Raw genomic sequence first — 72089 nt, forward strand, 5'->3', positions numbered from 1 at the left:
TTGCCAAAATGCCAGTGAGATGCACACTATTGTGTCAGACACACGGATTTAGGGGTAGTTCTATAGCTGCTCTCAGGCAGTGAGAGAATGCATGTGAATTGATCTGATGAAAGAATGCTGTGGAGTTATAGGAAGTGAATAGGGAGGGTGCCCATGCCCACCCCATAGAGAAACTGCAGTAGTAGACAAGAGCAGAAAGAACCTGGTCCAAAGCCTTAACTCTCAAAAGATTAGGATCCTGCCTCAGGAACAGCCTACCTGGTTTATAGAGATTGCCCTGAACTTCATACCAGCAGCTCCTCCTGGTGGCCAGATAAGCAACCTCTGAGACTCACGGAGGCCTTGCAAAGCCTCTCAGGCTCTCCCAATCCAGGCCTGATTTATCTTGCTCCTCCCCCCATCTCAGAAGAGTAGAGATCCAGTAAACCCCTGGGAGCTACAGAGTCCATTCCAAAGATTAGAGTATTTGTATGTCCCACTTGGGGAACCAGGTCTTACCACAGGCAAAAAATACCATTTCAGCAGCTAAACTTTATAATCAATGATGATGGAACAACCCCATAACTATGCATAGTGTCTCCCAACTCAAACAAACAGAGCACCTAATTCATATTCACAAGTACCACCCATATACCAACTACCAGCAATGATATTAAACTGGGGGAACTAACTCCCAAATCACAGTTGGGAAGAGGTGAAGACAGCAGGTCAGAGGTAACCTGAGATGTACACCTAACCTGTTAGAACACCTTATGGGCAACTGAGGACCAGCACTCCCTTCCATGGCGTGCTCAGGGATTGATTTTGGAAATCCAAAGATAGGCCTGTAAGCCAGGCCTAGTACCCCAGGTCTCAACTGAGAGGCCAGATGAGAAAGAATTGGTGAAAGAACTCTGGAAACGTGAAAAATCAGAGCAAAATGACACCTCCAAAAGAAAACAATAACAGCTTACCAATGGATAGTAATCAAAACGAACAGATGGAAAAGACACATAAAGAATTTCAAATACGGATTATAAGGAAGCTCAATGAAATACAAGAGAAAATGGAAATACAACACAAAGAAACCACAAAAACAATGAAGGAAATGAATGAAAATTTTACTAAGAAAACCAAATTATTTTAAAAAATCAAACAGAACTTCTGAAAATAAAAATTCATTCAAGGAAATACAAAACACAGTGGAAACCTTAAGGATAGGCTACATCAGGCATAAGAAAGAATCTCAGAGCTTGAACATAACGCGTTTGACTTAAAGAAGTCAGTAAAAGAGAAAGAAATAAAAGGAGAAATGAACAAAACCTACAGGAAATATGTGATAATGTAAAGAGACCTGATATAAAAAGCATAGGATTAACTGAAGGTAAAGAAGAAAACACACAAGGGTTGGCAAACATATTGGGGTGAGCAATTGAAGAACATTTCCCTTGCTAGCAATTGAGAAAAGCAGGTACAAAAAACTCAATGGACTCCTGGGGTATTCATCACAAAGAGGAAATCACCATGACACATAGTCATCAGAATGGCCAAAGTAAACATGAAAGACACACTCCTATGAGCTATAAGTTGAAAGCATCATGTATCTTGTAAAGGGAAACCCATGAAATTAACTGTAGACTTCTCAATTGAGACCTTACATGTCAGAAAGGATTGGGACTCCATTCTCAGTCCTCTCAAACAGAATAGCGGCCAGCCCAGAATTTTGTATACTGCAAGATTAAGTTTCTTATATGAGGGATAAATAAAGCCTTTCTCAGACAAACACAAACTGAGGAAATTTGTCAAGACCAGACCTACCCTGCAGGAAGTATGTAGAAAAACACTAAACATGGATCAGAACAATAGACAACACCAGTGTAAAATCACCTAAAAGGTAAAGATCAGAGCCTAGATAGCATAATGGACAAGAGGTAAGACAGAGCACTAAAGTTTTACTCAACAAGATGAAGAAAAATCCACCCCACCTATCAATTCTTTCAATAAATGCAAATAGCTTGAACTCTCCACTCAACAGATGTAGGCTAGCTGAATGGATAAAAGAATACAAGCCAAGTATCTGCTATCTCCAAGAAACAAACCTAACTCAAAAGGACTCATTCAGCCTCAAGGTACAGTGGTGGAAAACAATATTCTATTCAAATAGAAAGCAAAAGAAAACTGGGATAGCCATTCTCATATCAGATAAGATAGACTTGAGATCAGTAAAAGTAAGGAAAGACAAAGAAAGCCATTATATAATGGTGAAGGGAACAATTCAACAAGAAGACATAATAATCCTGAATAGTTATGCAACGAACACAGGTGCACCCAATTCATAAAGCAAACCCTACTTGATATAAACAAAATAATAGCAGCACTGAGATATCTGAGGACATCAACACCCCATGACAGAAGAGGACAGATCTTCAATGCAGACAATAAGCAAAGAAATGATGGATTTAATCGGAACTGTTGAACAAATGGGTCTAACAGACATTTACAGAACACTACCCCCAAAACACTGACTCTACATTCTTCTCATCAGCTCATTGAATATTCTCTAATTCTCCAATATTCTCTAGAATGATCACATCCTAGGCCACAAAACATGTCTCAACAACTTTTTTAAAAAATAGAAATTATACCATGTATCTTCTCAGACCACAGTGGAATAAAAATAATAATTAATTGCAACAGAAACACTCAACTCTACACAAAATTGTGGAAATTAAACAACCTGTTGCACAATGATTATTTTGTCAAGGAGGAAATTCCGATGGAAATCAAAAGATTATTTAAACTAAATGACAAAGAGGATGCAAGTTATCAGAATTGGTGGGATTCAGCAGAAGCCATCATAAGAGGAAAAGTTATAATTTTAAATGCCTACATCCAAATACAGAATGATTACAAATAAACCATCTAACTATTCCTCTTAAGGAATTGGAAAAGGATAGAAAACCAATCCAAACCCAACATAAGAAAAGAAATAACTAAGGTCAGAGAAGAACTAAATGAACTCAATAACAAAAGAATTATACAGAAGATTAATAAAATGAGAAATTGTTCTTTGCAAAAATAAACAAAATCCACAGGGCTCTTGCTAGATTAACCAAAAACAGAAATGAAAAGACCTCAAAAGGCTCAATTAGAAATGAAAAAGAGATATTAAAACTGACACCACAGGAATACAAAATATCATCTCTGAATACTATGAAAACCTCTATGCACATAAACTTTAAAATTTTGAGGAAATGGACAAATTCTTGTAAACACACCATGTCTCTAGGTTCAATTAGAAAGAAATAGAACTCTTGAGCCTATTAATAACAAGTAACAAAATTTAAGGAGCAATAGAAAATCTTCCAACAAAAAATCCCAGATCAGATGCTATCACAGCTGAAGTTTACCAGACCTACAAATAAGAACTCATAACAATACTGAAGACATTATTTCATAACATACAAAAGGAAGGAATCCTCCCCAATTTCTTCTATAAAGCTAATATCACTTTGACACCAAAGCCAGGAAAAAACACACAAAAAAAGAAAACTACAGACCAATATCCCTTATTAATATAGATGCAAAAATTCTCAATAAAATTCTGACGAACTGAATTCAGCTGCACATAAAAACAATAATCCTCCATGATCAAGTGGGTTTCATCTGAGGGATACAAAGACGTTTCAACATATTTAAAACTATAAATATGATTATAAATAAATAGAAACAAAAATAAATAAATAAATAAAAATAAATAAATAAAATAAAAAGAAATAAATAGAAACATAAATAGAAACAAAAACAAAGATCATATGATCCTCTCAATAGATTCAGAAAAAGCATTTGACAAAATTCAGCACCCTTTTGTTATAATAACTCTTAAGAAAATAAGCATATATGGCCCATACCATAATATAATAAAAGCATGTGTGACAAACACATAGCCAACATCATAGTGACTGGGGAAAAATTGAAAGCATTCCTGCTTAGAACTGGAACCAGACAATTTTGCTCATTGTCACCACTTCTGTTCAACATAGTGCTGGAAGTCATAGTCAGAGTAATCATGCAAGAGAAGGAAATCAAGGGTATCCACCTGGAGAAAAAGGAGGTCAAACTATCTCTCTTTACTGACAATATGACTCTACCAAGAAACTCCTGGAACTGATTAATAAATTCAGCAAAATTCCAGACTACAAGATCAATGTACACAAACTTTTCAAAAGAATACAGACTAATGGCCAAAAAAACATATGAAAAATGCTCAACATCTCTAATCATCAGGGAAATGCAAATCAAAACCACAATGAGATATCATTTAATTCCAATGAGAATGGCTTTTATCAAAATGTCTGAAAACAACAAATATTGGCATGAATGCAGAGAGATAGGAACACTCATACACTGCTGGTGGGACTGCAAACTAATATCACCTCTGTGGAAAGTAACATGGAAATACCTCAAAGAGCTAAAAGTAGAACTAATATTTGATCAGGATTCCCATTACCGGGCATCTACCCAAAGGAAAAAAAGATGTTCTATTAAAAAGACATCTGCACTATTAAAGAGACATCTGCTCTTGAATGTTTATGGCAGTACAATTCACAATTGCAAAGATGTGGTAACAACCCAAGTGCCCATCAATATATGAGTGAATTAATAAAATGTGACATATATATATATATATATATATATATATATATATATATATATACATACCATGGAGTACTACACAACCACAAAACAATGGTGATCTGGAACCTCTTGTATTATCCTGAATGGAACTGGAGTCCATTCTACTAAGTGAAGTATCACAAGAATAGGAAATCAAGCACCACGTGTACTCACTATCAAGTTGGCATTAATTGATCAACACTTATCTGTACATATAGTAGTAACCTTCATCGGTTGTCAGGCAGTGGGTAGCAGAGGAGGGGATGGGTATATTCACACCTAATGGTGTAGTGTGAGCCGTCTTGGGGAAGGACACGCTTGTAGCTCTGACTCAGGCAGGGAAAGGCAATATATGTAACCTAAACATTTTTACCCTGGTAATATGCTAAGAAAAAAAAAGAGAGAGAAAGAAAAAATACTTGGAAAATGGATAAAGAACTAAAGCTTCCTATTTTGATAACCATTTCCAAAACAGAGATGAAATAAATGCACAATAAATGCAATTTCATATTTATTGAAAATCATATTCCAAATTTGTTATCTTAAAAATTAGATTATTCATAGAAAACCCAATAAGTACTATATTCTTTTAATATATGGGCCTTTCTTCTGCTGTCACAAACCCTGTTATTGGTTAATGGACAGGTATGGATGCTAAGGAGGTGTCGGAATGCATTTTTGATATATTGTGACATATTACACACTAGGTAATCTGTGTAAGTGCAGAGAAAGCATTCGGTCTCTTTTTGTCCCAGATTTTTAATAGGAGTATCTTCCATTTTGTTCTGCTTTCAAGTCACCTGGCCCTGTCTCAGCAAATGCTGCCTCCACAACCACCATCCCATTGTACTGGTCTTCTTGGTTGACCTTTGCAGGGGCACTTTCCTGACCTGACTCCAAACATGGATACACTATTGTTTGTCGCTTCATTCATCCAGCATGTATGTACTAAGTGACCACTGTGTGGTAGCTACAAATTTCATAGAGCTTCTGATACTTCTGTGCCAGGCCCCTCCTTTCTTTAATCCATGCTGCTAAGAGCACATCTTGCTAAAGGATTGACCCAAAGACCATAACTCATAATTGATAGGTGAAGAATTTCAAGCAAAACTGAAACTCCTAACCAAATATGATACTATTTCTGAGGTTTATAACAATTAGTCTAGGAAATTTTTTCCTCTCCCATTCCTGTTCTTTCATTTCTTAATCTAATAAGTCTCCCCAAAAGAAAGGATAAATGGAAAATAAAATAGAATGAAGTACTTTAAGGTAGTTGATGTTCTAAAAGATATGGCATTAATACAGATGAAATGAGTGTTTTGCTTTCTTAAAATTAATAAATGAAATTTAAAATTTGAAAAAAATCACTCTTTGCTAATGACATGATCTTATATCTAGAAAACCCTAAGTATTCTGTGAAGAGACTCCTGGAATTAATAAATAAATGCAGCAAAATCTCAGGTTATGAAATCCATGTACAGAAATCAGTAGTGTTTCTATACACCAACATCAGTTAAGCTGAGAATCAAATCAAAGAATCAATATACCTTTCACAGTAGTAACAAAGAATATAAAGTACCTAGGAATATATTTAACCAGGGAGGTAAAGGATCTCTACAGGGAGAACTATGTAACACTGAAGAAGGACATTGTAGGGGATGTAAACAAATGGGAAAACATATCATGCTTATGGATAGGCAGAATCAACATTGTTAAAAAGTCTATATTATTCAAATCAATTTACAGATTAAATGTCATCCCCATTAAGATACCAATGTAATCTTTCACAGATATAGAAAAAATAATGCTATGTTTTCCATGGAACAAGAGAAGACCCCATATAGCCAAAGCAACTTCAAGCAAAAAGAACAAATTGGGAAACATTTCCTTACCAGACTTCAAACTATACTGCAAGGCTATTGCAACCAAAAACAGCATGGAATTGGCACAAAAACAGAAACATAGACCAATGGATCAGAACAAAGGACTCAAATATAAAACCATTCTCATATTCCCATCTGATCTTCGACAAAGCAGACAAAAACATACACAGTGGAAAATAATCCCTGTCCCAAAAATGGTGCTGGGAAAATTGGATAGCCACATGTAGAAGAATGAAACAGGATCTACACATCTCACCACTGACAAAAATTAATTCATGATGGATAACAGATTTAAACCTAAGGGATGAAAGTATAAGAGTTCTGGAAGAAAATGTTGGAAAATCTATTATAGATATTGGCCTAGGCAAAGAATTTATGAAGACCCCAAAGGCAATCCCAGCAATAACAAAAATAAACAAATGGGACCTGATTAAATTAAAAATCTTCTGTACAACTAAGGAAACAATAAAGTGAATAGAAAACCTACAGAATGGGAGAAAATATGTGCGTGCTATTCATCCAATAAAGAAATAATAAGCAGAATCTACAAAGAACTCAAGCAAGTCAGCAAGAAAAAATCAAACAATCCTTTTAATATAGTGGGCAAAATACATGAACAGAAGCTTTTCAAAAGAAGATAAACTAATGGTCAGCAAACACATGAAAAAATGCTCAATGTCTCTAATCATCAGGGAAATGCAAATCAAAACCACAACGAGATATCACCTAATGCCAATGAGAATGCCTCTTATCAAAAATTCTGAAAACATCAGATGTTGGTGTAGGTGCGGAGAGAAAGAAACAGTTATACATTGTTGGTGGGACTGCAAACTAGTAAAACCTCTATGGAAAGCAGTAAGTACGAAGATATCTCTAAGAACTAAAAGTAGACCTATTGTTTGATGCTGCAATTCCCCACTAGATATTTACCCAAAGGGAAAAAAAGGACATTTTATAAAATAGACAGTTGCACTCTAATGTTTAATAGCAGCAAAATTCACAATTGCGAAGATGTGGAAACAGCCCAAGTGCTCATGAGTACATGAGTGATTTAATAAAATGTGGTATACGTATACCATTGAGTAATAGCCATAAAAAAATGAACGAATTTGCAACAACCTGGATGAAACTGGAGACCATACTTCTAAGTGTAGTATTGCAAGAATGGAAAAACAAGCACGGCATGTCCTCATTTTAAACTGGAACTAATTGATCAACATGCATGTGCACATATGGTGGTAAAATTCAATGGAAATCGAGCAGGTGGGAGGATGGAGGAGGGGATTGGTAAATTCACTTCTTACCTTCTTTGTACCCCCTTAATATCCTCAAATTAAAGAAATACATCTATGAAATACACAAGAAAGAAAAAATAATAAAATAGTTGATATCATAGCATTATAGAGTAGAATGATGGTTATCAGAGGCTTGGGCAGGAGAGGGAGGAGGGATGGAAGATATTTATAAAAGGATCAAAATTTCACTTAGGAGGAATATGTTCCAGAGAACATATTGTTCTCCATTGTACACCATTGAGACTATATTTAATGCTGATAAATTGTATTCTTGAAAATTGCTAGAAAAAATAAAAGTATAAGAATCTTATAAAAGGATTTGTTGGCAAATAAAATTATTGCTATTTAATATTTTCATAAGAAAATATATTTAACTATAACAAATATTAAGCTATCATGTAGTTAAAAGGGACTGCAGAGGTCACCTAATGCAACTCCTTTATTTTGATAAGATTATCCAGATTCAAAGTGATTGAGTATCTTGACTGCAGTCACAAACTTGTTGTGAGTAGAACCTAGGACTATTGATTTACAGTCCAGTGATTTTTTTCCTCATTATACCTTATAAAGTTTGAATGGTAAAAACTTTAGTTAGTTTAAAGCTTTAATTATTTTCTTTTAAGTTATTAGCTTGATAATTAGGGAGACATACTTTAATTTATAATTTTACCACTTTACTAAATTTTAGTATATGTGTTACATATGCATACAAACATAAGTCCATATTTTATCTCATGGAATTTACAAATTGACATATAGTCATGATAACATTAGTTCATAATTGTTCCTTCTTTTTAAACAACTTTGTTGAGGTATGACTGACATACAAAAAGCCGTACATATTTAATATATAGATAGAACTTGATGAGTTTGGAGATAAGTATATACCTGTTAAAGCATCATTATAATCTATGCCATAAACATATCCATTGTCTCCGAACATTTCCTCCTGTCTTCTTTATTCATTATTATTATTATTATTAATTTTTGTGACAAGCACACATAGCAAAATATCTATTCTCAGTTAATTTTTAAGTGTACAATACAGTATTAACTACAGGTACTGCACTATACACATCTTTGAGGCTTATTTTTCTTGCATAACTGAAACTTTGTACTTTTTGACTAAACCCTCATTGTTGCACCTATTTCTTGTGATGGATTAGAATCACCTCAAAATTATAATAATTTTTTAAAGATCAATTTTTGTATGTGCTTGTTTCCCCAAATTGTCAAACTTTAAAGTTGATGTAAATTTTCACCTATTGTAAGTCATACAAATTATTTTAGATATTTTGTTTTAAATCCCCTTAGCATTTAATTAGTACATGTAAATCTTCTTAATGTACATATCACTGCCATGTCAGTCAGCATTTCTTTTTGCTTCTATTTAACTGACAAAACAGCCTGTTAATCTGACTCAATTTTTTAAGATTCTACACTCTAGCAATTAAAATAAATCATGATATTAAAATCATTTACAACAGATATAGGCTGATTTGCAGATAAGAAAGATACTTGTTCCATCTGTTCTACAAAATTCATATTCTATCTTCATCCAAACTTTCCATCTTTTTAAATATGCTTTTAGAAAATATCTGTGTTAGACCAAATTAATATCAGAGAACTGGTATGATGTTAATAGTGAAAATATTAGTATTTGCAGTTATTTGGGTCTTAGAATTTGATAATTCTAATATTTTCACTAAGTAACTACTATGGGGATGATCTGAATGACTCCTCAGGTACTAGTTATTGTTAGTACACAGTAATTTACCCCAGAATGATGTGGGAGTAAATTAAAATCAATTTAATTATTACTAAGGTGATTTTGTCTTAAGTTAGATTGATTTAAAATCACTAGTCAGGAAAATTCAAAATGATAATTTTTTCCCTTAAAAATTATATCCATGTTGTTTGTATTAACTTTAATTCATATTCTTCATGACTCAAAGGTAAACGTTAATTTCACTTTTGGAATTACATGTGACATTATTTATGCATACAAACAAAAGTTGGATGAAAATACACTAAAGTATTGACATTTGCTATCCCTGGCTAGTGATATTACAGAACTCTCTAATTTTTTCTTTGTATTTTGAAGAGTTTCAAAAGTTTTCAATAGTGAACAAATAAAACCATTAATATTTTCTTTCAAGTACACCATGAAATAACATGCCTGATTTCCTAACTCCCACACTTTTCCAAATATTAACTAATAAATGTTAATTACTAAATATTAACCTGTGGAAATCTTGAACCTAGTTCAATACCAAATTCCAGAATGGTCTTAGTAAATGAGAAGTTTGCGACAGTAACTTACTGGTCACATCTCTTATGTCTGCTGCTGGTGCCACTCTCAGCTTGATAACTGAATTCCTTTTGTACCCTAATCTCCAAGGGCCAAATCCCTGTCATATGTTATTGGCCATCCCTAATGCTGGCAACCTGACTGTTGGACTTCTGCCATTGCTTAGATGTGTAACTTTAGGTAAAATAGGCTTCTATGGGTCACAATTTAATATTTGTTTCCTACTATAGTAACATTAGAAAAAGTTTGAGAGTTACTTCCTGGAAGGGAGTTACTAACAACTTTAGGGAGTCAAAATTGTGGCAAATATTATGCACATTTTGTGCAAATGTGCATTTTTCAGAGAAGAGGGTGTCTAATTTCATCAGATTCTCAAAGGACTGTTATTCCAAAAATGGTTAAGATGAGAGACAGAAATGTTTTTCATTTACATAGTCATAGTTATAAAAGAGAGAGGGAAAGAGAGAGAATAGATATAAAGAGAGTAAGAATGAGATAACATTTATTGAGCATTTACTAGGTGGTTAGCTCTCTATGTAAATTAACTCATATAATCCACACAACTACCTTATGAGATAAGTACAGTAATGAACACAATAATTTCCATTTTAAAAAAAAATAGATATTCAAAAAACAAAGTGACTGGCAAGTTACATAGCTAGTGAGTAGTAGAGCTAGAATATTAATCTATCATGTTTTCTGACTTCAAGACTTACGACCACTATGCCACTATTTCTCAAATTGTAGAAGTCTTGTTCTCTCTGGGGATCCACTAAGGTATTTTCAAAAGTCTGAAGGTCCTCTATGAGAAATTTTAAGATGTTTTTATTTGGATGATAATTTAGAATAAAATCAGTACATTTTGGATCATTTGGATGACCATGTTCTAACTGAAACTGCCATATAATTTTATGGATTTCAGTATCCATATTTTCAGCTGTTTAGTGATAGCATTAACACCAAAAGATCACATGAAGGGTTGGTGTTTAAATTTTAATGCAATGTTTTTCAAACTAAGACATCTAAATATATATTCTTAGGGGTTCTTGAGTTCTCAAATTTGAGAAATACTATCATAATTTTCCATCATTTATTTATTATTTCATTAAACACTAAGAACTTACTACATGTCAGATGTCTCAGAAAACAAACCAAGTAAAGAAAGTGTTTTGAAATGAAGAGTGAAATCAACTGTGTCAAATGGGGTTGATCAGTGAAATTAGATAAGGACTGAGAATTGGACAATGAATTTGGTAGCACGTAGGTTATCAGTGACCTTGATAAGAGAGTTTTCACTGTAATGACAGGGAAAAAACTCCTGATTGGAATGAATTGAGGAAACAATGGTGAGGTGAAAAAATAAAAACATGCTTTCTCTTGATCCTATTAAAGGGCTGAGAAACAATAAAAACATAGAAACAACTCTTTAAAAGACTTTTGTTCTTTTTTCAAAAAAATAAATTTTGGCTGGGTGTAGTGGCTCATGCCTGTAATTCCAGCACTTCGAGAGGCCAAGTCAGGAGGACTGCTTGAGGCCAGGGGTTTGAGACCAGCCTAGGCAATATAATGAAACCCTTATCTCTACAAAATACATATATATATATATATATATATATATACATATATATATATATATAGTGTATATTTAAGGTATACATGAGGATGTTATGAGGTACATATAAATAGTAAAAAGGTTACTATAGTGAAGCAAATTAACATATCTATCATCTCACATAGTTAGTCACATTTTTTGTTTTTGTAGCAAAAGCAGCTAAAATCTATACATTTAGTATGAATCCTATTATATATAGGATTCTATATAGTACTATATAGTACCATTTTATTACCTGTAATCTTCATGTTGTATATTATTAAAATCTCTATACTTGTTCATTCTATATATCCCCTACTTTGTATACTTGGATCTACATTTTCAGCAATTACTTTATTAAATAAGCTTTCTGTTCCTTTCTCTGTCTCTTCTTCTGAAATTCCCATAATGTAAGTATTTATTTGCTTAATGGTATCCCATAAGTCGCATACAGTGTTGCCATTTTTTTCATTCTTTTTTTTTTTTTAATTTGACTGAATCATTTCAAAAGACCTACATTTAAGTTCACAGATTTTTTCTTCTGCTTGACCTAATCTGCTTTGGAAGCTCTTAGATGCTTTTGTATTTCACTGAATTCTTCAGCTTCAAAATTTCTGATTGTGTCTTTTTTTATATCTCTTTCTTGAATTTCTCATTCGCTTTATGAATTGTTTTTGTAATTTCATTGAATTGTCTATATGTACTCTCCTATATCTTGTTAAGTTTCTTTAAGATCATTATTTTGAATTCCCTTTCATTCAATTCATAAATTTCCATTTCTTTGAGGTCAGTTACTGGAGAATTATTGTGTTACTTTGGCGGTATCATGTTTCCTCGCTTTTTCATGTTTCTTATATCCCTGTGTTAATGTCTGCACATCTGGTGGTGCATTCACCTCTTCCAAACTTTACAGAGTGTGTTTCATAAAAGATTTTCACCTGTAGGTATGCCTAAGAGTGCCAGCTGGTCAGGGGCAGTTGCTCTGGTTCTATGTGGGTGAAGTGTTGTAGATTCTATGCAGTTTATTCAGTTGTAGTAAATGTTAGCAATGACTGTATATGCCTCAGTAGTCTAGGCTGCAGATGTTTTGGGCAATTAAACAGTAGCTGCATAAGTTATTAGGATAAGGCCTTTAGGGATATTCCCTTTCTTGTCTTCCTCACAAAGGGGAGTCTTAGCTGAGGAGATCTCTCCTGCTTTTGAGTTTTATAGGGCTCATAGGCAGCCACAGTGGCACAGAGAGCCCAGAAAGAGGTGCTCAGAGCAGCTATGGAGCCATTCTTGGGCTCAGGGTCTTGCAAAACTATTATAGTGCCTGGGACTTGAGGCACACACTTACTCTCCAAGGCATGAATGGATGTAGTTCTCCCACTAACCACAGTCTTGCTGGTATTTAGCTGTGTTTCTGACCCTGGGTGGGTGGGTAGAACAGAGAACTTCCAGGGTTCTGGGGAAGAATAGGTGCTCCAGAGGCTCAGACCCAATCATCAGGACACAGATGCAATTCAGAACCCATATCCAACAGGGCAGAATAGCAGTTTAGGCTCTGGGAGATGAGGTATCAGCAGTGGTGATTCTGAACTTTGGGATGGTGGGACACAGCAGTAGCTCAGGCTCTGTGAGGCTAGGTACAGTAATAGCAAGAACCCAGGAATGGAAATATGCCATTGGGGCTTGGGCCCTAGGGGGCAAAATCAGTGCAGTGACAACATCACTCTTTTGAGAAGTGGGGTACCTTGGCTGCACAGAATTCAAGGAACTAGTCCAGTTTCAGGTAGGTGGGGCACATGACTGTTTGACTTGAAGGATGAGGTGGCACAGCTCAGCCAAGGCTCTGATTCCCTGAGGCACAACACACCATTTTTGCTCAGCTCCAGAAAGTGCTAGAGGCCTGAGATTCCTTGGGGGGGGGCAGTGTGCTACCTTGGATATGGTACTTGGGGTGTGACTACTCTAGTAGTTTGAGGCTCTGTGTCCCTGGCAGTTGGGCACTACCTTTAGCTCAGCCCTAAAGGCAGGGTGCACAAGAGACTGGAATGGGGGAATGCAGCAGCTCTGAAGTAGTTTGGACCTATAGGGTAGTGAGTAGCAGCAGTTCTACTTGGGGATGGCTGGCACATGACTGGGTGGTCATGGTACAATGGTGGCTGAGCACAAGGAAAGGAGGGATGTAATAGCTCCTCACTCCTGGAGTAGGACACACTCTTGCTGTGGTTACAGTTCCAAAATGGCATGGGACAGTAGCAGTATGGGCCATTGGGTAGTGGCGGAAGCATCAGCTCCTTCTCTGTGGGTAGCTCAGTGTGTGGACTCTGGGGAGCTCTCTCAGCTGAGCTTAGGTGCTGTGAGGACTGCAGGAGTCTCCAGTAGCAAAGACTGAAGGTTTCCATGTTGGTGATGGGGACTGCTGGGGTCCTCTTGCTTACTGTTTTCCTGCAGGAAGAAGTCTCTCCTGTTTTAAGATGATCCTGACTGGGGAAATGGGGTGGCAAAGGCAAGATGTTTTATTTTCTTTTTTATGTGGCCATCCTGGGTTTCTGTACTCTACAGGATTTCTTCTGCTTCTTTGCTGTTCTCTTGTGCTCTCCTTTTGTTATGTTGGTAGCAACATAGCTGTTTATTCCTTGTTTTGGGTGTTTTTATCAGGGACAGAATACTAGGGACTTCTAGCTAACCATCTTGCTCAAGTATTTTGTTATGAGCAGAGAAATGGGATAGTTAGCTGAAGAGATACATGAGAACTACAGAGTAGTTTTTGTAGATGAGAGATATTAAAATATGCCTGTATAATAGTAGGAATGGTCAATAGAAATGGATATATTGATGATACAGGAAATATAGCAGATAATTGTCAAAGTAAAGTCCTTGAACAGGCATAGGGATGCAATTATGGTGCCAAATAGAGCTATTGACCTTTGATTAGGATCAGGAATTTCAATAATAAAAAAGTTAACCTTTATTCCATATATACTATGTGCCAGAAACTATTTTAAATGTCATTAACTCATTTTATTCTCATGACAATCCTATGAGGGAAGAACTATTGTTCCATTTTTCATATGAGAAAACTGAGGCACAGAGGACTGGTGCTTGGTTTGCATATTAAATACCTAGAGCAGAATATAGAAGCAGGATAGAGGTAAAAGTATTACATTAGGGCAAATGATTCCTGAGTATTTTTTGTGGATCAGATATGAGCTATATTGAAGGGTTAGCAGAAGATCATCATGTGTGTCTTAAGTAGGGTTGCCTGGTGGGGCAGATGTGAGAATTTCAGTGGCAAGACCTAAAAGTGAATGTGAGAATCATATGAACTAAGGAATGAATCACTAGCCACCAATGCAGATGTACATGCCAAAAAATAATCAAGAGTATATTCTCTCCTACAGGAGAGATGTTCTCAAAATTCCAAGAGAGCTCTGATGAGAGACAGTTAACTTTAAATATCAGTTGGATCCAGAGAATGCAAAGCCATTCAAAGATAAAACCAGTCCAAATGAGGCTTTCTTATCCTCATAGCTACCTCTTCTTCCAATCCATGTGACCCTTGAGTGGTCAGAAATTTGCTAGCAAACAAGGACTTGGCAGGGCAGGAGATAGAAATGGAGGATAAGCACAAAATGGAGAAACAGAAAATAAGTCAGCTATACCTTTTTCCCATTGAAGGCTTTCAACTTGAAATAAGTTCAAGCTAGGGATGGACAGATTTCAATAATCAAAGCTCAGAGTTAAATTAGTATTGTATACTGAGTATTCTCATTTTTCGATGAACTAAATTAGTGACTTAAAGTCACCACTGGACTGTCTATTACCTAAGGAGGATTATAAAAGTTTGAGAGCTGTTGGAATATTTTTAAGGGTAGAGTAAGATTACCTCTACTAAATAAATATTAAAGGAACAATGAAAATCAAAATAATAGAAATAATAATAAAGCAGAGAAGAAAAATGGCAGAGTAAAGGTAACCCCCTGGATCCTTGCTCCCAGAGAAAGAGGCATAGATTTTGGTTTCTAACACATGAATGGATCTCTCCCCAACAAGAACAGTGTTGTGAATCGGCAGAAGTTCAGCATGGCACTCTCAAAAAAGGAAAAAAAAAAAACAACAAAAAACAAGGTGAACAGGAGATAAGATCGCATTCTCTGGAGAGTGCAAAACAATAAGGCATAGAGTGTGGGAGGGCTCTGGCCCACCGGGCCAGGGAGTGATGTGAAATCAGACCCACAGGAGAACTTCTTGCTTCCCAATTGACCTCCACACCCACTCAGATATGGACCTGCCTGAAGTTGGTGCAAAATTGCAGCAGGAGTAGTGGGTGTTGTAGAGAGTGGTCATTAGCGGAAAGCACCATGAACTCCCCAGAGCTCTTTGCTAGGACGGCAGTAATTGGGGAGGAAACTGGTCTAAACTTCTAGGGGATGCAGTTAGATAACAGATATCTTGCCTCTGGTAACCAGTGGAGCCAGTCCTACAGAGGGGTTCATTAAGTTGGGGACTTTAAGCTGGAACAGCCTCGGGAGAATAGGCCCGCTCAGGGTGGGTCAGTAAGTGCCAGAGCTATGGCTGAACAGGTGTGAGATGGCGGGAAGGTGATATAAAAAAGAGAATGGGGCATCCTGATGACCCAGCTCCCCAATTCAGCACCTGCCATCTCTGGAACAGTCACCCCCAGTGCGGGTACTCTGTGAGTGGGAGGGCGGTCACCATTGTCGGGGTCCACAGCCCAGTTGCTGTGGTGTGATACAGTGTGACAGGCAGATCCCCTCCCATAGCCCAGGGACTCTCCTGACAAACTCCACCCTTACACAATCTACAATCAACTAGTCAGGCCTGTCTTGATGGATGAACTCTGAACACTAGTACTGAGGAGGCTAATGCCAATGAGACTTACAGCTGCTGGGGCACCGGGTTGCTGGGCAGACTAGGGAGCTACCTCCTCCCCCTAGCCTGCATCTTTTGTGTGGAAAGTGGTAGGCTCCACCCCTGGAGGCAGGGTGAGACAAGAAAAGCCACTTTCCAACTCGTCTAGGATGAATCCACTGGGCCTTGGCACAGATCAATAGCTGACAGCGCAATGACTTTGCTATTCAGACCAGTTTAGGTCACTCAGTTGATCAAAATGCTGGGGCTGGATCTCCACTCCCAGTCAGCTGCCAAAAGTCAGGGCCATGGTCAAGGAACAAATCCCCTGCAAGTGGCCACAATGGGCTCCACAAGTAACCCCCCTCCCATCAGGGGTAGCCTGCCAGGTGTGCTGGAAGCACTCCCCCCAGTGGCAAATCAAGAAACCATAGAAATGAGGACGCCCAGGGTGCCTCCTTTGTACACTACCCACAGAAATAGTGTATACAGAGAGTCTGTTACTTATCATATGATAGAACAACAGCTGATCCAGATGGGGAGGGCTCAGTGAAAGAATTCTGGAACTATGAAGAATCAAACTGAAAACACTCTCCCAAAGAGATACACCAGCTCTCAAGCAATGGATATTAACCAAATCCAGAACACTAAAATGACAGAAGAAGAATTTCAAATGTGGATTGTAAGAAAGCTCAATGATATACAAGAAAAAATGGATAACCAACACAAAGAAACCACCAAAAAAAAAAAAAAAAAGATTCAGGACCTGTTAAGAAAAATTCACTAAAGAAATTGAAATTTTAAAGAAAAATCAAACCGATCTCCTGGAAATGAAGAATCTATTCAGGGAACTACAAAAAACAGTGGAAAAACCTCAAAAATAGAGTAGACCAAACAGAAGAAAGAAGCTCAGAGATTGAAGATAACACCTTCAAATCAAATAAGTTAATCACACAGATAGAGCAGAAAAATAAGAGGTATGAGCAAAACTTACAAGAATTGTGGGATTATATGAAGAAATATGATCTGAGGATGTTATGGATTCCAGAAGGGGAGGGAGAAAAATTGTAAGGGTTGGATAAGCTATTTGAAGACATAACTGAGTAAAATTTCCCAGGCATTTCTAAAAAGCCAGATATTCAAGTACAAGAAGTTCAAAGGACCCCGGTAGACACAATGTAAACGGGAAAACACCACACCACATAGTCATCAGACTGACCAAAACATCAACAAAAGAGACCCTTCTACAAGCTGTGAGGAGAAAGAAGCAAGTTACATACAAAGGAAAGCCAATTCAAGAAACAATAGACTTCTCAAGTGAAATCTTACAAGCAAGGAGAGACTGGGACCCCATGCTCACTCTTCTGAAACAGAATAATGTCCAGCCTAGAATTTTGTACCCTGCAAAACTAATTTTTATGTATGAAGGATGAAAAAGACATTCTCAGATAAGCAAAGACTGAGGGAATTCACAAAGATAAGACCAGCCCTACAAAAAGCACTCAAAATAGTGTAACACATGGATCAGCATAATAAACACGAATGTAAAAACACTCAAAAGCTAAAGATTAAAGGCCAGATACCACAATGGCTCAAGAGAGAAAACAAAGCAATAAAATCCAACCCAACAGAATGAAAAGACATCTGCCCCACCTATCAGTTCTCTCAATAAATATGAACGGCTTAAACTCCCCACTCAAGAGACATAGGCTGGCTAAATGGAAAAAAAATACAAACCAAGTTTCTGCTCTCTTCAGTAAACATACCTAACCTGCAAGGATGCACATAGACTAAAATAAAGGGGTGGAGATCAGTTTTTCAAGCAAATGGAAAACAAAATAAGGCTGGCGTGGCAGTTCTGATTTCAGAAACTTAGTCTTTTTTTTATTTTGGCATATTATGGGGGTAAAGATTTTAAGGTTTCAGTAAATGCCCTTTCCCCCCTCCCCCTACAAGTCTGAGTCTCCATCATGACCATCCCCCAGATGGTGCACACCTCACTCATTATGCATGTATACACCCACTCCCCTCTCCCCTCCCACCTGCCCAATAGACTATTACTGTAGTACCTATGTGTCCACTTAGGTGATGCTCAGTTAATAACAGTTTGCTGGTGAGTATATGTGGTGATTGTTTTTCCATTCTTGGGATACTTGACTTAAAAGTATGGGTTCCAGCTCTAACCAGGAAAATATAAGATGTGCTATAACACCGTTGTTTCTTAGAGCTGAATAGTAGTCCATGGTATACATATACCACATTTTATTAATCCATTCTTGGATTGATGGGCACTTGGGCTGTTTCCACAGCCTTGCAATTATGAATTATGCTGCTATAAACATTCGAGTGCAGGTGTCTTTTTTGTAGAGTGTCATTGGATCTTTTGGGTAGATGCCCAGCAATGGGATTGCTGGATCAAATGGTAGATTCACTTGTATCACTTTAAGGTATGTCCATATTGCTTTCCACAGAGGTTAAACTAATTTGCAGTCCCACCAGCAGTGTAGGAATGTTTCCCTCTCTCTGCATCCACGCCAGCATCTATTGTTTGGAGACTTTTTGATAAAGGCCATTCTCACTGGAGTTAAGTGATACCTCATTGTGGTTTTGATTTGCATTTCCCTGTTGATTAGAGATGTTGGGAATTTTTTCATATGTTTGTTGGCCATTCTTCTGTCTTCTTTAGAAAAATTTCTGTTCAAGTCCTTTGCCCACTTTTTAATAGGATTATTTCATTTTTTCTTACTGATTTTCGTGAGTTCTAAGTATATTCCAGTTATCAGCCCCTTATCTGATGGGTAGAATGCAAAAATTTTCTCCCATTCCGTAGGCTGTCTGTTTATTTTCATGACTGTTTCTTTAAAACCAACAAACGTAGTGGAAGATAAAGAGGGTCAGTATATTATGGTGAAGGGTACAGTTCAACAAGAAGACATAATAATTTTAAATATATACACACCCAACTTAGGTGCACCCAGATTCATAAACCAAGCCTTACAGGATCTAAGCAAATTGATAAACAACAACTCCACAATAGTTGGAGATTTAAACACCCCACTGACTGCACAGGATAGATCCAAACAGAAAATTAATAAAGAAATAATGGACTTAAACAAAACTCTAGAACAATTGGGCCTGACTGACATTTACAGGACATTCTACACCAAATCCACTCAATATACGTTCTTCTCATCAGCTCATGGGACATTATCTAAGATTGACCATAGCCTAGGATGCAAAGCAAGTCTCAAAAAATTAAAAAAATAGAAATTATACCATGTATCTTTTCAGGTCACAGTGGAATAAAAGTAGAAATCAACTCTAACAGAAACTCACATTTCTACACAAAAATGTGGAAATTAAACAACCTTCTGCTAAATGATTACTCCATAAATGAGGAAATCAAGATGGAAATCAAAAAAATTCTTTGAACTTAATGACAATGGACAGACAAGATATCAAATCATCTGGGACACAGCTAAAGCAGGACTGAGAGGAAGGTTTATTTCCATAAATGCCTATATCCAAAAGTCAGAAAGATCACAAATAGACAATCTAATGAATTGACTCAAAGATCTGGAAAAAGAAGAACAGACCAACACCAAACCCAGCAGAAGAAGTGAAAATGACAAGATCGAATCAGAACTAAATGAAATTGACAATAGGGAAACTATAGAAAGATTAATAAAACAAAAAGTTGGTTCTTTGAAAAAATAAACAAAATTGATATGCCTTTGGCTAGACTAATGAAAAGCAGAAAAGAGAAATCTCTAATAAGCTCCATCAGGAAACAAATGTAATATCACAACTGATCACACAGAGATACAAGATATAATCTATGAATACTATAAAAACGTTTATGCACACAAACTGGAAAATGAGGAGGAAATGGACAAATTTCTAGAAACACACAATCTCCCTAGGCTCAACCAGTAAGAAGTAGAATTCCTAAACAGACCAATATCAAGAGCCAAAATAGAAACAGCAATTAAAACCTTCCTAAAAAGAAAAGTGCCAGCCCAGATGGTTTCACACCCGAATTTTATCACACCTACAAAAAAGAACTGGTGCCTATCCTTAAGAAATTAGTCCACAACATTGAGAAGGATTGAAACCTACCCAATTCATTCTATGAAGCCAATATCACTTTGATACCAAAGCCAGGAAAGGATGCAACAAAGAAAGAAAACTACAGACCAATATCACTTATGAAAACAGATGCAAAAATTTTCAACAAAATCCTACCTAACTGAATCCAGATGCTTATCAAGAAAATAATCCATCACGACCACATTGGCTTTATACCAGTGATGCAGCAATGGTTCAACATATGCAAATCTATAAATGTAGTTCACCACATACACAAAAGCAAAAACAAAGACCATATGACCCTTTCAATAGATGCAGAAAAAACATATGACAAAATTCATCACCCTTTTTTGATAAGAACACTTAATTAAATAGGCATAGAAGGGGCATACCTAAAAATGATACAAGCCATATATGACAGACCTACAGCCAACATCATACTGAATGGGGAAAAATTGAAAGCATTCCCACATACAACCGGAACCAGGCAAGGTTGCCCACTATCTCTGCTTCTATTCAACATAGTGCTGGAAGTCCTGGCTATAGCAATCAGACATGAAAGTAGAATTAAAGGTATTCAAATGGGGGCAGAAGAGATCAAACTTTCACTGTTCACTGATGATATCATATTATATTCAGAAAATCCCAAGGATTCAACCAAGAGACTCCTGGTATTGATAAATGAATTTAGTAAAGTGTCAGGATACAAAATCAATCCACACAAATTAGAGGCATTCCTATACTCCCAAAACAGTCAAATTGAGAACCAAATCAAAGACTCAATACCCTTCACAATAGGAACAAAGAAAACAACGTACCTAGGAATATATTTAACTAAGGAGGAAAAAGACCTCTACAGGGAGAACTCTGAAACACTGAGTAAGGAAATAGCAGAGGACATAAACAGATGAAAATCTATACTATGCTCGTGGGTCAGCAGACTCAACATTGTTAAAATGTTATACTACCCAAACTGATCTATATATTCAACGCAATCTCTATTAAAATCCCAACATTATTTTTCACAGATATAGGAAAAGTTATTTTATGCTTCATTTGGAACCAGAGAAGACCCCATATATTAAAAGCAATTCTAGGCAATAAAAACAAAATGGGAGGTATCAATATGTCAGATTTCAAATTATACTACAAAGCTGTAGTAGTTAAATCAGCTTGGCATTGGCACAAAAACAGGGACATTGACCAGTGGAACAGAACTGAGAACCCTGATATTAAACCATCCTCATATAGCCATCTAATCTTCAACAAAGCAGACAAAAAGATTCACTAAGGAAAAGAATCATTATTCAATAAATCGTGCTGGGAAAATTGGATAGCCACATGTAGAAGGCTGAAGCAGGATCCACACCTTTCTCCTCTCACAAAAATCAACTTATGCTGGGTAACAGACTTAAACCTAAGATATGAAACTATTAGAAGTCTAGAGGAAAACGTTGGAAATACTCTCCTAGACATTGGCCTAGGCAAAGAATTTATGAAGAAGACCCTAAAGGCAATCACAGCAGCAACAAAAATAAATAAATGGGCCTTGATGAAACTAAAATCTTCTGCACAGACAAAGAAACAGTCATGAGAGCAAACAGACAACTTACAGAATGGGAGAAAATTTTTACATCCTACACATCTGATAAGGGGTTGATAACTAGAATCTAATTAGAACTCACTAAAATCAGCAAGGAAAAATCAAACAACCCTATCAAAAAGTGGTTAAAGGACATGAACAGAAACTTTTAAAAAGAAGACAGAATAATGGTTAACAATCATATGAAAAAATTCTCAGCTTCTCTATTCATCAAGGAAAAGCAAATCAAAACCACAATGAGATATCACTTATCTCCAATAAGAATGGCCTTTATAAAAAATCCCAAAACGATAAATGTTGGCATGAATGCGGAGAGATAGGAGCACTCCTACACTGCTGGTGAGACTGCAAACTAGTTCAACCTCTGTGGAAAGCATTATGGAAATACCTTAAAGTGATACAAGTAGATCTACCATTTGATCCAGCAATCCCACTCCTGGGCATCTTCCAAAAAGAACAAAGAACAATCTACAAACAAGAAACCTGCACTCTAATGTTTATAGCAGCACAATTCACAATTGCAAAACTGTGGAAACAACCCAAGTGCCCATCAATATACTAGTGGATTAATAAAATGTGGTATATACTTACCATGGAGTGCTATTCAGCTCTAAGAAACAATGGTGATATAGCTTATCTTGTATTTTCCTGGATAGAGCTGGAGCCCATACTACTAATTGAAGTATCCCAAGAATGGGAAAAAAAGCACGACATATACACACTGGAAAATTGGTATTAACTGATCAGCACCTAAGTGGACACATAGGAATTACATTTATCGGGTATTGTACAGGTAGGAGGGGGAGGAGGGGACAGGTATATGCATACATAATTTGTGATATGTGCACCATCTGGGGGATGGTCATGCTTGAAGGTCGGACTTGAGGGGGAAGGGGGCAAAGGCATTATATGTAACCTTAAAATTTGTACTTCCATAATATGCTGATATTTAAAAAATAGTAATAATAAAGCTATGTTTTGATTGCATCATGAGTTATACTTACTCACTGCTTAGTAACTCATACTGTTACTAAACCAAACACATTTACATGTTATCTACAAACTACAGAACAAACCCTCCAAATTTGAATACCAACATGTTTGAAATTAAATCGGATATACAATTGACTACCTCGGTAAGCGTTCATTTGAATTTAGATTGCTTATTTTGTTGTGTACCCAAATATTTCAATTATTCCACTGTTTTTCTCTAAAGCACAGCGGAAACTCCCTCATCTGATGCAGTCAAAGAGAGGATCAATTGATAGTTGGTAAACTCTTTGAAAAATTGAGTTAGAGTGGTAAATAATGAAAATAAAATGCTTTAAATATTTTATTTCAACTCAAAACATATAAATGCACATTAAATAAATGACCTATTGTTCTAGCACCAAGATCTTTTCCTTGAGTATATATCCTGAAGGAGGTCCATGCTAATTTTTTACATACACTATATCTATTCTAGTTTAAATTTCCTTAAAGTGAATTGAGAAATTGAAGATGTTTGCTAAGTAATATGAATGCAGAATCCTATAATCATTATTATTTTCCAATCATTTGTACTTCTATCATCCATACCTAATTATAGAGCAAATATATTTATTGACATTTAATAAGCATTTTGAAAATTTTAAATGAGTTTACATAGAAGCTTCTTTCTGCCCTTAGTTCATCAGTTTACATGATATTTAAGTAAATTATATAATTATATGTACATATATATTATGTATAAATTATATAATTGCAACAAGTTTAACTAGTATAAACATGTTTAAAACAAGCACAGTTGACTCTTAGTAAGCATGCAATTCAACTAGTGAGAACAGACATACTCAAGCATTCTAGAGCTGTGTTGTACAATATGGTAGCCATTAGTAATGTATGGAAATATAAGATTAAATTGTATTAAATTAAAAATTCAGTTATTCAGTCAAACCAGCCACATTTCAGTTGTCCAATAGCAACATGTGACTAGTGGCTTCTGTATTGGACAGGATAGGTATAGAACATTTTCATCATCACAGAAAGTTGTTAGACTTCTCTCTTCTGGAGAATAATCAAAAGCTGTGTACTTTCACTGTGCTGTAGATATCATTTTAAATATTTTATAGAGTAAATAAGGATCATTAATTAATCAGGCAAGTTGGTTAAGTGAAAGTTGTTAAAATTTCTAATCTATTATGATTCTTGTCAAGACATTAAATCTACTTTGTCAAAAAGTATTGAAATAGTACTACATAGTGGCAACTTAATATTAAACACAAATGCAAATGGGGACACTAACTTTTCCTAGTATTACTCAGTTAAAAATAATTTTCTAGATTTTCCTTTAAATAATCTCATAAAGAAGTTACAGAGCCTATTAGTATGCCTGTAGAGCTCCAGAGGTTTGAGATCAAGGAAGAATTGTCCAAGTGATAGAGTCATTGAAGAGTTTTAATCTGGGGAATAACATAGTCAGGTTTGCATTGGATGAGGAAAACACAAGAAACAATAGAAAACTCTGGAAATGATAAATGTAAGAAAGAAAATAAGAAGATACATTTGAGAAATATTTTTAATGTGAAAATAGCATTTTTAGATGTGAAAAGTGACAAAAAGAGAAGAATTGCAAATGAATCTTAGGCTTGAAATTTGGGTGATAGAGTAGATAATTTATAAGAAACAAAATACAAAGAAAGCAAAATATGTTCAGGAAACTTGTGAAAAAATAGTTCAGATGATAAATCGTGGGACCCAAGATAATATGGGGAAAAAAAGAGAAATCAAATTATTGCTTATAATTGCAAAAGTAATGGAACAAATGAAGGACTCTTTGAGTTCAAAAGCAGATTTTTAAAGAAGTAAGATCATGAGAGTACTGGTAGAAGAGGAGGTGTGGATATAGTGGAATACTAAAGTTTAACTTTTTCTAAAATGGAGCAGTTATAATATATAGGGTATGGCCATGTGGATGGGGTGTTTAAAGTGGGGTGGTTCATCTAAACCACAAGGACAGAAACATACTCAATATGAAAGGATGGGAAAACATATTGCAAGCAAATGGAAATAAAAAGAGAGTAGGTGTAGCCATTCTCATATCAGATAAAATTGGCTTTAAACCAACAAAAGGAAAGAGAGACAAAGAGGGCCATTATGTGATAGTAAACAGAGCAATTGAACAAGAAGGCATAATGATCCTAAGTATATATGTGCCCCAAACAGAAGCTCCAAGATACATAAAGCAAATTTTACTAGAGCTAAGCAAAGAAATAAATAGCACCATCATAATTGCTGGGGACCTCAACACCTGACTTCCAGAGTTTGACAAATCATCAAAGCAAAATATAAATAAAGACTAAATGGACTTAAACCAAACTCTAAATCAAATGGACATAACAAATACTTACAGAACATTCCACCAAAAAATACAGAATGCACATACTTCTCAGCAGAAAATGGAACATTCTTCAAGATTGATCATATCTTAGGCCACAAAACAGATCTCAACAAATTCAAAAAATTTGAAATGATATGATATACCTTCTCAGTCCATCAGGAATAAAGACTAAACTCAGGAATAAAACCAAAAAGCAGTAACAAGAGAAACACTCAAACCTACACTAAGTCAGGGAAATTAGACACACTGATGCTGAATGATTATTAGATCAATAATGAAATTAAGATGGAGCTCAAAAAATTCTTTCAACTGAGTGACAAAGGGGACACAAATATCATAATCTATGGGACACAGCCAAAGCATTCCTCACAGGAAAAAATCATAGCATCAAATACCTACACCAAAAAGGCAGAAAGATAACAAATTAACCATCTAATTTCACACCTCAAGGAACTAGAAAAGGAAAGGAAAACCAAATTCAAAGCCAGCAGAAGAAAAGAAATAATAAAAGTCAGAGCACAACTAAGTGAATCAGAAAACAGTAAAACAATACATAGGATTAATGAGACAAAAAGTTGGTTCTTTGAAAAGATAAACAAAATCACGAGATCTCTCACTAAATTAAGCAGGAATATCAGAGAAAAGAGGCAAATAAGTTCAATCAGAAACAAAAATGTGACATTACAAATGATGCCACAGAAACATAAAACATCATTCATAAAAACTATGTAAATGTCTATGTGCATCAAGTAGAGAGTATAGAGGAAATGGGTAAGTTCCAGGAAAGACAACCTCCCAAGACTCAACCATAAAGAAATAGAACTCCTGAACATACCAATTATAAACAGCGAGATCAAAACAGTAATAAAACCTATCAACAAAAAAGAAAGCCCTAGACAAAATGGATTCACAGCCAAATCTTATTAGCCCTACAAAGAAGACCTGGTACTCATAATACAGAAATTATTCCATAATATTGAGAAGGAGTGAATCATCCTTGACTCATTTTACAAAGCCAGTATCACCTCGATACCAAAGCCAGGAAAGGATGTAAGAACAAGGAAAAAAAAGAAAACTATAGAACAATATCTCTTATAAATATAGATGCAAAGATCCTCAATAAAATACTAGCAAACTGAATTCAATAACACATCAAAACATAATCCACTAAGACTACGTGGGCTTCATCCCATGGATGCAAGTATGCTTTAACATATGTATATCAAGAAATGTGACTCATCACATAAAGAAAAGCAAAAACAAAGACCATATGATCATCTGAATAGAAGCAGAAAAAAAAATTGACAAAATCCAGCGCCTTTTATGATAAAAACCCTCAACAAACTAGGTATAGAAGAAACATATCTCAGAATTATTAAAGGCATAGATGACAAACCCACAGCCAACATCATACTGAATGGGGACAAGTTAAAATAATTCCTGCTAAGAACTGGAATAACACATGGATGCTTACTGTCACCAGTTCTATTCAACATAGTCCTAGAATTCCTAGCCAGAGCAATCAGGCAAGAGAAAGAAATAAAGTGTATTCAAATCAGCAAAGAGTAGGTCAAACTATCACTCTTCACTGATGATATGATCATTTATCTAGAAACCCCCAAAGATTCCACAAGAATCTCTTGAAATTGATAAATTCAGCAAAGTCTCACGACACAAAATCAATGTACAGAAATCAGTAGCATTTCTATATACCAGTAACAGTCAAGCCAAAAGTCAAATCAAAGACTCTACACTATTGACAACAGCCACAAAGAAAAACAAAAATACCTAGGAATATACTTAACCAAGGAGGTGAAAGACCTCTACAAGGAGAACTATGAAAATCTAAGGAAAGAAATTGCAGAGGATACAAACAAATGGAAAAACCTATCATGCTCAAGTATAGGTAGAAACGAAATTGTTAAAATGTCATTGCTACCCAAAGTGATTTTCAAATTCAAATTCCCCACCAAATTACCAACATAATTCTTCACGGATCTAAAAAAAATAATTTTATGCTTTGTTTGGAACTAGAAAAGAGTCTGGACAGCCAAAGCAATCTTAAACAAAAATAACAAATCTGGAAGCATCACATTACCAGATTTCAAACTGTACTACAATGCTATAGTAACCAAAACAGAATTATATTGATACAAAAAGAGAGACATAGACAAATGGAGCAGAACAGAGAACTCAGATATAAAACCATCCACCTACAACCAGCTGATCTTTGACAAAGCAGACAACAAGGTACATTGGGGAAAAAAAGGCCCATTCAAAACATGGTGCTGGGAAAATTGGATAGCCACATGCAAAAGAAAGAAATGGTACCCCTATTTCTCACCATTCACAAAAATTAATTCAGGATGAATAAAAGATTTAGATCTAAGACATAAAACCATGAGGAAAAAATGTAGGAAAAACTCTTCTAGATATCATCCTAGGCAAAGAATTTGTGACTAAGACTCCAATGGCAATCATGGCAACAACAAAAATTCATAAATGGGATTTGTTTAAGTTAAAAAGCTTCTGCACAGCTCAGGAAACCTATCAACAGATCAAATAGACAACCTATAGAATGGGAGAAAATATTCACCAACTGCACATCCAATGAAGAGCTACTAACCAGAATTACAAAGAACTCAAACAAATCAGCAAGAAAAAAACAAACAATCCTATTAAAAATGGGCAAAAGAGAATCAACATAAGCTTCTCAAAAGAAGATAGGCAAATGATCAATAAACACATGAAAAAATGCTCGATGTCATTAATCACTAGGCTAATGCAAATTAAAACCACAATGAGATATCACCTTGCCCCAGTCAGAATTCCATTTATTGAAAAGTTCATAAACAATTGATGGTGACATGCATGCAGAGAGAAAGGAACGTTTATACACTGTTGGTGGGACTGCAAATTAGTACAACCCTTATGGAAATCAGTATGGAAATTCTCTAGGAACTAAAAGTAGACATACTATTCAATACAGCAATCCCACTTGTGGGTATCTACCCAAAGCAAAAGAAGGCTTTTTATCAGAAAAACACATATACTCAAATGTTTATTGTAGCACAATTCACAGTTACAAAGACGTGGAATCAACCCAAGTGCCCATCAATTCATGAGTGGATTAATAAAATGCGGTGTCTGTATACTATGAAGTACTATGCAGCCACAATGATGATGAATTAATACCTTTTGCAACAATCTGGATGCAAGTGGAGGTCATTCTTGTGAGTCAAGTATCTCAAGAATGGAACAACAAACAACACAAGTACTCATTATTAAATTGGAATTAAGCAATGAGAACAGGTGTATACAGAGGGAAGTAAAACCCACGGGAAATCAACCAGGGAGGAGAAGGGAGGAGGAAAGAGGATACAATGAACACTATTTGGCTGATGGCCACATCTATAGCTGGGACTCAAGCATTACAAAAGTGATCCATATAACCTAAAACATTTGTACCCCCTTAATATTTTGAAATAAAAAAATAAAGTGGAGTGGCAAAGATCCAGTAATTGGAAGTCTGGATTTGTAGATGGTCCCCTGCACACATGTTTAAATAACAATAACAACAATAACAATAATAAAATGTGAGCTGCAATACATTGAGCATTTCTTATGGATCAGACATTTTGCTATGTTGTCTTATTTTATTCTTCCAGCAATCTTGTAAGACACTTTCACTATCCCACTATACATATAAGGATACCGAGAATCAGGCAGGTTAAATCTTTTGCCAAATTTTATGCTATTAACAAGTATTTAAACCTGGATGTAAATCAGGTCTATTAAAGTCTAAGATTTATACTCTTTCCAGTATATCATGGTGTCTGGCATGATGTAAGATTGTGAGGTTATTACAAAAGTTACAGAAGATAAAATGAATGTAGCTAGATTCGAGTCATTAATTTACTAATAACAGTATGAAATATTGAAACTTACTATAGACGGTACTCTTTATATGAATTTTTCATAAAACTTTTACAATTTCAAGAAAATGGTATCATTATTACTGTTTTATAAATGAAGAGACTGAGTGAGAGAACAGTTATGGGCCTTGCTTTAGGTTGTACAACCAGTAAATAATGATACGAGGGATTTAAACCTAGACTTGATAGAATCTAAATATTATATTTTGTGGAAAAAAACATTGTGCTTCAGTGGAAAACTATTCATTATCTAGACTCTAGAGAAAACCTTTCTCATTTATCTAATTCTAGAAGTTATTATATAATTCTGTGAATTGCAAATAACTGATAACAATGGAAAAAATCTTGTTTATGGACTTGCAAATTCTGTACTGTCCAGAAGTCCAAATGACTTCCCTTTTCCAGTTTCCCATTCCCCCATTGAAAAAGAAGTTTTGCCTCCATTTGCACATTCCTTTTAATATTATTGGTCTATAAAAGTATTGTTCTGCAGAGTATCTTTTGAACCAGTAGTCACATCTGTCTTACTCCCTCAAGATTAAATAAAATCTGTAATGTGCTCTTTTTTTTATATCTGTATGCAAGTATACTTTTTTTCTGAAAATTATCTTTTAACATTTTTTCCACAGATATGGTCAGTGGATTCATCTAATAGAATCAGGTAAATTTCTTAACCATAGAAGTGCATGTTATGGGTGATTTAAGCTCAAACAGATCTTTCTTGGCTCCTAGAAGTGGTTCCAAATTGGCAATATAGTACTGCTGACTTTGTGTTTCACTAATTTTAGTTTTCATCTTTACTAATTTTGTGTTTTGCTTTTGGTTTGTTTTGGTTCTTTTACAACTAATAAGTTATTTACTATACATGGATGCAATTATTGGGAATTTGGTTTAATAGTCTTATCAATGATCTCTCTAAGTGGATTAATTATTAATATTTACAGACATCTATTCTCTGTTGAGAGACAACAGAGTTTCCTATTTGTTAATTTTTTAAATTTTGTTTTTCTTTCTTATTTGTCTATTTTGAGCTCAAATAAATAAGAATTTTGTGCCTAACAGGAAGGAAAACAACTCTTTGATGTCTGGACTTGTCACTTTTTGTGTTTCTGTTTTTTTTTTTTTTTTTTTTTTTTTTTTAATTATTTTTTTTTATTTTGGCATATTATGGGGGTACAGATTTTAAGGTTTCAATAAATGCCCATTTCCCCCCCTCCCCCCAAAAGTCTGAGTCTCCATCATGACCATCCCCCAGATGGTGCACATCTCACTCACTATGTATGTATATACCCGCCCCCCTCCCCCCTCCCACCTGCCCAATACCCTATTACTGTAGCACCTATGTGTCCACTTAGGTGCTACTCAGTTAATACCAGTTTGCTGGAGAATATATCTGGTGCTTGTTTTTCCATTCTTGGGATACTTCACTTAGTAGTATGGGTTCCAGCTCTAACCAGGAAAATATAAGGTGTGTTTCTGTTTTTATTCTTGACCCATGGCTGAAATTTTAGAATTAAAGCTATAAACTCTTTCTTTGTCTATATATCTGTGTGTCTGTAATTCATAAAGACCTTGACCTCACTTATTATGTGAGTGTGTGATGTTTTTCTGCCTTCAGATGGTATTAATAAATTATATCATTTCTAACAAAATAAATAAAAGCAACTAACTTTTACCTCAAAAAAAATTATTTCATAAAGTACCTTGAATGAAATGACCTCTATTCTGTGTGGCTTACATAGATAAATGGTTATATAGACTGAATTTTCCTAAAATTTCATAAAACTAAGAAAATTGAGCAATTTTAACATTTGCAATGTGTTAAGGAAAATGTATTCTTGAAGAAACCATCTTAGAAACATTTTGCAAATCCAAGTTTACATAATTTAGGTAAAATTTTGGCAAACTAGAACAATTTAACAATTTTGTCTTTATAGAAATAGCCATGTCATTATGATTTATCAGTGTTAAGAAGCATACATTTTTATTCTACTTGGGTATGTTTTCCTAGACTTATACAAGTTTACCAATCAATTAAAATAGCATTACTTAAAGCTTAAGGTAACGAAAAATGTAAATTTTCATTTATCCAAATTGAATCATTATTCTGATAAACTATTTCAACAGTATTTATGCTTTGCAGTATGTCAGTTTCAAGATAATTTTTCAGATCTTTAGATAACTTGAAACATTGGAATAATACTGAATTGAGTTAATGGATTCATTGGATGTCCACATAATTTCTGAATCAAATAAAACTATGATTTCTAAGCATAAATTTACAATTATATGCTTTTGCTTCTTGTTTTTTTTTATATGAAACTGTATCTTTAGGTAATAGTCATATGTTCATTTTTGCCACTTTAAAAGGTTATATGTTGGATGTGTGTAGCTGCAAAAGATGTGGTATGCATATTTATTAGCTCTCCTAGTCTGCTAAATGCTGGTATGTGGCAGGCAATTTTCAGTTACCCATCCTTGGTTTTCTTTGTGAAATAAAAGTCACTTTGGTTAAAAATTATAATTAATATAAACATTTGAGACTATAATTAATAACAATAGTTTTAGAGACATATAATTGTGTACATATTTCTGTTTCTCAAAGACAAGAATACTCTTATCCTAAAACAGTAGTTCTCAGAGAGTTTTTGTTTGGTTTTGGTTTTGTCTCTAAATATTTTTACACTCTTCAAATGTATTGAGGACTCCAAGGAACATGTTTGTGGACTACAACTACAGTTATTTACCATATTAGAAAGTGAAACTAAGAAAAGTTTTAAATTTCTCTTTGTGGATTTATTTGAAGATACCTATGATGAATGTATTGTATGTTAATAACATCTTATTAATGTGAATGAATTAATCCTGACCTCAAAGAACCCCCTAAAGTAAACTATACTGCTCCAGAGTATGAAAGAACATAATGAAAGTCAAAAAGTGAAAGGAAGCTGTTTGTTTGCCTTGTTATGCCTGAGTATGAAAAGATATGAAATGTGTTAATATCTTGGCAAAGCTTTCTTTATTTTGATGAGCTTCTTTATTTGTTTTACTATTTATCACCTTTAACCAAGGTAACAAAGATTTTATGTCTAACTAGAATAATTTTCTGTGCTTTATGTTAACTTTATTACATCCTTGGATATTTAAGACGACAAAGATTTCTCTCATAGGAAAGAGCTAACGTTCTGTATAATCACATAAGCCTTCTAATTTTTAAAATTGTTATTGTCACTTTGAAATGATAAGACAAGTATCATTTCTTAGCCTTCCAGGACCCTATCTTAAGGGTTCAAATTTCCTTACAATTTTTCTTTTTCTTTTTTGATTTTATTTATTTCGGCATATTATGGGGGTACAGATTTTAAGGTTTCAATAAATGCCCATTTCCCCCCTCCTCCCAAAAGTCGGAGTCTCTAGCATGACCATCCCCCAGATGGTGCACATCTCACTCATTATATATGTATATACCTGCCCCCCAAACCCCCCACCTACCTGCCCAATACCCTATTACTGTAGTACCTATGTGAACACTTAGGTGATCTTCAGTTAATACCAATTTACTGGTGAGTTTATGTGGTGCTTGTTTTTCCATTCTTGGGATACTTCACGTAATAGTATGGGTTCCAGCTCTAACCAGGAAAATATAAGATGTGCTATATCACCATTGATTCTTAGAGCTGAATAGTACTCCATGGTATACATATACCACATTTTATTAATCCATTCTTGGATTGATGGGCACTTGGGCTGTTTCCACAGCCTTGCAATTATGAATTGTGCTGCTATAAACATTCAAGTGCAGGTGTCTATTTGTAGAGTGTCATTGGATCTTTTGGGTAGATGCCCAGCAATGGGATTGCTGGATCAAATGGTAGAATCACTTGTATCGCTTTAAGGTATGTCCATATTGCTTTCCACAGAGGTTGAACTAGTTTGCAGTCCCACCAGCAGTGTAGGAGTGTTCCTCTCTCTCCACATTCACGCCAGCATTTATTGTTTGGAGACTTTTTGATAAAGGCCATTCTCACTTGAGTTAAGTGATATCTCACTGTGGTGTTGATTTGCATTTCCCTGATGATTAGAGATGTTGAGTATTTTTTCATATGTTTGTTGGCCATTCTTCTATCTTCTTTAGAAAAGTTTCTGTTCAAGTCCTTTGCCCACTTTTTAATAGGGTTATTTGAATTTTTCTTCCTGATTTTCGTGAGTTCTAAGTATATTCCAGTTATCAGGCCCTTATCAGATGCATAGAATGCAAAAACTTTCTCCCATTCTGTAGGTTGTCTGTTTACTTTCATGACTATTTCTTTGGCTGTGCAGAAGCTTTGTAGTTTGATCATGTCCCATTTATTTATTTTTGTTGCTGCTGTGATTGCCTTTGAGGACTTCTTCATAAACTCTTTGCCTAGGCTGATGTCTAGGACAGTGTTTCCAACTTTTTCCTCTAGAATTCTAATAGTTTCATACCTTAGGTTTAAGTCTGTTATCCAGCGTGAGTTGATTTTTGTGAGAGCTGAAAGCTGTAGGTCCTGTTTTAGCCTTCTACAGGTGGCTATCCAGTTTTCCCAGCACCATTGATTGAAGAGGGATGCTTTTCCACAGCATATGTTTTTGTCTGCTTTGTGAAAGATTAGATGGCTATATGAGGATGGTTTTATATCAGGATTATCAGATCTGTTCTAAGGTCAATATTCCTATTTTTGTGCCAATACCATATTGATTTAAGTACTACAGCTTTGTAGTATAGTTTGATATCTGGCATATTAATGCCTCCCATTTTGTTTTTGTTGCCTAGAATTGATTTTGATATTCGGGGTCTTCTTTGGTTCCATAGGAAGCATAAAATTATTTTTTCTATATCTGTGAAGAATGCTGATGGGATTTTAATTGGTATTGCATTGAATCTGTAGATCAGTTTGGGTAGTATAGACATTTTGATGTTATTGAGTCTGCCGATCCACGAGCATGGTATGGATTTCCATCTGTTTACATCCTCTGCTATTTACTTCCTCAGTGTTTCATAGTTCTCCCTGTAGAGGTCTTTTACGTCCTTGGTTAAGTATATTCCTAGGTACTTTAATTTCTTTGTTGCTATTGTGAAGGGAATTGAGTCTTTGATTTGGTTCTCAATTAGATTGCTGTTGGCGTATATGAATGCCTCTGATTTTTGTGTATTGATTTTGTATCCTGAGACTTTACTAAAATCATTGATCAGTTCCAGGAGTTTCTTGGTTGAATCTTTGGGGTTTTCTAGATATAATATCATATGATCAGCAAACAGTGAAAGTTTGATCTCTTCTGCCCCTATTTGGATACCTTTAATTCCATTTTCCTGTCTGATTGTTGTAGCCAAGACTTCTAGCACTATATTGAACAGAAGTGGAGATAGTTGGAAGCCTTGTCAGGTTCCAGTTCTAAGTGGGAATGATTTCAATTTTTCCCCATTCAGTATGATGTTGGCTATGGGTCTGTCATATATGGCTTGTATCATTTTTCGGTATGTCCCTTCTATGCCTATTTTCTTAAGTGTTTGTATCATGAAAGGGTGTTAAATTTTGTCAAAAGCTTTTTCTGCATCTATTGAAAGAATCATGTGGTCTTTGTTTTGCTTCTGTTTATGTGGTGAATTGCATTTATAGATTTACGTATGTTGAACCATCCCTGCATCCCTGGGATGAAACCCACTTGGTCGTGATGGATTATTTTTTTGATAAGCATCTGGATTCGGTTAGCTAAGATTTTGTTGAAAATTTTTGCATCCATATTCATTAGTGATATTGGTCTGTAATTTTCTTTTTTTTTTGCATCCTTTCCTGGTTTTGGTATCAGAGTAATATTCGCTTCATAAAAGGTGTCGGGGAGGTTTCCGTTCTTCCCAATGTTGTGGAATAGTTTCTGCAAGATAGGAACTAGTTCTTCTTTCTAAGTGTGGTAAAATTAGGGTGTCAAAGTATCTGGACCAGGACTTTTCTTTTTAGGGAGTTTTTAAATTGCTGTTTCTATTTCAGCTCTTGATATTGGTCTGTTCAGGGAATCTATTTCTTCCTGGTTGAACCTAGAGAGCCTGTGTGTTTCTAGAAATTTGTCCATTTCCTCCACATTTTCCAGTTTGTGTGAATAAAGATTTTTGTAGTATTCATGAATTATATCTTGTATCTCTTTAAGATCAGTTGTGATATCTCCTTTTTTGTTCCTGATGGAGCTTATTAGAGATTTCTCTTTTCTGCTTTTCGTTAGCTTAGCCAATGGTGTGTCAATTTTGTTTATTTTTTCAAAGAACCAACTTTTTGTTTTATTAATCTCCTGAATAGCTTCCCTGTTTTCAATTTCATTTAGTTCTCATTTGATCTTGTTGATTTCACTTTTTCTGCTGGGTTTAGGGTTTGTCTGTTCTTCTTTTTCCAGCTCTTGAGTCATTTCGTTAGATTGTCTATTTGTGATCTTTTTGTCTTTTGGTTATAGGCATTTATGGAGATAAACTTTCCTCTCAGAACTTCTTTAAGCTGTGTCCAAGAGGATTTGATAACTTTTCTCTCCATTGTCTTTTCCTTCATAGAATATTTTATTTCCATCTTGATTTCTTCATTTATGAAGTAATCATTTAGAAAGAGTTTGTTTAATTTCCACGTCTTTGTGGAGAAATGTGAGTTTCTGTTAAGGTTGATTTCTAGTTTTATTCCACTGTGATCTGAGAAGGTACATGGTATGATTTTTATTTTTTTAAATTTCTTGAGATTTACTTTGTGTCTCAGGATATGGTCAATCTTAGATAACATCCTGTGAGCTGATGAGAAGAACGTATATTCAGTGGATTTTGGGTAGAATGTCCTGTAGATGTCAGTCAGACCGAATTGTTCTAGGGTTTTGTTTAAGTGCATTAGTTCTTTATTAATTTTCTGTTTGGAGGATCTGTCTTGTGCTGTCAGTGGGGTGTTGAAATCTCCGGTGATTATGGAGTTCCTATTAATCCATTTGCTTAGATCCAGTAAGGTTTGCTTTATGAAACTGGGTGCACTTAAGTTGGGTGCATATATATTTAAAATTGTTATCTCTTCTTGTTGAAGTGTGCCCTTCACCATTATATAATGACCCTCTTTGTCTTTTGTTGGTTTGAAAACTAAATCATCTGAAATTAGAACTGCCACACCAACCTGCTTTTGGTTTCCACTTGCCTGGAATACTGATCTCCACCCTTTTACTTTTAGTCTATATGCATCCTTGCAGGTTAGCTGTGTTTCCTGAAGACAGCATAGACTTGGCCTGTATTTTATTATCCATTCAGCCAGCCTATGTCTCTTGAGTGGAGAGTTTAAGCCATTCAGATTTATTGAGAGAACTGATAGGTAAGGTAGATTACTGTTCCTTCTGTTGGGTTGGATGTTGTTGCTCTGATTTCTCTCTTGAGCCATTGTATTATCTGGCCCTTAATCTTTGATTTTTGGTTGTTTTTATATTCCTGAGTTTTTATTATGGTGTTCCGTGCATAATACTGTTTTCAGTACTAGTTCCAGGGCTGGTCTTGTCTTGGTGAATTCTCTGAGTCTTTGCTTGTCTGAGAATGTCTTTATTTCTCCTTCATATATGAAACTCAGTTTTGCAGGGAATAAGATTCTAGGCTGGCCATTGTTTTGTTTCAGGAGAGTGAGAATGGGGCCCCAGTCTCTCCTTACTTGTAAAGTCTCATTAGAGAAGTCTGGAGTTATTCGAATTGGCTTTCCCTTGTATGTTACTTGCTTCTTTCTTCTTACAGCTCTTAGAAAGTCCTCTTTAGTTGATATTTTGGTCAGTCTGATGACTGCATGTCGTGACATCTTGCTGTTTGCATTGAATCTCCCAGGGGTCCTCTGAGCTTCTTGAACTTGCATATGGAGATTTTGAGCAAGGCCTGGGAAATTTTCCTCTATTATATCTTCAAATAGCTTGTCCAACCCTTGAGTGTTGTCTTCTTCCCCTTCTGGTAAACCCATGACCCTCACATTAGGTTTCTTCACACAATCCCGCATCTCTTGTAGGCTTTGCTCTTTTCTCTTGTTTCTCTGCTCTATCTCTGTAACAGTTTTATTTAGTTGGAGGGTGTAATCTTCAATCTCTGAGATTCTTTCTTCTGTTTGATCTACCCTGTTCTTGAGACTTTCCACTGTATTTTGTAGTTTCCTGAATTGATTCTTCATTTCCAGGAGTTTGGTTAAACTTTTCTTCATTGTGCCTATTTCTTTAGTGAACTTTTCCTCTAGGTCCTGGAGGCTTTTTGTGGTTTCTTTGTGTTGGTTATTGAGTTGTTGTTGCAGGTCGGTAGTGTTCTTGTGATCCACATATGAAATACCTCTTCTGTCATTTTGGTTGTCTGATTTGGGTTGGTGTCCGTTTCTAGGGGCCTGGTGCTCCTCTTTGGGGTGTGTTTTCGTTTGGTTCTTCATATTTCCTGAGTTCCTTCGCTGATTTCTTCCCATGTCGATCAGTAGTTGTTTCTTTTCTTTAGGTTTTTGTTTGGGTATTCACACGCCGTGTTTAGTTTCTGAGCCATTAGGTGGTGTCTCTGTCTGATGATTCGACCACTCCCTTTATAATGTACAGTACGTGCCATGAAAAGGCTGTGCAGGATGCTGTCCCTTTCAGTAGGTGTCGCTTGCTTGGAGGAACAGGCTATGCTGTTGTTTTTGTGTCCTGTTATAAGCTCTTGTTCTGGGCGGAGCTGGGTTGGGTAAGCATGCCCTCAGGCACCACCAATGCCGTTAGCAGGGGTCAAAGTTCTGTTCTCTGCTTTCAGGAAAAGCTGTCAGGGCAGGGCTGGAATGGCCCTGCTCAGCCACAAAGTCTGTTTGTTGTGGTGGGGCTGTTGGAGACCTGCAGTCTTGAGCGGGCCTTGCTTCTTTCCACCCTCCCCAACTCTGCAGCTACTCCTGGGCCTCTGCCAGCAGGCCAGACCACACACCACCAGGCCTCCACGGATTGTGATGCTGGCGGGGAGGTTCTCTGCACAGGAACGCCACCTTTTGGGAGGAGGGTTGCCCTTTAGGATGCTGATCTGCCCTGGAAGGCACACACACCTCAGTAGGCTGTTCACATATATCCCTTCTGTGCCCCAGGCAATGTGAGGCCTCGGTGCACGGGATCTGGTCTACAGGTCCGACCTCTGGGTCCCGGAGTTCAATCTGTATCCCCACCAGGGAGAGGAGTTCTGGTCCTAATTCACACACAAGGAGCCCAAGCTGGGTCTATGTTTCTCAGCCTCTGAGTCTGCACTGTTCTCCTGGGAACACCATGCCAGCAGCACCTGGGAGGGCTGGGTCGTATGGAGCTCACAGTCTGTGTTCCCCTTAGTCAGCTATAGGGTCCCAAAATGAAGGTCCCTTTTCCTGGAGGTGCCTCCGGCTGGTGGCTGTATTGCCTCTCTGGATAGCCGTGGGTAGGGTTGGGGGAGGGGAGGAGTAGGCAATATGGCACCTGCTGCGTGGCTTGGGTCTGTGCTCACGGAGGTTCCCGGAGGGAGTTGGGATCCTGGTGCCACGTCCGCTACAGGCTCACCGCTAGCTGGTGGCGGCCGTCTCTGGACTGGTGTCCGCAGGTCTCTCCACCTGCTGGGGAGCCCACCAGCAGTCCCAAATGCAGGGGAGGGGTAACTGCAGAGCAACCTACCCTTCCCGCTGGTCTCTGGGCTGCTCTGGCGGTCTCAGCTTCCAGTTCTCCTCCGCAGCCTCCTCCCGTAGAGTCTCCCGTGCTCTCAGTTACCCCTCCTTCCGGCCCTCGTCCGCTGTATGCTCGTCTTCTTGCTTCTTTTTTCTAATTTCTGCTAGAATCTGTCTTTTCTGTAGAGACACTCTGTCTGGCGGTGTTTCTCATCCGCCATCTTGATCCTCCCCCCTAAATTTTTATTTTTGCCTTCCAAGTATTGAATCCTAAAGGTAAACTAAACTAAAATAAACTTTTTGGATATGTTTTTCATCTAAAACTATCTTTGAGATTTTCCAGAGAGGGCAAACTCACAAAGGATCTGTTTTTTGCAACCTGTAAGAAGGGAAGGGCTAGAAATAATTAAATCTATTTGACATGTTACTATTGATGAGTTATATTGGAAGAGTTATCAAAAAAAATAAATAAAAAGGTCTACCTTTCCCTAAGATAAATTTGTATGGGTAAAATATTATTAATATGAGTATTTTGGTAATTGTGTGCTTCATGGAAAGTCCTATGGGATTTGTTAATGCTTTCACTTTTCATAATGGTTTAATCTCACAGAAAACACTAAAATAGTATTTAAAATTTCTGTTGAGTTTTCCCATATTTATCAGAGTTCTGAGAATTCTTTGATGTTAAGCAAAAACAGTATAGATAGAGCATTATTTAAAATGCTTATGTGGGCTTAATCTTACTTCTTTAATATGAATCTAGGATCTTCTAGGCAGTAGTTTCCAATTGGGGCTTCACATTACTTACCTGCTGAATTTTATTAAAAACCAGATATTTAGGTCATACTCTAGGTTACTAAATCTCCTTAGTTTGTGTTCTGGACATATATATTATGTATCAGGATTATATATGTTATATTTCTAATTTTTTCCTCTGCGAAAATTACATTCACCTATTTTTATAAAACATATGTAACATTCACTGTATTATTTGAAAATAGACTTAGGCATTATCTTTATAGGTATTTTGTCTAAAACTTTTAGGATTGGCTTTATCATCTTGTTTTGCATCCCACAGAAGCAACCAAATTTCCTTGGTAGTTACATTATTCTTGTTACAAGCTTTCATCAGATCTTTTACTTTTGAAAATTATCAGTAATAAATTATCTACAGCCACTTTTAGTCACTGTCAATTATAAGTAGTTTTTGTTTTGCTCAGATGCTTTCCTGAAGATTCTGCAATTGGCTATAGTTCAGAGTTCCTATGTTCAACCCAGAAGGAGTGTTTCAGAGTCCCATGGAAAAGGACTGCATCAGAAACTTAAAAGTGTTGGCACCTCAAAGAATACTCTTGGGGACTTCTGATGATGTCCCTTAAACAACTTTAAAACCATATCAGTATGTTAAGATGTCCAGAATTCTTTAGTTGAGAAGGAGATAGGTTCATAAGACTGTTAATCCAAGATCCAGAGGAACAGAAATAAATTACATAGAACAGAAGAAATGGATGAAATAACTGCAGGGAATGTGAGAGAGTGCTGCATAGTTAAATATAAAAGGATAACTCCATGTTAGGGGCTGTGAGAAATTGGAGTTTGTGGTAGCACCAATTTTCATGCTTATGTGAGTTTCTCCAGTGGCTCTGAGAGTAGGACCGAGGAAGGGGAAAAATTGAATTGATCCTAGATTAAGTTTTTTTTTTTTTTTTTTTTTTTTTTTTTTTTTTTTGGCCTAGATTAGGTCTTGATCAAAGGTAGCCTTAGAAGAAAGATGAAGAGGAAAATAAGTTGAAGGAGCTGGTAAGAGAGTGGTTGACTTCATACACTATGGGGTCTTGTTTCATCTATTCCTCTACTTCCACACCTACCTTTGATTATTTTGAAGCAAATCTCAGAATTATATACCACCTGTAAATATTTCATTATTTTCATCTAAAAGATAAGAACTATATTTAACATATATAAATAACATATTATTGTCATATCTAAAAAGTTAGTAACTCCTTAAAATCACCAAATATCCAGTGTCAAATTTCCAATTATCTTATGAGTATCATCCTATACTTTTAGCTGTTTGTTTGAATCAGGATTCAAATAAGGTACATACATTGGCATTGGTTGATATATCACTTGTTCCTTTTTTTCCCCAATGGTATTTATTTATTTATTTTTATTTCAGCATATTATGGGGGTACAAATGTTAAGGTTACATATATTGCCCTTGCTCGCCACCCCCTCGAGTCAGAGCTTCAAGCATGATCATCCCCCAAACGTTGCACATCTTGCTCACTATGTTTGTATATACCCATCCCTCCTCACCCCCCCACCTGCCCAACACTCGATAAATGTTATTTCTATATGTCCACTTAGGTATTGATCCATTAATACCAATTTGCTGGTGAGTACATGTGGTGCTTGTTTTTCCATTCTTGAGATACTTCACTTAGTAGAATGGGTTCCAGCTCTATCCATGAAAATACAAGAGGTAGATTTTTGCTCCATTTCTTTTTTTCTTTTCATAATATATTTATTGAAGAACTAGGTAATTTGTTTCATAGAATTTCCTAAGGTCTAGATTTTGATGATTTCATCTCACAGGTGTCATTTAATAAGTTATTCTTCCCTCTGCATTACCAGTAAATAGGTAGTTGAATCCAAAGTCTTGATCAGATTCAAGTATGATTTTTTTCAGTAGGGGCAGGAATATTTCATAGGTGATATTACATTATTCCACTATGGCATACATTATATGTCTGGCTGACTCTTGTTGAGATTTAGTAACTACTGATGTTAAATGTATAGATACATTAATTAATTAGAGTTGCAAAATGGTGATACCTAATTGTAACATTCCTTTTCTATTTATTATCTGGACTACTTCTGTGAAGAGAAACTTCATCTCATCTAGTATATTGTTACCCTGAGATACATTTTATTGAGGAGAGGCAGGGCAAATCTTGATTCTTTCTCTTTACCAACTTTTGAAATGGGGCTATTTACTAGCACCTTCTAATGGTGATCAATTCATTTTTTTAAACTTTCATTATGATCCAATTGATTGATGTGTTTCAGTCTATGACAGTTATTATTCTTATGGGTACTCAAATTGTCCCTCTTTGACCTGTGGGAGTCTATTCAAGTTGGCTTGTGAGTCCTTTTGATTCAGCCCCCGGTAATGTAATAATAGCTTCCTTGTTTCTGGTATGACAAGATGTTCCAGACTCATCTTGTACATTTTCTGCCCCAAACTTTGAATTTCTCAAAGTAACACTGCTTCATTTCAGAAGTAATGTTTTTTTCAAGACCACAATCTGAGTACTAGGAGTGCTCCTTGTTCCTGGGTTGCTCATTATTTCTGGGTATTTTCAGTAGACAGAGTTGGGATTTATTTTAAAGATGAAATACTTCATGAGTTTATACTGATACTTAAAATTCAAATCCCAGACCACAAGTTTTAAATTAACCTCTTTGATCTTACATGTGTATCTGTTTTCTTTAATGGGGTTATGAATCTCAGTTCTCAATGTCACCAGGAATGACAGAATTAAGAACTGTTTGCATTTCTTTTCCTGTGACCTGACTGTTGATTTATTTAGTTCATATTTTTAAGAGTGGTTGTTCTTTCTTCCCATTTGTAAAAGCACTTTTCTATATTACAAATGTTGTACCTCTGTGGTATGGAATTTTTTTTCCAATTTTGCCATCTGTCTTTTTTTGTTTGCTTGCTTATAGAGTACCTTTTGCCATGCAAATTAAAAAATACATGATAAAATTTATCTATCATTTCTCTTATTTCATCTGGATTTCCACTCATGGATAGGAAAGTTCTTTTTCACTTTCAAATTATAATGCAATTTACCCATATTTCTTCTAATATATGTAAGGTTTTAGTTTTTACACTTAAGTCTTTGTTTGCCTTATTGCATAGTTTGAGGAAGAAATCCAATTTTTTCTTTCCCTCATGAGGTTTTACATTTATCCTTATGCCAAACATTAGTAAGTCTATATTTTCTTTACTTACTTGATCTGTGACCTGAAGCAGAAGCCATAGGTGCTCTGTCTATATCCTCTTTCCCTTACCACTTTAGCACATGCCTACAGGACTTCCAATTACCATTAATTGCCTTTCTTTACCTGAGAGGTTTTCTCTGGGTACCAGAACCCACTTTGCCCACACATGGCAGGCTAAAAGTATTTGGGAATTAACACCCCGCAATCAATGACTAATAAAAGTCACTGACAAAATAAGCCTTAGTAGGGATAACTGAGGCACATGTTCTTCCAAGAATTACCTACAAGAAATAAGCTCTAGACACACACAGGTAATTTGCTTGATAACAGACCACTTATTGGCTGCCTTCCCTTGCCTTTTTAGCTTTCCTACTCCCTTATTGTTATTTCCTAGGATCACTGTGCAGATAAACTCTACTTTAAATCCTTGTCTCAGGATCTCTTTCTGGAGGATCCCGAACTAAGACACTTCCTTTATTGCATACTAAATTTGCATATTGTAATTGCATTTTCTACTGTGTTCCATTAAACTGTTTATTCATGCTCCAATACCACATTGTTTTAATTATAGAGGCTTTCTAGTGAATGTTAAAATCTGGCATCAACACCTCCTCCTTGCTTTTTTTGTCTCAGGGTTTAGCTAGGTATGCTTGATTGTTTGGTCTTCTCTATGAACTTTGTAATTACCTTATCTAGCTTCAGAAAAAATAAGCCTTATAGCATTTCCATTGAGATTGCATTAAATTAATGATTTATAGGGCTAACTGAAATTATTATGATTTCTTTTCTTCCTATCTGTATTATTCAGTTCAGGCTGCTATAAAAACATACCATACACTGGGTGGCATAAAAAGATATTTATCTATCACAGTTCTGCATGCTGGGACATGCAAAATCAAAGTACCAGCTGATTTAGTTACCAATGAGGGCCCTCTTTCTGTCCTGTGGTGACAGCCTTCACTTTGTGTTCTAACATGGTCGAGAGAGAGAGAAATAGAGGGATCTTCTTCTTCTTATAAAGCTCCTAATTTCATAATAAGGGCCTTACTGTCATGACATCATCTTACCCTTATTACCTCTGAAAGGCCCCATCTCCAAATACTGTCACTTTGTGGGTTTGGGCTTTGACATATGAATTTGGAGGGAACACAATTTGTCTATAGCATTCTGCACTTGGATGCCCATATTTATGTCCTTCTAAAATGCAAAATGCATTCATTCCTTTCCAACAACCCCAGAAGTCTTAACTCATTTCGGTATCAGCTCTAAAGTCAAAAGTCTCATCTAAATTATTATCTAAATCAGATATGGGTAAAACTTGATGTTCAATTCATTCTGAGGCAAAATTCCTCTCCAGCTGTGAACCTGTGAAACCAGGTAAATTATGTGCTTCCCAAATACAACGGTGAGATAAGCATAAGATAAATATTCTCATTATTAAATAAATTAATCAATAAATAAGGAAGAAGAAAGAAGGAAGGCATGATGGTTCTCAAGCAAGTCCAAATTTTATCAATGTAAATTCCACTAGTTCTTAAGGCTTGAGAATGATCCTCCTTGGTTTGATGTTCTGCTTTCCAGACCTAATGGGGTTGTGATCCTGTCTCTAAGGCTCTGCTCAGTAGAGGTCATACCACCAAGATTCTGGGCTACCAGAACCCCAAGGTTCCACAGTGTGGTCCTGCCCTCAAGCCTCTGTAGGCTGGTGGTTTTCATCATCTTTGAATCAACTTGGAGCCCCTCTTCCCTTTTCTTGAGAATAGCACTTATTTGCAGTTGAATGGTTTTATGGTCTGATTCTGAATGATGTAGGAAATCTGACAGCCTTCCTTTATTTTATCTCATTTTTATGTGCCCTTTAGTTCAAACTGGCAGTGTCTTTGCTGGTATAATTCCATCTCTATTCCTCATTTCTGTTGAAATGGCTGATTAAGTTCCTGAGTGCTCCCATGATTACCTTATCAAATGGCTTTTCAGCCACACTTTTAGTGTTCTTTTCAGAACAAGCCTTCTCATTTTTGCAGTATAGATTGGCTGAGAATATTCCAATCTTCAAGTTCTGGTTCCTTTTTCCTTAATAATCCCTTCTTCAATTCATCTCTCTTCCATGACATTTTACTATAGGAAGTCAGGAGAAATCAAACTGCTGTTTTAACACTTTGCTGAGATATATCCAGTTCCTTCACTGTCAAGTTCTACTTTTCACAAAACACTAGAACACAGTTCAGCCAAATTCATCACTTATAACTAAGATTGAATTTCCTCCAGTTTCTAGTAACATGTTTCTTTATTTTCCTCTATTTTAAAATTTTTATTAAGGGCTACAAAAATATCCAGTAACATAAATAAATGTGATGCAATGATATCTGTCCTAATATGAAGAACTTTCTTTCACTGCATTGTTTTCCTTCACAATGACTTTCAAATCATAGGAGGCAGTGATTCCACACCATTTCCTCTTCTTTTATTACATGCTGCAGGATTTTTGAATCAGTATCCCTGCCCTCAGTCTTCTCATTTATAAATCAAATTCATTTTCAATCCATTGTATGAAGACAGCATATTTTTTTTCTGTTCTATGAAGAGGACTTTTTGTTTCACAATTGGATAATAATGCAAAAGAGTCCATTTTTCCTATAAGCAGCTTCTCTTGGTGTTGAAGGAATAACCTGCCCCAGCTTAGCTCATCATTTTCATCAGAATGTTTTTTGAATTGCTCTTGGCAAAGAAGACTGCAGAGAGGAACATGGCGACTGCCCCTGTGCCACCGTGTTTCTCAATTCCAGCAGAAACCTCACGAGAATCCCCCTTGACGTCCATATATCTAGCATGCACTTTAAAACTCTTCTAGCCTCTACCTATTACACAGTTCTAAAGCTCCTTGAACATGTTTAGGTGTTTTTACAGCACGAACTCACTTCTCAGTACCAAAATCTGCATTAGTCTACTGAGGTTACTACAGCAAAATACCATAGACTGGTATTTATAGCAAAATACCATAGGCTTAAACAACAGATATTTATTTTTCACAGTTCTAGAGGTTGGGAACTCCAAAATTAAGGTGTCATCCAATTTGGTTCCTGTTGAGGGCCCTCTTCCTGGCTTGCAGACAATTGCCTTCTCATTGTATTCTCATGTGGTGGAGAGAAAGACCTCTCTCTCTCTTCTTCTCATGAAGCTGCTAATCCCATCATGGAGGCTCCATCCTCAAGAACTTATCTAACACTAATTACTTTCCAAAGGCCCCATATTTAAAAATCATCGCAGTGGAGGTTGGCCTTCAACATGATGAATTTTACACGGACACAATTGAGTCCATAACACTATGCAAGAATATGTCTTTCCATTTGTTCAAGTCTACTTTTCTGTCTTTCTGGATTGTTTTATAGTTTCTTCATACAGGTTTTTGATATTTCTAGGTAATAATATGCCTACATATTTAAGTTTCTTTTATGCTATGATAAATAGGGTCTTCTCTCCCATTATGTCTTCTAATTTTTGTTTATAAATAGGAAAGCTATTAATTTTATGTTAATTTTATAACTCACTAATTAACTAAGTTCTCTCATCTTTTGTAGAGTTCTTCATATCAATTCTTTTGGGTTTTCTAGATATAAAACATAACTTCTACAAATATAGATACCTTTACTTTTTTCCAATTCTTATGCATCTTAGAAATTTTAAAAATTGTATCATGATAAGGAAGTATGCATAGGTTTCTTTTTAGTGTTTTTCTGTTTTTAACCTAATTTGGTGTTAAATTTTGTATAAAGGCTTTTCTGCATACATAGACATTATCTGATAATTTTTTCTTTAGTTCTATTACTAGTGTGAATATTATTCATGGATCTACTGATATCAAGCCACCCTTGCTTTCTTGGAATAAAATTTATTGGGTGTGAGATCTCTCTCTCCTCTCTCTCTCTCTCTCTCTCTCTCTCTCTCTATATATATATATATATATATATATATATATTTTTTAACTTTTTTTTATTTCAGCATATTATGGGGGTACAAATTTTAAGGTTTCAAATAATGTCCTTTCTCTCCCTCCCCCACAAGTCTGAGTTTCCAGCATGACCATCCCCCAGATGGTGCACATCTCACTCATTATGTATGTATACACCTGCCCCCCTCCCCCTCCCACCTGGCCAATACCCTATTACTGTAGTACCTATGTGTCCACTTAGGTGCTGTTCAGTTAATACCAGTTTGCTGGTGAGTATATTTAGTGATTGTTTTTCCATTCTTGGGGAAACTTCACTTAGTAGTATGGGTTCCAGCTCTAACCAGGAAAATACAAGATGTGCTATATCACCATTGTTTCTTAGAGCTGAATAGTACTCCATGGTATACATATACCACATTTTATTAATCTGCTCTATGATTGATGGGCACTGGGCTGTTTCCACAGCCTTGCAATTATGAATTGTGCTGCTATAAACATTCGAGTACAGGTGTCTTTTTTGTAGAGTGTCATTGGATCTTTTGGGTAGATGCCCAGCAATGGGATTGCTGGATCAAATGGTAGATCCACTTGTTTTGCTTTGGCAGAAACCTTAAATAAAATATCAGCAATATGCCAATATTTTATTTAAAGTTTCTGCCTCATATCTAAACATTCAGGAATGAGATTGATTTATGAATTCCTTTTTTGCTATAATTTTTATCACATTATGGGATCAATGTTTTACTTTCTAAAATAAACTTGGCAGTTTTCTTTTTTATGCTCTAAATAGTTTCATTTACTTTGGAATGATCTCATTTTATAAAGTTTACTAGAATTCCTAGAGTTCCTCTTGTGAAACATCTGGGCTACTTTGTTTTTTGTTTATTTATTTGTTTTTAGGGGGTACTGTTTACTTTCTTAGTTCTATAGTAATTAGACTATACAGACTTTCTCCACTAGGGTAAATTTTGTTAAATTGCATTTTTTTTCTAGCTCATTGATTTCTGCTTTTATAATACATTTATTAATTCTTTCCTTTTTTTGTTTTGTTCTTTTCTAGCTTTTTAAAATATGTTTAAATATTGATTAGGTGTTCTTTACATAGGTATTTAACATGATGAAATTTCATATGGTATTGATTTAGCCATATACCATAGATTCTGATATTTCATATTTTCTTTATCATTACATTTAAAAAATTATGTCATTTTGCTTTCTATTTCCTATTTAACAAAATGATTGTTTGGTACCATGTTTTCTCTTAATTTTTCAGGTGGAAAATACTGTTTTTGGCAGGAGGGGCACTGATAATTTCTAGTTTTATTGCATTATAGTAAAAATGCAGTTTGTATTATTTTTATTCTTTGACATTTATTGAGTTTTTGTTTGGGGCTAAGATATGAATAGTATTTGTGAATGTTCTCTGAACATTTGAAAAGAAAATATAATCTATTCAATATATTTTAAAGTTCTTTTATATTGTTACCATTTTTTTAACTACTTGACTTGTATTGAACAGAATGAGTTAGGTTGAAATCTCCTATTATTCATATGTTTTTTCCATTATTCCTTGAATATCCCATAGTTTTATTGAAATTGTGTTATTTTGCACACAGGTGATAATAATGATAACACTGATGACAGCTATTTTAACTTTATTGTGAATTTTTGTAACTTACATTTTAAAACATCCTTTTCCTTTTTGAGGAATTTATTCTGAAATCTACTTTATCCAGCATCAAAATTGTGAGTCTTCCTTTATTGTCATTTTATGTCCATTCACCTGAATATAACTCTATTCATCCATTTTTGTGTTTGCCTTCCCCCCTCTCTCCTCTCCTAATGGTATTCCAATTATATGTATATTAGATCAATTAAAATTATCCCACAGCTCATTGATACTCTGTTCATTTTTAAAATTTTTTGTCTGTGCTTCATTTTTATAGCTTCTATAGCTATTAATTAAGATTTTTACTGGGTTTTCTCTCCCTGCACTTCAGCTTGGAAATACTCTCAAGGCTACATTTGTCAAAACTCATAGAACTCTACACCAAAAAGAAAGAATATTTGTGTATATAAATTATAGGAGAAATTATAGGGCTCAACTTCATTGTTTCCCTTCTCTTATGGATCACTGTCTTTTATTGCCTCATGCCCCAAATCTTGGAAACTATTACTTCATATATTTTGATCATTCTTTTTTTTTTTTTGTCTGGATTTAATAGTTTAATTATTTTTAAGAAATATACCAAATTTTTGAGACATCAACAGTATAAGACATCTAACTTCGTTCATGAACAAAACAGTTTTAAGAACCTGCACTTTTAGACTCTGTTAATGTTTTTCCTTGTGTACACTGCCTAGTAAAAGCACAGATCTACATGATTTCCTTTGTACATATGAATTCCATTTCATAATATTAATTCAACACTCCAGGCAGTGCATTTCTAAGGGATTATTCCACATCCCTGAAGTGGATAAAGCCACTTGGACTAAGGCTTTAAAATACCCCCTAAGGTGCTCTATCATTACCCAGAAACATTGGCCTGCTATAAGTTATTGCTTAATTTTTATATTTTTACTTTAAATAATAAAAAAAAATACTGTCTTGTTCTTAAAAATTCTAATCTCAATTACCGCATGCATTTCAGGACAGTAGAACAAACGTGAATAAAATGATTTTCTTATATCCTTTCTTTTTTTTTTAATTTTTTTTTTATTTTGGCATATTATGGGGGTACAGATTTTAAGGTTTCAATAAATGCCCATTTCCCCCCCTCCCCCCAAAAGTCTGAGTCTCCATCATGACCATCCCCCAGATGGTGCACATCTCACTCCTTATGTATGTATATACCCACCCCCCTCCCCCCTCCCCCCTCCCCCCTCCCACCTGCCCAATACCCTATTATTGTAGTACTTATGTGACCACTTAGGTGCTGTTCAGTTAATACCAATATACTGGTGAGTATATGTGGTTCTAGTTTTTCCAACTTTGGGAAACTTCACTTAATAGTATGGGTTCCAGCTCTAACCAGGAAAATATAAGATGTGCTATATCACCATTGTTTCTTAGAGCTGAATAGTACTCCATGGTATACATATACCACATTTTACTAATTCATTCTTGCATTGATGGGCACTTGGGCTGTTTCCACAGCCTTGCAATTATGAATTGTGCAGCTATAAACATTCGAGTGTAGGTGTCTTTTTTGTAGAGTGTCATTGGATCTTTTGGGTAGATGCCCAGCAATGGGATTGCTGGATCAAAAGGTAGATTCACTTGTATCGCTTTAAGGTATGTCCATATTGCTTTCCACAGAGGTTGAACTAGTTTGCAGTCCCACCAGCAGTGTAGGAGTGTTCCTCTCTCTCCACATCCACGTCAGCATTTATTGTTCGGAGACTTTTTGATAAAGGCCATTCTCACTTGAGTTAAGTGATATCTCATTGTGGTGTTGATTTGCATTTCCCTGATGATTAGAGATGTTGAGCATTTTTTCATATGTTTGTTGGCCATTCTTCTGTCTTCCTTAGAAAAGGATCAGTTCATGTCCTTTGCCCACTTTTTAATGGGGTTATTTGATTTTTTCTTCCTGATTTTCGTGAGTTCTAAGTATATTGTAGTTATGAGTCCCTTATCAGATGCATAGGATGCAAAAATTTTCTCCCATTCTGTAGGTTGTCTACTTTCATGACTATTTCTTTGGCTGTGCAGAAGCTTTGTAGTTTGATCATGTCCCATTTATTTATTTTTGTTGCAGCTGTGATTGCCTTTGGGGACTTCTTCATAAACTCTTTGCCTAGGCTGATGTCTAGGACAGTGTTTCCAACTTTTTCCTCTAGAATTCTAATAGTTTCATACCTTAGGTTTAAGTCTGTTATCCACCATGAGTTGATTTTTGTGAGAGGTGAAAGGTGTGGGTCCTGTTTTAGCCTTCTACAGGTGGCTATCCAGTTTTTCCAGCACCATTGATTGAAGAGGGATTCTTTTCCCCAGCATATGTTTTTGTCTACTTTGTGAAAGATTAGATGGCTATATGAGGATGGTTTTATATCAGGATTCTCAGATCTTTTCCACTGGTCAATATTCCTATTTTTGTGCCAATACCAGATTGATTTAATGACTACAGCTTTGTAGTATAGTTTGATATCTGGCATATTAATGCTTCCCATTTTGTTTTTGTTGCCTAGAATTGCTCTTGATATTCGGGGTATTCTTTGGTTCCATATGAAGCATAAAATTATTTTTTCTATATCTTTGAAGAATGCTGATGTGATTTTAATAGGTATTGCATTGAATCTGTAGATCAGTTTGGGTAGTATAGACATTTTGATGATGTTGAGTCTACCGATCCACGAACATGAAATGGATTTCCATCTGTTTACATCCTTTGCTATTTCCTTCCTGAGTGTTTCATAGTTTTTCCTGTAGAGGTCTTTTACCTCCTTGTTTAAGTATATTCCTAGGTACTTTAATTTCTTTGTTGCTATTGTGAAGGGAATAGAATCTTTGATTTGGTTCTCAATTAGATTGTGGTTGGCGTATATGAATGCCTCTGATTTCTTTGTATTGATTTTGTATCCTGAGACTTTACGAAATTCATTGATCAGTACCAAGAGTTTCTTGGTTGAATCTTTGGGGTTTTCTAGATATAATATCATATGATCAGCAAACAGTGAAAGTTTGATCTCTTCTGCCCCTATTTGGATACCTTTAATTCCATTTTCCTGTCTGATTGCTGTGGCCAAGACTTCCAGCACTATATTGAACAGAAGTGGAGATAGTGGGCAACCTAGTCTGGTTCCAGTTCTAAGTGGGAATGCTTTCAATTTTTCCCCATTCAGTATGATGTTGGCTATGGGTCTGTCATAAATGGCTTGTATCATTTTTAGGTATGTCCCTTCCATGCCTATTTTTTTAAGTGTAGGTATCATGAAAGGGTGTTGAATTTCGTCAAAAGCTTTTTCTGCATCTATTGAAAGAATCATGTGGTCTTTGTTTTTGCTTCTGTTTATGTGGTGAATTGCATTTATAGATTTACATATATTGAACCAACCCTGCATCCCTGGGATGAAGCCCACTTGGTCATGATGGATTATTTTTTTGATAAGAGTCTGGATTCGGTTAGCTAAGATTTTGTTGAAAATTTTTGCATCTATATTCATTAGGGATATTGGTCTGTAGTTTTCTTTTTCTGTTGCATCCATTTCTGGTTTTGGAATTAGAGTAATATTCGCTTCGTAACAGGTGTCGGGGAGGTGTCCATTCCTCTCGATGTTGTGGAATACTTTCTGCAAGATAGGTACTAGTTCTTCTTTGTAAGTGTGGTAAAATTCGGGTGTGAAACCATCTGGAGAAGGACTTTTCTTTTTAGGGAGATTTTTAACTGCCGTTTCTATTTCAGCTGTTGAGATTGGTCTGTTCAGGGAATCTATTTCTTCGTGGTTCAGCCTCGGGAGGCTGCGTGTTTCTAGAAATTTGTCCATTTCCTCCACATTTTCTAGTTTGTGTGCATAAAGATTTTTGTAGAATTCATAAATTATATCTTGAACCTCTTTGGGATCAGTTGTGATATCTCCTTTTTTGTTCCTGATGGAGCTTATTAGAGATTTCTCTTTTCTGCTTTTCGTTAGCTTAACCAATGGTGTGTCAATTTTGTTTATTTTTTCAAAGAACCAACTTTTTGTTTTATTAATCTCCTAAATACCTCCCTGTTTTCAATTTTGTTTAATTCTGATTTGATCTTGTTGATTTCACTTCTTCTGCTGGGTTTGGTGTTGGTCTGTTCTTCTTTTTCCAACTCTTTGAGTCCTTTCGTTAGATTGTCTATTTGTGATCTTTTTAACTTTTGGTTATAGGCATTTATGGAGATAAACTTTCCTCTAAGAACTGCTTTAGCTGTGTCCCAGAGGATTTGATAACCTGTCTCTCCATTGTTGTTTTCTTTATAGAATTTTTTTTATTTTCACCTTTATTTCTTTATTTATGAAGTAATCATTTAGAAGGAGGTTGTTTAATTTCCACGTTTTTGTGTAGAAATGTGAGTTTCTGTTAGAGTTGATTTCTAGTTTTATTCCACTGTGATCTGAGAAGGTACATGGTATGATTTTTATTTTTTTAAATTTCTTGAGATTTATTTTGTGTTCTAGAATATGGTCAATCTTAGAGAATGTCCCTTGAGCTGATGAGAAGAATGTATATTCATTGGATTTTGGATAGAATGTCCTGTAAATGTCAGTCAGACCAAATGGTTCCAGGGTTTTGTTTCAGTGCATTATTTCTTTATTGATTTTCTGTTTGGAGGATCTCTCTTGTGCCATCAGTAGAGTGTTGAAATCTTCGGGGATTATGGAGTTCCTATTAATCCACTTGCTTAGATCCAGTAAGGTTTGCTTTATGAAACTGGGTGCACCTAAGTTGGGTGCATATATATTTAAAATTGTTATCTCTTCTTGTTGGACTGTGCCCTTCACCATTATATAATGACCCTCTTTGTCTTTCACTACTTTTGTTGGTTTAAAAACTAAATCGTCTGAAATGAGAACTGCCACACCAGCCTTCTTTTGGCTTCTATTTGCTTGGAATATTGATCTCCACCCTTTTATTTTTAGTCTATATGCATCCTTGCAGATTAGCTGTGTTTCCTGAAGACAGCATATACTTGGCCTGTATTTTATTATCCATTCAGCCAGCCTATGTCTCTTGAGTGGAGAGATTAAGCCATTCACATTTATTGAGAGAACTGATAGGTAAGGTAGATTGCTGTTCTTTCTGTTGGGTTGGATGTTGTTGCTCTGATTTCTCTCTTGAGCCATTGTATTATCTGGCCTTTAATCTTTGGGTTTTGGTTGTTTTTATATTCGTGAGTTTTTATTATGGTGTTCCATGCGTAACACTGTTTTGATTACTTCTTGTAGGGCTGTTCTTGTCTTGGTGAATTCTCTGTGCTTTTGCTTGTCTGAGAATGTCTTTATATCTCCTTCATATATGAATCTTAGTTTTACAGGGAATAAGATTCTAGGCTGGGCATTGTTTTGTTTCAGAAGATTGAGAATGGGACCCCAGTCTCTCTTTGCTTGTAAAGTCTCATTAGAGAAGTCTGGTGTTATTCCTATTGGCTTTCCCTTGTATTTTACTTGCTTCTTCTTCTTACAGCTCTTAGAAGGTCCTCTTTAGTTGATATTTTGTTCAGTCTGATGACTGCATGTCGTGATGTCTTCCTGTTTGTATTGAATCTCCCAGGGGTCCTCTGAGCTTCTTGAACTTGTATATCGAGATTTTTTAGCAAGGCCTGGGAAATTTTCCTCTATTATATCTTCAAATAGCTTGTCCAACCCTTGAGTGTTGTCTTCTTCCCCTTCTGGTAACTCCATGACTCTCACATTAGGTTTCTTCACACAATCCCATATCTCTTTTAGGCTTTGCTCTTTTCTCTTGTTTCACTGCTCTATCTCTGTGACGGATTTATTTAGTTGGAGGGTGTTATCTTCAAGCTCTGAGATTCTTTCTTCTGTTTGGTCTACCCTGTTCTTGATACTTTCCACTGTATTTTATAGTTCCCTGAATTGATTCTTCATTTCCAGGAGTTCGGTTAAACTTTTCTTCATTGTGTCTATTTCTTTAGTGAACTTGTTTTCTAGGTCCTGGAGGCTTCTTGTGGTTTCTTTGTGTTGATTACTGAGTTGTTGTTGCAGGTCGGTGAGTGTTCTTATGATCCACATACGAAATTCCTCTTCTGCCATTTTGGTTGCCTGATTTTTGTTGGTGTACATTTCTAGGGGGCTGTTGCTCCTCTTTGGGGGTGTTTTTTCCGTTGTGTTCTTCATATTTCCTGAGTTCCTTCGCTGATTTCTTCCCATGTCGATCAGTAGTTGTTTCTTTTCTTTAGGTTTTTGTTTGGGTATTCACATGCCTTGTTTAATTTCTGAGCCGTTAGGTGGTGTCTGTGGGTGAGATTCGACCACTCCCTGTATAATGAGTCAGTAGGCGCCGTGTAAAGGCTGTGCAGGAAGTCCTCCCTGTCAGTAGATGGCGTTTGCTTGGAGGAAGAGGCTACGCTGTTGTTTTTGTGTCCTGTTATCAGCTCTTGTTCCTGTAGAGAGGCACTCTAGTGCCTCAGGTGGTGGGTGGGGCCCTGGGACTTCCAGGTGAGTCCTTTTCTCCCCCTCAGTGAGTGCTGGTCTAGGAGAGAGTCTGTGCGAAGCTGGGTTTGGTAAGCCTGCCCTCAGGCACCACCAATGCCGTTAGCAGGGGTCAAAGTTCTGTTTTCTGCTTTTAGGAAAAGCTGTCAGGGAGGGGCTGGAATGGCCCAGCTCACTCAGAAAATCTGTGTGTGGGGGTGGGTATGGACCCGCAGTCTGGAGCAGACCTCATTTCTTTCTACCCTCCCGAACTCCGCAGCTACTCCTGGGTCTCTTCCAGCAGGCCAGACCACACACCACCAGGCCTCTCTGCACTGTGATGCCAATGGGGAGTTTCCCTGTGCAGGAACGCCACCTGGGCTGGGTGTACGGCCTCCTTTTGGGAGGATGGTTGCCCTCTAGGACACTGCTCTGCCCCTGAAAGCACACATACCTCAGTAGGCTATTCACGTATATCCCTCTGTGCCCCAGGCAATTCGAGACCTTGTTGCACGGGATCTGGTCTGCAGGTCTGACCTCTGGGTCCCAGAGTTCAAACTGTATCCCCACCAGGAAGAGCAATGCCAGTCCCAATTCACCCACAGGGAGCCCAAGCTGGGTCTATGTCTCCCTCCCACCTTCTTGATTTCCATTGAGTTTAATTTACATATGTGCACATAAGTGTTGATTGACTAGTTCCAATTTAGTATTGAGTAAATGTGCTGCTAATACCATGGAGTACTACTCAGCCATAAAAATGGTGATCTAGTACCTTTTGTAATATCCTGGATGGAATTGGAGACCATTCTTCTAAATGAAGTATGGCAAGAATGGCTTATTTTATTTAACATGATATCTTCCAGTTCCCATCCATGTTGTGGCAAACCATTCTTTTTTATAGCTGAATAATATTCCATGCTGTATACATATCACATTTTCCTTACCCATTTAACCATTGATGGACACTTAGATTGATTCCATATTTTAGCTATTGTATATAGTGCTTTAATAAACATGGAAGTACAGACTTCTCTTTAATGTTCTGATTTCTTTTCTTTTAGATGTGTAACCGGCAGTAGGAATGCTGGATAATGTGGTAGTTCCATTCTTAGTTTTTTGAAAAAAGGATCCCCTAATACTGTGTATGAACAGTGTGAGAAGCCTCCATCCTGTTTTTCCTAGTGGCTATACTAATTTACTTTTCCATCAACAGTGCATGGGAGTTCTCCTTTCACCACATCCTCACCAATATTTGTTATTGCCTGTCTTTTGGGCAAAAGCCATTTTAAGTGGGGTGAGATGATATATCTCATTGTAGTTTTGATTTTATTTTTCTATTGAGTAGTGACATTAAGTATTTTTTTCACATACTTTTGTAATTGTATGTCTTCTTTTGAGAAATGTATATTCAGGTCTTTTGCCCATTTTAAAATGAGATTTTTTTAAATGTCCTATTGAGTTGTTTGAGCTTCTTATATATTCTGGTTATTAATCAATAATTTCAGAGAGTTAGCTGTCTACTGTTTTTCTTTTGTCTTGTTGTACACATTTCTGGTTTGTCTGAATTATTTTTATTTTTTTTTATTTCAGCATATTATAGGGGCACATATGTTTCAGTTACATATATTGCCTTTGCACTGCCCGAGTCAGAGCTTCAATCATGTCCATCCCTCAAATAGTGTGCACCACACCCATTAAATGTGAATATACCCGTCCCCTCCCCCTCCTCCCACCTGTCCAACACACTGAATGTTACCACTATATGTGCACATAAGTGTTGATCAATTAACACCAATTTTATGGTTAGTACATGTGGTGCTTGTTTTTCCATTTTTGTGATACTTTACTTAGTAGAATGGGCTCCAGCTCTATCCAGAATAATACAAGAGGTGCTATATCCCTCTCGTATTTTGTGACTGAGTAGTACTTCATGTTATACATATACTATATATATATATACATATATATATATATATTTTTTTTTTTTGAGATAGATTCTTGTTCTGTCTCCCTGGGTAGAGTACAGTGACATCATCATAGCTCACTGCAACCTCAAACTCCTGGGCTCAGGTGATCCTCCTTCTTTAGCTTCCCAAGTAGCTGGGACTAGAAGTGTGCACCACTATGCCCAGCTAATTTTTATACTTTTAGTAGAGATGAGGTCTTGCTCTTTCTTGGGCTAGCCTCAAACTCCTGAGATCAAGCAATCCTTGAGCCTCAGCCTCACAGAGTGCTAGGATTATAGGCATAAGCCACTGTGCTAGGCCCCAAATAGCTCTCTTGAGGAAGCATAATGAACTTGAAGATAACACAGAGAACAAATTTAGAATTGTGTAAGAGTAATTTAACAAAAACATTAAAACAATAACAAAATCAAGCAGAAATTCTGGAGCTGAAAAATTTAATTGAAAAACTGAAAAATATATCAGTCTCTTAACAACAGAACTAATCAAGCAGATGAAAGTATTAGTGAGGTTGAAGATAAGCTATATGAAAATATATAGTCAGAGGAGAAGAAAGTAAATTGAATAAAAAGAATGAAGCATGCTTACAAGATCTATACAATAGCCTCAAAGGGGAAAATCTAAGAGTTATTGGCCTAAAAGAGGGTGTAAAGAGAGAGATTGGTGTTGACCTATGCACATTTTTAAAAGTATATTCCTAAATAGTTAATATTGTAGGTGACTCTCTCATATATTGTGCTTACTGCAAGAAACCAGACACAATGGGTAAATTCTTCATGATCCTTTTTATAGGATATTTTGCAAAAGTGAAACTGTAGAGAGGAAGAAAAGATCAGCAATTGTCAAGAGCTAAGGGTGAATAAAGGGTTTGATTGCAAAAAGTAGCGCAAGGAAATTTTATGGTAGGTGATAGAACTGTTTTGTGTCTCGATTGTGGTGATGGTTACATGACTCTCTCCATTCGTCAAAAGTCATAGAATTCTACAAAAAAAATCAAAGAATTTTTCTGTACGTAGATATTTTTTATTTCAGCATATTATGGAGGTACAAATGGTTAGGTTAGATATATTGCCCTTGCCCTGCCCTCCCCCACCCCTGAGTCAGAGCTTCAAGCATATCCATCCCCCAGATGGTGCACACCATACTCATTATGTATGTATATACCCAGCCCCTCCTCCCCCCTACCATATGTCTGGTGCCAGATAAATGTTATTCCTGTATGTCCACTTAGTTGTCGGAAAAACTCTTACAGACATTGGCTTAGGCAAAGAATTTATTTAAAAGACCACAAAGACAATCACAGCAAAAATAAATAAATAAATAAATAAATAAATAAATAAATAAATAAATAAATAAATGCGATCTGATCAAATTAAAAAGCTTCTTCACAGCCAAAGAAACTGTCAGGAGAGCAAACAGACAACCCACAGAATGGGAGAAAATTTTTGCATGCTGTATATCTGATAAAGAGCTGATAACTAGAATCTATTTAGAACTCAGGAAAATTAGCAAGAAAAAAATCAAACAACCCTATCAAAAAGGGGACAAAGAACATGAGCAGAAACTTTTCAAAAAAAGACAGAATAATGACCAAAAAACACATGAAAAAATGCTCAACATCTCTAATCATCAAGGAAATGCAAATCAAAACCACAATGAAATATCATTTATTTCCAGTGAGAATAGCCTTTATCAAAAAGTCCCAAAACAATAAATGTTGGCATGGATGTGGAGAGATAGGAACACTCATACACTATTGATGGGACTGCAAACTAGTTCAACCACTGTAGAAAGCAATATGGAGATACCTTAAAGTGATACAAGTAGATCTACCATTTGAACCAGCAATCCTATTACTGGGCATATACCCAAAAGAACAAAAGACATTCTATAAAAAGGACATCTGCATTTAAATGTTTATAGCAACACAATTCACAATTGCAAAGTTGTGGAAACAACCCAAGTGCCCATCAATTCATGAGTGGATTAATAAAATGTTGTATATGTATACCATGGAGTACTATTCACCTAGAAGAAACAACGGTGATATAGCACCTCTTGCATTTTCCTGGATAGAGCTGGAACCCATTCTACTAAGTGAAGTATCCCATGAATGGAAAAATAAGCACCACATGTACTCACAATCAAATTGGTTTCTTTAATTCTCTAATGAACATGTATTTTAGCTGGAAATCAACTCAGTTAAGATCAGATTACAAGTTATGTGTCTCCTTATGTGGATAGTGGTTCCTATATTCAATTATAAAAGCTTTTGATTATGCTGCTTTCACTGTCTACCACACATGTGCAGCTTAGAAATGATCCCAAGACTTTTGAAGGTTCATACATAGTATTAGGGGATCCTTTTTTCAACTCTTTTCTTTATCGAATTTCTCTCACTCTTTCAAGCATGAAAGGGCCTCTTTTCTTGATCCTCTGTCTAGAAAGATAGTGTTCTTCTCATAGTATTAGGTGCCTGAGCTGCTACTGGGTTACTCTGCAAATGGGGCTCCCTCTAGACTCACAACTGAGGGATGCAGAGTGTTGTGGAGGGGAGGGGCATACCTCTAGCCCTTACTAGAGAGAGGCAAAGATATAAAATTTAACCAAAATGTTTGTACTCTCATATTTTCCTGAAATAAAAAAGTTGCAAGATAAAAGCAGAAAAAATGGGTAACTCACCCTGTATGAATAATTTATTCGCTATGACACTCCCTAATCTGACTGCTTTTGATTATCTTCAAAGCCTTCATGTAGTTGCTTTTGTTGTTGTTCTAAAGTTTTTCTTATAATTAGCAGGAGAAATAGACACTATTGGGCTTATATTTGAAAATTGTGACAATTACATTTATTTTTTATGTATGAATTTTTTTCATATTTTCTTTTCTTCCGTTTCCTGTTTCCCCCTTTTTTTTCTTTATTTCCTCTTTCCTTTTTTTTCCCTCCTTTTATTTCATTATATTATGGGGGTACAAATATTGTTGGGGTTACATATATTGCCTCTGCCACCCCTCCTCCCCTCTGTGCCAGCACTTCAAGCGTGTCCAACCCCCAGTTGGTGCACACCACACCCATTATGTAAGTATACCCCCTTCCCCCTCCCCCTCCCACCTGCCCACCACTTGATAAAAGATTTTTTTTTTGACATTTTGGTTACATTGTATATCTTTGCCTCTCCCTAAGAAGGGTTACAGGTATTTCCTTCCCCTCCACAATGCTCAACACATCCTTAAGATGTAGCTTCCCCACCCCGAATCCCTGGTACTACCACCATTTGAGCAATATAGTTTTAGCCAGTCAGTACCAATTTGATGGCAAGTAGATATGGAGCCCATATTTCAGATCTTGTGTCACCTCATTTTGGATAATGGGCTTAAACTTAACCCAGGATAGCATAAACAGTGCAAGCTCACCGTCATTTGTTAGAATTGAGTAATATTCCATTGCGAGCATATACCAAATTTTAATTATCCACTGGTGAATTGATGGGCACTTGGGTTGTTTCCATGTCTGTGCAATCGTGAATTGTGCTGCCAAAAACATTCAGGTGCAGATGTCTTTGTAATAGAATGTCTTATGCTCTTTTGGGTAGATACCCAACAATGTTATTGCTGGGTCAAATGGTATTTCTATTTCTAGCTGTTTGAGATATCTCCAAATTCTTTTCCAGAAAGGTTGCACTAATTTACAGTCCCACGAGCAGTGTAAGAGTGTGCCTGTCTCTCCACATCCTCACCAGAATTTGTTGTTTTGGGCTTTCTTGATATAGGCCATTCTCACTGGGGTTAGGTGGTATCTCATTGTGGTTTTGATTTGCATTTCTCTGATGATTAGAGATGTTGAGCATTTTCTTATATGTTTGCTGGCCATTATTCTGTCTTCTTTGAAGAAGTTTCTGTTCATTTCCATTGCCCATTTCTTGATGGGGTTGTTTGATATTTTTCTTGTTAAATCTTTTAAGTTCTAGATAGATTCTTTTTTTTTTTTGATGTCCTTTTTATTTTTCCGGCATATTATGGGGGTACAGATTTTAAGGTTTCAATAAATGCCCTTCCCCCCCTCCCCCCACAAGTCTGAGTCTCCAGCATGACCATCCCTCAGATGGTGCGCATATCACTCGCTATGTATGTATATACCCGCCCCCCCTCCCCCCTCCCCAATACCCTATTACTGTAGTACCTATGTGAACACTTAGGTGCTACTCAGTTAATACCAGTTTGCTGGAGAATATATCTGGTGCTTGTTTTTCCATTCTTGGGATACGTCACTTAGTAATATGGGTTCCAGCTCTAACCAGGAAAATATAAGTTGTGCTATATCACCATTGTTTCTTAGAGCTGAATAGTACTCCATGGTATACATATACCACATTTTATTAATCCATTCTTGGATTGATGGGCACTTGGGCTGTTTCCACAGCCTTGCAATTATGAATTGTGCTGCTATAAACATTCGAGTGCAGGTGTCTTTTTTGTAGAGTGCCATTGGATCATTCGGGTAGATGCCCAGTAATGGGATTGCTGGATCAAATGGTAGATTCACTTGTATCGCTTTAAGGTATCTCCATATTGCTTTCCACAGAGGTTGAACTAGTGTGCAGTCCCACCAGCAGTGTAGGAGAGTTCCTCTCTCTCCACATCCATGCCAGCATTTGTTATTTGGAGACTTTTTGATAAAGGCCATTCTCACTTGAGTTAAGTGATATCTCATTGTGGTGTTGATTTGCATTTCCCTGATGATTAGAGATGTTGAGCATTTTTTCATATGTTTGTTGGCCATGTTCTGTCTTCTTTAGAAAAGTTTATGTTCAAGTCCTTTGCCCATTTTTTAATAGGGTTATTTGATTTTTTTCTTGCTGATTTTCATGAGTTCTAAGTATATTCTAGTTATCAGCCCTTTATCGGATACGTAGGATGCAAAAATTTTCTCCCATTCTGTAGGTTGTCTGTTTACTTTCATGACTGTTTCTTTGGCTGTGCAGAAGCTTTGTAGTTTCATCATGTCACATTTATTTATTTTTGTTGCTGCTTTGATTGCCTTTGGGGATTTCTTCATAAACTCTTTGCCTAGGCCGATGTCTAGGAGAGTCTTTCCAACATTTTCCTCTAGAATTCTAATGGTTTCCTACCTGAGATTTAAGTCTGTTATCCAGCGTGAGTTGATTTTTGTGAGAGGTGAAATGTGTGGGTCCTGTTTTAACCTTCTACAAGTGGCTATCCAGTTTTCCCAGCACCATTTATTGAAAAGGGATTCTTTTCCCCAGCGTATGTTTTTGTCTGCTTTGTCAAAGATTAGATGGCTATATGAGGATGGTTTTATATCAGGATTCTCACATCTGTTCCACTGGTCAATAATCCTATTTTTGTGCCAATACCAGATTGTTTTAATTACAACAGCTTTGTAGTATAGTTTGATATCTGGCATATTAATACCTCCCAATTTTTTTTGTTGCCTAGAATTGCTCTTGATATTCGGGGTCTTCTTTGGTTCCATACAAAGCGTAAAATTATTTTTTCTATATCTGTGAAGAATGCTGATGGGATTTTAATAGGTATTGCGTTGAATCTGTAGATCAGTTTGGGTAGTATAGACATTTTAATGATGTTGAGTCTGCTGATCCACGAGCAAGGAATGGATTTCCATCTGTTTACATCCACTGCTATTTCCTTCTTCAGTGTTTCATAGTTTTCCCTGTAGAGGTCTTTTACCTCCTTCATTAAGTATATTCCTAGGTACTTTAATTTCTTTGTTGCTATTGTGAAGGGTATTGAGTCTTTAATTTGGTTCTCAATTTGATTGTTGTTGGCGTATATGAATGCCTCTGATTTCTGTGTATTGATTTTGTATCCTAAGACTTTGCTAAATTCATTTATCAGTTCCAGGAGTTTCCTGGTTGAATCTTTGGGGTTTTCTAAATATAATATCATCTCATCAGCAAACAGTGAAAGTTTGATCTCTTCTGCCCCTATTTGGATACCTTTAATTCCACTTTCCTGTATGATTGCTGTAGCCAGGACTTCCAGTACTATGTTGAATAGAAGTGGAGATAGTGGGCAGCCTTGTCTGGTTCTGGTTCTAAGTGGGAATGCTTTCAGTTTTTCCCCATTCAGTATGATGTTGGCTATGGGTCTGTCATAAATGGCTTGTATCATTTTTAGGTATGTCACTTCTATACCTATTTTCTTGAGTGTTCGTATCATGAAAGGGTGTTGAATTTTGTCAAAAGCTTTTTCTGCATCTATTGAAAGAATCATGTGGTCTTTGTTTTTGCTTCTGTTTATGTGGTGAATTGCATTTATAGATTTACGTATGTTGAACCATCCCTGCATTCCTGGAATGAAGCCCACTTGGTCATGATGGATTATTTTTGTGATAAGCGTCTCGATTCGGTTAGCTAAGATTTTGTTAAAAATTTTTGCATCTATATTCATTAGGGATATTGGTCTGTAGTTTTTTTTGTTGGATTCTTTCCTGGTTTTGGTATCAGAGTAATATTCGCTTCATAAAAGGTGTCGGGGAAATTTCCATTCTTCTCGATGTTGTGGAATAGTTTCTGCAAGATAGGTATTAGTTCTTCTTTGTAAGTGTGGTAAAATTCGGGTGTGAAGCCGTCTGGACCGGGACTTTTCTTTTTAGGGAGATTTTTAATTGATGTTTCTATTTCAGCTGTTGAGATTGGTCTGTTCAGGGAATCTATTTCTTCCTGGTTGATCCTAGGGAGGCTGTGTGTTTCTAGAAATTTATCCATTTCCTCCACATTTTCCAGTTTGTGTGAATAAATATCTTTGTAGTACTCATAAATTATATCTTGTATCTCTTTGGGATCAGTTGTGATATCTCCTTTTTTATTCCTGATGGAGCTTATTAGAGATTTCTCTTTTCTGCTTTTTGTTAGCTTAGCCAGTGGCGTGTCAATTTTGTTTATTTTTTCAAAGAACCAACTTTTTGCTTTATTAATCTCCTGAATAGCTTCCCTGTTTTCAATTTCATTTAGTTCTGATTTTATCTTGTTGATTTCACTCCTTCTGCTGGGTTTGGGGCTGGTCTGTTCTTCTTTTTCCAGCTCTTTGAGTCGTTTCATTAGATTGTCTATTTGTGATCTTTTTGACTTTTGGTTATAGGCGTTTATGGAGATAAACTTTCCTCTCAGAACTGCTTTAGCTATGTCCCAGAGGAGTTGATAACTTGTCTCTCCATTGTCATTTTCTTCATAGAATTTTTTCATTTCCATCTTGATTTCTTCATTTATGAAGTAATCATTTAGTAGGAGGTTGTTTAATTTCCATGTTTTTGTGTAGAAAGGTGAGTTTCTGTTAGGGTTTATTTCTCCCCTTATTCCATTGTGATCTGAGAGGATACATGGTATGATTTCTATTTTTTTAAATTTCTTGAGATTTACTTTGTGTCCTAGGATATGGTCAATCTTAGAGAATGTCCCGTGAGCTGATGAGAAGAACGTGTATTCGGTGGATTTGGGGTAGAATGTCCTGTAGATGTCAGTCAGACCCAATTGTTCTAGGGTTTTGTTTAAGTCCATTATTTCTTTATTAATTTTCTTTTTGGAGGATCTATCTTGAACCGTCAGTGGGGTGTTGAAATCTCCGGTGATTATGGAGTTGCTATTAATCCATTTGCTTAGATCCAGTAAGGTTTGCTTTATGAAACTGGGTGCACCTAAGTTGGGTGCATATATATTTAAGATTGTTATCACTTCTTGTTGAACTGTGCCCTTCACCATTATGTAATGACCCTCTTTGTCTTTCACTACTTTTGTTGGTTTAAAAACTAAATCGTCTGAAATTAGAACAGCCACACCAGCCTTCTTTTGGCTTCCACTTGCCTGGAACACTGATCTCCACCCTTTTACTTTTTGTCTATATGCATCCTTGCAGGTTAGATGTGTTTCCTGAAGACAGCATAGACTTGGCCTATATTTTCTTATCCATTCAGCCAGCCTGTGTCTCTTGAGTGGAGAGTTTAAGCCATTCACATTTATTGAGAGAACTGATAGTTAAGGTAGATTACTGTTCATTCTATTGGGTTGGATGTTGTTGCTTTGATTTCTCTCCTGATCCATAAAGATATCTGGCCTTTAATCTTTGGGTGTTGGTTGTTTTTTTTTTTATATTCGTGAGTTTCTATTATGGTGTTCCGTGCGTAACACTGTTTTGAGAACTTCTTGTAGGGCTGGTCTTGTCTTGGTGAATTCTCTGAGCCATTGCTTGCCTGAGAATGTCTTTATTTCTCCTTCATATACTAAGCTTAGTTTTGCAGGGAATAAGATTCTAGGCTGGGCATTGTTTTGTTTCAGGAGAGTGAGAATGGGGCCCCAGTCTCTCCTTGCTTGTATAGTCTCATTAAAGAAATCTGGAGTTATTCGAATTTGCTTTCCCTTGTATGTTACTTGCTTCTTTTGTCTTACAGCTCTTAGAAGGGCCTTTTTAGTTGATATTTTGGTCAATCTGATGACTGTATTTTGTGACGTCTTGCTGTTTGCATTGAATCTCCCAGGGGTCCTCTGAGCTTCTTGAACTTGTATATCGAGATTTTGAGCAAGGCCTGGGAAATTTTCCTCTATTATATCTTCAAATAGCTTGTCCAACCCTTGAGTGTTGTCTTCTTCCCCTTCCGCTAACCCTATGACCCTCACGTTAGGTTTTTTCACATAATCCCACAGCTCTTGTAGCTTTTGCTCTTTTCTCTTGTTTCTCTGCTCTCTCTCTGTGACTGATTTATTTAATTGGAAGGTGTTATCTTCAATCTCTGAGATTTTTTCTTCTATTTGATCCAACCTGTTCTTGAGACTTTCCACCGTATTTTGTAATTCCCTGAGTTGATTCTTCATCTCCAGGACTTCGGTTAAAGTTTTTTTCTCTGTGTCAATCTCTTTAGTGAACCTTTGTTCCGTATTCTGGAGGCTTTTTGTGGTTTCTTTGTGTTGGTTATTGAGTTGTTGTTGCAGGTCGGTGAGTGTTCTTATGATCCACATTCGAAATTCCTCTTCTGTCATATCAGTTGCCAGGTTTTGGTTGTTGTCTGTTTCTAAGGGGCTGGTGCTCCTCTTTGGGGGTGTGTTTTCAGGTTGTTTCTTCATATTTCCAGAGTTCCTTCGCTGATTTCTTCCCATTTTGCTCAGTTGTTGTTTCTTTCCTTTAGGTTTTCGTTTGGGTATTCACACGTCTTGTTTAGCTTCTGAGCCAGTAGGTGGAGTTGCTCTCTGGCGGCAGCTGTCGCTGGGGTGGTGTCTGCAGGTCTCTCTACCCGCTGGGGAGCCAGCAGTCCGAGATGTAGTGGAGGGGAAACAGCCAGTTACCCTACCCTTCCTGCTGGTCTCCGGGCTGTTCCGGCGGCCTCCCATCTTCTGTCTCCTTAATTACACAGGTGGGGATAGATGGCAGGAACGAGAGCAGTTCCTATCTCAACTCCACCCCCAAGGCGAGGCTAGAAACTTTGGAACTGAAGGCCTAGCCCCAAGTCACCAGAGTGTGTGGGTCGTAACATCTCTCTGACTTGTATTCACCAAAGGCTGCTTCTTACTAGGCTAGGCCCTGCCCAGGCAAACTCCAGGGTCTGGACACTGAATGCAGAAGACCTGTGCAGATAGCGACTGGCCTGAAGCCGGCAGGCCCATAGCCAATCCCACGGAATCCTGTCTTCTGTCCCTTTAATTGCACAGGTGGATATAAGCAGTAGGAATGTATACCACATTTTATTAATCAACTCATGTATTTATGGACACATGGGTTGTTTCCACATATTTGCAGTTGTAAGTTATGCTGCTATAAACATTCTAATGCAGATGTCTTTTTTGTAATGTCTTCTGTACTTTTCAGTCGAGCTCAGTAATGGGATTGCTGGATCAAATGATAGTTCTACTTGTACCTCTTTGAGGTATCTCCATATTGCAATCCACAGAGGTTGTACTAGTTTGCAGTCCCACCAGCAATATATGAGTGTTCCTATTTCTCCACATCCACGCCAATATTTATTGTTTTTGGACTTTTTGAAAAAGGCTGTTCTCATGTAGGATAAGTGATATCTTATTGTGGTTTTGATTTGCATTTCCTTGATGATTAGAGATGTTGACCATTTTTTCATATGTTTGTTAGCCATTAGTCTATCTTCTCTTGAAAAGTTTCTGTTCATATCCTTTGTCCAATTTTTGTAGGTTTGTTTGATTTTTTCCTTGCTAATTTTTTTGAGTTCTAAATAGATTCTAGTTATCAGCCCTTTATCGGATATGTAGATGCAAAAACTTTCTACCATTCTGTAGGTTGTCTGTTGCTTTCTTGACAGTTTCTTTGGCTGTGCAGAAGCTTTTTAAATTATCAAGTCCCATTTATTTATTTTGTTGCTGTGATTGCATTTGGGGTCTTCTTCATAAATTCGTTGCCTAGGACAATGTCTATAAGAGTTTTACCAACATTTTCTTCTAGAATTCTAATAGTTTCATACCTTAGTTTTAAGTCTGTTACCCAGTGTGAATTGATTTTTGTGAGAGGTGAAATGTGTGGATCCTGTTTCAGTTTCTACATGTGGCTACCCAGTTTTCTCAGCACCATTTATTGAATAAGGATTATTTTCCCCAGTGTATGTTTTTGTCTGCTTTGTCAAAGATTATATGGCTATATGAGGCTAGTTTTATATCGGGTTTTCAGTTTTGTTCCATTGGTCTATGTCTCTGTTCTTGTGTCAGTTGCATGCTGTTTTAGTTACTATATCATTGTAGTATAGCTTGAAGTCTGGTAAATTGATGTCTCCCATTTGTTCTTTTTGTATAAGATTGCTTTTACTATACAGGGTCTTCTCTGGTTCCGTATGAAGTGTAGAATTATTTAACAAAATAGGCATAGACGTGACTTACCAAAAATGATACAAACCATATATGACAAACCCACAGCCAACATCATAGTGAATGGGGAAAAATCAAAAGCATTCCCACTTAGAACTGAAATCAGAGAAGGTTGTCCTCTGTCACTGCTTCTATTCAACACAGTATTGGAAGTCCTAGCCAGAGAAATCAGACAAGAGAAGCAAATGAAAGGCATACAAATGGGGGCAGAAGTGGTCAAACAATTGCTCATTGTTGACAATGTGATCTTATATCTAGAAAACCCCAAAGATTCTGCCATTAGACTACTGGAATTGATAAACAATTTCAGCAGTCTCACATTAAAAAATCAATGTACAGAAATAAGTAGCATTCCTATATGCCAACAACAGTCAAACTGAGAATCTCATCAAAGACTCAATACCCTTCACAATAGCAACAAAGAAAATTAAGTATATAGGAATATATTTAACTAAGGGGGTAAAAGACCTCTACGAAGAGAACTATGAAACACTAAGGAAGGAAATAGCAGAGAACATAAACAGGGGAAAACCATACAATGCTCATGGGTTGGCAGAATCAATATTGTTAAAATGTCTATACAACCCAAAGTGATCTACAGATTCAATGCAATCCCTATTAAAATACAAACATAATTTTCACAGATCTGGTTTTGTTTTTAAACAATCATTGAGCTCCCATTTTGCATTAAGTACTCTACTAGGGACAATATAGAATACAGAGATGAAGACGACAGCACGTGCTTGTGTTAATCTATTCATATTGCTGTAACAAAATACCTGATATTGGGTAATTTATAAATAATAGAGAAATTTATTTCTCACAGTTATGGATACTAGAAAGTCCAAAATCAAGGCTCTGTCAGGATAGGTGTCTGGTGAAGGCCTGTTCCTCATAAATTTTGTCATCTGTGTGTCTTCACATGGCAGAAGATATGGAAGAACAAACAGGGCCTAAGCTAGTTCCCACACACCTTTTTATTGGCACTAATACATTCAGGAATGGGGGAGCCCTCATGACCTAATTACTTTCCAAAAATGCCCCACCTCTTAATACCACCATAATAATGCTGACTACATTTCAAAATGAATTAAATGAGAGGACACATCCTAACCATGGCACTGCCTTCAGAGAAGCATAGCTAAATAAGATAAGACATTCACACAAATATCTGTAAGATGAGAACTCATACAAATACAAAGAAAGTGCAGAAGGTTTATTTCTAATTTGGGTGAGCATTAAAGGGATTAGAGAAAATCATTTTAGTGGAGTTTTGAAAGTTTAGCAACATCCCAGTGAATGAATATGGGAGAAAGATCATCCCAGACTAGGGAAAGATTGAGATATGTTCGGATGTGATTGAGTAGTCACAAAAGGGAATAGTGGCATATAAGTTTGCAAAGATCATGGATAAACTCTATGATGATATTAACTAGAATAAGATAAAATTACAGCAGAACTGTATGTGAGAGCTGAATATACCAATGTTCCATCTTTTACCTATATCTTGCCATCTAAATATATCACCCAGGTGTCTTAATATTTTATTTCTAATTATGTAACATTTGAGAATTAATAGCTATTTCATTTGAAAATGACAATAGGAGACCCGAGGAGGTTTCCTGGCACTTGTATCGAATTTAGTATACTACAACTTCAGCAATCTAGACAAATCGGTAAGAGCATGAAGTGGGAAAATTTTATAATTACGTTACTTATAAAGGAAGGTCATTATAATGCAGGTTTATTTATTTAATGCAAAATTATATTTGGCAACACTGAACTTTTCAAATTTGTGATTAATTTAATAGACTCATTATTGAAATAAGGTCACCTAGGAAAACCTATTCCTGTGAGTGAATTGCTGGTTAGAAAAAAAGTTTCTGCCACTGATGCTCAAGCGGCCAACTTTCCTCCAAGAGAAATGATTGACTTATTTGGCTTTCAGCCTTCAAGTGTGAATCCAAGAATCAGTGTGCTGACATTAAAAGGGCTGAAAAATGACAGATTAAGGGAATATTTGGCTAACATTTCAGTTCATGCAAGATGCATTTTATCCCTGTGTTTCCACAAGGACTTTGGGATAAATTGAGACCATAGTATTCAATACCACGTAGAACAATGCCAAGTATACCAAGTTAAAGAAAAGATTTTTCCATAATTCACAAAATAAAAGAAAAATAAGTTATAAGAAAGAGGAGATAGTGAATAAGTGTAGCTTATCTCTTAGAATAGTTGCTTCAGCTATTTAATTAACCAACAGTAAGTTTTGTTGTCTTCCTTTTTTGGGGGGGGAGGGGCTGGATAAAACCTTTAATTGCAATTGGGAGAATAGACAGAAGGTTAACAAGACCAAATAAAAAAAGAAAAGAGAGTAAACATTTACTGATCATCTAACACGTGGTGGTTCCCAGTATTGTACTGAAGTTAGCTAGTACTGACACATGGCGAGAGCCCATTGTTAAATTTTCAAGAATTTTTTTTCTTCCTTTTTTTATTTAAGAATATGGTGGGGGTACACATATTTTGGTTACATGTACTAATTTTGTACAGTTTGAGTCAATGTTATAAGGGTGCCCATCACCCAGATAATGCCCACAGTATCAGTTAGGTGTGAATTTACCCATCCCATAATTCCCCCTCCTATCTACTTGATTTCCATCGAGTTTTATTTCCATATGTGTATATCAGTATTGATCAGTTAATTCTATTTTAACAGTGAGTACACGTGGTGTTGGTTTTTCCATTCTTCTGATATCTCACTTAGAAAAATGGTCTCCAGGTTCATCCAGGTAGTTAAAAAAGGTGTCATTTCCCCATTTTCTTATGGCTGAGTAGTACTCCATGCTATACATATGCCACATTTTATTAATCCACTCATGTATTCATGGGCACTTAGGTTGATTCTACATCATTGTGATTGTGAATGGTACTGCAATAAACATTCAGATGCAAGTGTCTCTTTTATAAAATGTATTTTTTCCTTTTGATAAATAGCCAACAGTGGAAATTCTGGATTAAGTGGTAGGTCTGCTTCTAGTTCTTGGGTGTACCTCCATACTGCTTTCCATAGAGGATGTACTAGTTTTTAGTCCTAACAACAGTGAGTAAGTTTTTCTTTGCATACACACTAGCATCTGTACTTTTGAGCCTTTTGGATCAAAGCCATTCTCACTGGAGTTAGTGGTTTTGATTTGCATTTTCCCAATTATTAGAGATGTTCAGCATTTTTTCATGTATTTATTGACCATTAGTGAATCTTCTTTTGAAAAGTTTCTGTTCATGTCTTTTGCCCACTTTAAAATGTGGTTTTTGTTTTGTTTTGTTTTGTTTTTCCTGCTGTTCTGCTTCAGTTCTTTATATATTCTGGATATTAGCACTTTATCAGATGTATAACATGTAAATATTTTCTCCCATTCTGTCGGTGCTCTGTTCACTCTATTGATTTTATCCTTGGTTGTACAGAAGCTTTTTAAATTTGATTAGGTCCCATTTATTTTTGTACTTATTTTGTTGCTATGATTGCTTTTGGGGTATTCTTCATAAATTCTTTGCCTAGGCTGATGTTTATAAGAGTTCTTCCAACATTTTCCTCTAGAATTCTTATAATTTCATACCTAGGTTTAAGTATATTATCCATCAAGAATTAACTTTTGTCACTTGTGAGAGGAGTGGATCCAGTTTCATGTTCTGCATGTAGCTGTCCAATTTTCCCAATATCATTTATTGAATAGGGATTCTTTTCCCTAGTGTATGTTTTTCACTGCTTTGTAAAATTTCAGATGGTAATATGCAGATGGTTTTATATGTAGGTTCTCTGCTCTGATCCATTGCTCCATGTCTCTCTTCTTGTGCCAGTCCCATGCTGTTTTGATTACTATGACCTTGTGGCATAGCTTTAAATCTGGTAGAGGGATGTCTCCCAATTTCTTCTTTTATTTATTTATTTTTTTTTTTTGAGACA

The 72089-nt window shown here is 36.2% G+C and overlaps 1 pseudogene; it reads right to left on the bottom strand.

Annotated features, from left to right (window-relative positions):
- Positions 1-45753: 45753 nt before the first annotated feature.
- LOC109730256 (large ribosomal subunit protein bL33m pseudogene) lies at positions 45754-45987 on the bottom strand (annotated as a pseudogene).
- Between the last annotated feature and the right edge of the window lie 26102 nt (positions 45988-72089).

This window comes from Microcebus murinus, chromosome X (assembly GCF_040939455.1).
Source record: "Microcebus murinus isolate Inina chromosome X, M.murinus_Inina_mat1.0, whole genome shotgun sequence".
Lineage (NCBI taxonomy): Eukaryota > Metazoa > Chordata > Mammalia > Primates > Cheirogaleidae > Microcebus > Microcebus murinus.